Source organism: Mixophyes fleayi, chromosome 6, assembly GCF_038048845.1.
Source record: "Mixophyes fleayi isolate aMixFle1 chromosome 6, aMixFle1.hap1, whole genome shotgun sequence".
In the NCBI taxonomy this organism is placed as follows: Eukaryota; Metazoa; Chordata; class Amphibia; order Anura; family Limnodynastidae; genus Mixophyes; species Mixophyes fleayi.
The window spans coordinates 59451323-59523411 of record NC_134407.1 but is presented as its reverse complement, the minus strand read 5'-3'; positions in this window follow the sequence as shown (position 1 = coordinate 59523411).

Here is a 72089-nt window from a genome sequence, read left to right as displayed (position 1 = left end):
ACTGTCAGGTCTATGCATGAAGCTTTGATAAGCTTTGCATTGCACTGACAGGTAACGCCATCTCAGGATGGTGTTTATCTGTCATTTCCAATGGGATTCTGCTGAAGCCTCTCTGGCTTCGCAGAATCCGGTACAGTGGAAATGCTGTGCACATGCGCACAGCACTTCCTCCTGTCACTGGCAGCGCTAAGCGGAAAAAAAGGACCTCAGGAGAGGAATCACTTCGCAGGGGTTCCCATAGTGGCCCCTGCATCGTACATCTCAGCTGTACCTAAATTTGCATCACTGCCGTGTGCCGCAATGCATATTTAGCTGTACCACAAGTTATTGATGCATAGACCCCTGTGTGAGGTGAGTGGATCATCTAGGTGCACCTGTACAAAACCAAGGATTTTGAAATGTGTGTTGAGTGTGCTACATAATTGAGGCCTATTCATACAGAGCAGTCTACTGATGTACACATTGAACACAAAATAAAGAAATGTTTAATGCATATTTTTCACTTAAAAGCATCACCTTTTTCCTAATATTTCAATAAACTAATTTATATTAAAATCTAGGTTAATCAAACACTAGAATTTTCAAACCAATATTATAGTAATTTAATTAGGGAGGTTGGAAGGTGGGTTACAAATCAGCAATGCTTAAAAATAAATCTGCTGCAACCTCCTCACCAATATAATGGAGAGGTTGCAATTTAGTATAAATAAACTTGACGATCAGTAGCTAACGTTACTAATCAGGGTCCTCCATCAGCTCTTAGGGACCTTTTACTTTTCTTTCTAGGAATATTCAAATCCCTGCAGCTATCCCACATCCCACACGTACTTGATGTACTTCTGCATTATAGGAGCATCACATTTACTTTGAGTTTCAACACAAAAACTATTTCCACTGGTATCAGAGCTTAGTGGAACCTCAACCTTTTTGAGGAAGCCATCAGAATTTCCTTGGTGTTTCCTCTAAGGGTCCTGATATGACTACAAAACGGGAATCAGACGCTCTGCTACTATAATTGAGAAACCATTTGGTTTCTATGTAAGAGTGGGGCAGTGGTGGCAAAAGAGCGGCTAAACTGCTAGTAGAGAGTGTGGAAATTCCCTGGATGCTGCAGGAGGACCCCGATGGGCAATCAGATTTCAGGCTCAAAATTCTCAATTAAAAGCAAAGTGCACATCGAGGTTTTTTCCTTTAAACCCAAAAACTGAAATCCCTAATTGTAATAACACCACACTTTTGGTCACAAAAGTCCTACTTAAATTCTAATTCAAGAATATCCTACACATAATATCAGGGGCGCACACAGGATTGTCAGGGGGGAGTACCCCCCCCCCCCGACCCCCCCCAAAAAAAAAACACGAGAGAGAGCTGCTTGCATGCAGCTCCGTTTTGGCAGTGCTGTCCTATACAGCAGCCGCGGCGCTGTCAAAGAAGCGTCCACGGCAGTGCTGTATACAATACAGCACCGCCGCGGACGCTTCTTTGACAGCGCCGGGGCTGCTGTATAGGACAGTGCCGCTATGGTGGCAACTTAGTTAGTGCAAGGGGGGTTTCTGGAGACTCAGAAACCCCCCTGCGTGCGCCACTGAATATTATAACCACCTCCATAAGTATGTGACATTGTACATGGACAGAAGGCAAGCAATATGAAAGACGAAGATGTTTGTAGTTCTCTTCTGGGTGGTAAATAACATTTTGCCTTGCCCTACCTTTTTAAAATCATTTTTTCACTCCTACTCCCTTTTTAGAAAGTACAGTAGTTTATTGTTGTAGTTATTCCATTGTGGCCTTTATTTCCTATGGTATGTGCTTCCACAGCACTTCACCGGCCAGTGAATAATGAGAAAACTAGCATCATAAAATTTCTTTATTATTGATAGTCTCACTGTCCATAGAGCACATTCCACTCCCAAGAGAAGCTCAGCATGTAGCAGCTACTGGAAACAACTGGAAGTAATTGTGTGATAGAAGACACACATTAAACTAACTGAAAATATGCTTCCAGACTGCAGCTTAGATAACTGCTAGTTCAAAACTAGTTCAACACCATGAATGAAGAAACTTGCAGAGGTGCAACAAAGATACCGTTCCTACTTCTTTTGTCACCTTATGCAACTATTTCCGTGCATTGAGTTTGTGGCAGAAACTATAGAAGAGTACAATTGTATTTCTTCTGATGGGAGAAGTTGGCCTGACATAATTATATCTTAGACTCATTATTAACTACCAAGTTCTGCCACCACAAAGATTTGCTTCCAAAGCTGATAGTCTTGGGAAGTCTTCAGTTACGCCATGACATCATGAAATACAATTTAACCATAGTTATTTTAAACCCAAGAATTTTGTGCCTAAATGTAGCATTATAACAGCCAAACTTATCTGGCACATTAATTATTTTAAGAACACAAGGACAGAATGTTATTAAATGGAGTTTAAAATGACGAACAACTGTGTCTCCATGCTGCCCAAAAATAATGTATATCTGTGAATGCAATCAGTTGCTCTTTTGTAAAAGGCATTTTGATTCTTTGATTTAGTGGTCCTTTATTTGGCCCCTGAAAATCACTTGTTTATTAAAGCTGATTGCCTTATGTAATTATTCTGTCAGATAGCTCAACTTTGCCCTCATTACTTTTCTCTCCAGATACACAAAATGCACCCGTGAAACTTGTGTTGTTTCCATAACCTTGTATATTATCCCCAAAACACTTTATTTTTGTGTTCAGGCACAATCGGTTTGAGCACTTGACAATTTACACACTTTTACATTTATATGTAATTGATCCATTAAAACATGAATGTGTCTATTGTATTCCCCATAGATTGTGACCTAAAATAAACAGCATACTTAGTTCTACTTAGTTCTCACATTATGCTCTTGCATTGCTACCAATATTTGTTTTATCCCATTGCTCTTGCTTTGTATATAAAGCATTTTGACAAGTAAATCAACCACTTCATCAAATATATTGATGATTTTGACTAGCAGATGTCAAATGACAATTTTGATCAATATTCAGAATGGTCTCCTTCAAAAATAGTCCAAAAATGACTAGAGAATCACATGAAACTTCAAAAGAAATTCAAAATTGGAGAGCATAAGAGCATAGATCCACATATATGAAGCATATATATAAACAGCAACAATACAATAAGTAGACTGTGGCATTTAATCAATGCTCAATTCAGTATGTGCCAAGAAAACATTCCCTACACCACCATCATCAGTCTTGTTTTCTTGTCTTTATAAACTCTGGCTCCCACCAGAGTTCCCTATGCCCAATGCTGACGCTTTCGCCTGGCACGCCATTTGCCACACTCCCCACCAATGACGTGGCACCTAGTGCTCACTCCACTGCGTGTGGCATTCTCTTCTCACTGTTTGAATTTCCCTCTGATGACCTTGCCTGCCACTGCAAGTGTAACATAAATGTAAAAACGTAATTTTGAGTACCTTCTTTCATTTAACAACCTCTTGCATGAAATGTGCAATGATTTATAGTGAGGGAGGGGATTTACTAAGAAGATCTAACAGGGTGCGTGATATGAATTATCTCATCACTTTCCTATAGTTCATTTTTAAAGGTTTGAATCCTCTCAAGGAAAGTATAAACAGAAGAACTCATTTACTAATAAAGCATTTAGAGGAAAACATTTTCACTGAACCACAGTAATCAATTGGCAATTAGTTTTTATATGTCTAGTGAAAGTTAGAGGAAATAAAATCTAACTTGAATATTGCTGTTTAATGAATGCAGTGGACCAGTGCGCAAAAGCAATGCTTGTTCCAAACATTCAAAAATATTTTATATTTAAATAAACAGTCTATGCGTCTAATGCCCTAATCCTTACCAGTATGTGCCCCACATGCCTGTCTCCTCTATAGTCTCTGCCCCACATGCCATTTTTTTTAACCTGCTTGTCCTTTTCAATCTTCTCTGCAGCCCACATGATGTACCATATAACTGGAGTTATCACATGACATGGTTGACAGATTGACAGCAGGAGAGGATAGGGCCGCAGTAAATTGTAGTTATGTGGCTGAAATAAGTGGCAGGATGGTTTTCTATTGCATTCCCTATTGTGTCAAGAAAAAAGCACCTCAGTACTCTAAGTATTGTAGGACCCACATGTGAAGGATACGGCATAGGCCTCCTTGACTCAAGGGCTTCAGAGCACTGCACACCCTGCTCTTATGGTGAATGGTTGCTGTGGTACCTAAATGTAATCTTAGCAAATAATTAGAGGTTGTGTAAGAGGATGCTCTATAAAATAGACTTATTTTTCTAAATGTGTATCAAATTGTAATACTCCCTTCCCCAGTGTGTCTATGGGGGAACTGTTTATTTATTTTCCTTTAACAAATAGCAATTTTCACCATAACATCTTCTGCACAGTACCTCCACCTTAGTCAGAAATCAGTGGTATCTTTGTTGGGTAATGGTTTGTGCACCTGCAACACCAGAGGGAGACAAAGGGAACCCTCTGCCCACCTACTCATGACCTCAGAAATTTTTTAAAAAAACATCAATACTCCAGACTGGTATTTAGAAGCTATACCGACATGTTTGTTGCTGAGGCGTTGACCACTACAGATTTAATTTCTATTTAATACCAAAAATGCATTTCACCATAGAAAAGATTAATCTAGAGGTAGATACATAACCATGAAAACAATTTAAAGATCAGGTAAGCATTATCAGAGCAATATAGCACCAAAATGTGTACATATACCTAAACACAATTGGCATGTTTCCCACCACCCATTCTTTATCACACTAAGAGGTACCTCTGGGCCACTTATCAATAAGTTTGCTGAAAACATGCGCAGTACTCTAATTACATAAACAGCATTTGATAATAAAACAATTATCACACTCAGCCTTACATCGAGCAGAGTAACATAAATCATGCAATACAATTTAAAGGGTATATATATTAATGTTCAACTTGATTTCAGAGACCGACAAAGACGTTAATACTTGTTACTTGCTCCCAAATTTGATGGGCACAAGTACAACATATTTGAATAACAATGGCACAGTCTCTCTGAGCCACTGAGCTTCACAAAGCACAAAGGATCGTCAGCAATAACACTTCTTGCTATCTTTAACTGGTATAATAATATACCTCTCCTGTAGATTTTTACAAAGAACACTCCTTCACACTACCGCACAGGGCTGCCGAGAGAGGGAAGGCGGGTACTAATTACCTGGGCCCGGGCCCTCACTCTGGATTTTTTTTTCACTTTTTTTTATTTGTATACACACATGATTGTGGCGCCGGCGTCCCTATTCCCCTCTCTGTTTGCAATGCCTGACATTCAGTGAAGAGCCACGCACCGAAGAAGGCAGAAGGCAGAAGAAAAGACAGAATACAGAAAATAGAAGAAAAGAAAATAAGGATGAAAGAAAGCAAACAATACAGAGGTAAGTGAAAGAGGAGAAACACAAAGAGGCACAGGGGGTTGAGGAAAGGGGTGGCAAAGGTAGCATGGCACAGGGGGTTGAAGAAAGGGGGGGCAAAGGCAGCATGACACAGGGGGTTGAAGAAAGGGGGGCAAATGCAGCATGGCACAGGGGGATGAAGAAAGGGGGGGCAAATGCAGCATGGCACAGGGGGTAGAAGAAAGGGGGGGCAAAGGCAGCATGGCTCAGGGGTTTGAAGAAAGGGGGAGCAAGGGTAGCATGGCACAGGGGGATGAAGACAGGAGGGACAAAGGCAGCATGGCAGAGGGGGGTGAAAAAAGGGGGGGCAAAGGCAGCATGGCACATGGGGATGAAGAAATTGGGGGCAAAGGCAGCATGGCACAGGGGGATGAAGAAGGGGGGGCAAAGACATCATGACACGGGGAAATGAAGAAAGGGGGGGCAAAGGCAGCATGATACAGAGGGGTTAAGAAAGGAGGGGCAAAGGCAGCATGGCACAGGGGGATGAAGAAAGGGGGGTAAAGGCAGCATGGTACAGGTGGATGAAGAAAGGGGCAAAGGCAGCATGGAGGGCGCAATGTGGTCATAAGGGGGCATAGCGTGGTGATGATGAAGAGGCACAGTAATGTGTGTGTGTGATGGCACAGGGAGCTTTTGGCAATGTAGTGTGTGTGAATTAGATAGTGGCTAATTAATGGTTGCTATTTTGTTTGCGGGGTAATGGGAATACTATTATTTTAATGTTGGGGCTGGAGGAAAGCCTAATTATTAATCATGGGTGCTATTGATTTAATGGTGGGGCTGGTTGTAATTTTCTAAATGCAGCCTTTTTTTCGAAATAGTGTCCCCCAACATTCCAGGACCCAGACAAGCTGCAACTAAAGCAACCTTCAGCCACAAGGGGTGAAAGTGAGAAGAACAGGTAGGAGAGAGCAGTAAGGTGTGTGAAATGTTGTGATTCTAGTGGGATAATGTCAATTTTTGGTGAATGTTCTGCCCAATGTAAGGTACAGGCCAAGACTGTGAACTCTCTGTGTACACACTGCATTCTTTCTGTACTACACTGTGGTGCTATATGTCTTGAAAGTCAGGAGGGCTTGGACATATGTCACGCTCCGGTGAATTCAGGGCCTAGCGCTTTTCCCCACCAGCCATGCCCCAATGATCCATAGCCACGCCCCCAATCATATGACCACACCCACTCCCAATTTTGAACGGCGGCGCAAAAGTTTTCAACATGCACACCTGTAAGGGGGCCCCATGAAGTTGTTGTACCAGGGTCCTGAATTCCTCTTGGCTGCTCTGCTGCCGTGACCGACATCTTGGGATCCAGAGAAAGGGATAGGTAAGTAACGTCTCTTACACAGGCCTCTCTGGCTGTCCCACTCTCTTTACCACTTCTGTGTGACTCTGAGTAACAGATTGCATCTCCCAGCATGCTGGGAGATGTAGTTCCCGGACAGCACCAAAATGTTCCATTACGCACACTTGGCCTGTCATGGACACCAGCGCTACATATTATTCGTGCAGTAAAACCTGACAATCAAAACTTCTGTTAGGGCTTGTTTAAAGTATAAAAAAAGTAGGTCCTCTTCTTATTAATTAAGGAATATATATGTGCAAAACATGGGAATCTCCTTTAAGTGCCTACTCTAGGATGAAATAAACAAAGTCAAATGAATTTATTTTCCCTTAGTTAAAAACTAGTTTTAATTGTAAGACATAAACTGTCAAAAAGAGGTTTTATTTTGTAATTTACTGTACATAATTCTTATTATCTTTATTATTAACAGGCCGACTAAAGCAATCTTGATTAAAAATACATTGTGGCTAATGAACCAGGCTACTTAAGAGCTGATTTATCAATTAGTAGGTATACATAATAATAACAATAATGAATGAAGAATGAGCTTCATTGGCAGAATCCAAGGATTAATTAAAATAATTGACTTCCTTTCTTTGATAGGCACACAACCAGTTCCTATATTTATAAGCCTGTGCTTAGAGCTGTCACATTTGGAAAGATTTATGCACGTACTGTTGCAAGGAAACTTTAGAGTATATATAGATACAATAGTTGGCTGAATTAACTCATTGAACATTCTGCGCCATTTGAATTCACTTTCATAGAAATATGTTTATCTCCAAGTTCTAAGGTCAAGTTTGCTGCATTTTATGTACCTACTATTAAGAAGTAGTATAAGAAGCATTTTGTAAAGCTTTTAAAGTTGACCTGTCACTCCACTTAAAACCAAATGTTATATAAAAAGTTAATGATGTACTATTGGAAATGTTGGAAACAGTTTACATTAAAGCACAAAAAAGGTGAGTAGTGAGATTTTCTAGTTAAAGTAGTTGGACAACTGGTTCTTAACAAATCATTCACCATGTCATGATCCATCACTCATCTGAGCCTGCAAAGGGTTAATCAAAAACAACCACCTGGTCTTCATCTTTTTTGGGATATCTCTCTCTAAAACCGAACTTCCGAATTAATTCTAGAGGAGTTTGTATTACCATATCTGACCATTTGCAACCATTGGTTTGCGGACTATGTACTTTTTATGTTTTTATTGTTATTTCAAGCCCGGGCTTCTCATTATTTATTTTCTGTGACATGTATATATTTTTATGTATGCTGTCATTTAGGTATATATATGTGTTTAGTTTATTTTAGCATATTTCATTCATTATTTATTTATTTAATAGTGTAATTTGTCTTTTTGTCTAAGTTATATTGTATATCATCTTTTGGATTAAATGTTATTATGTATATCTTCTTGCATTGAGTCATCTGTCTTGAAGGAGATTGTGTTATTGGTGATATAAGCAGCTTCAAGGCGCTCTTTATTTTATCTTGTTTTGTCTGCTTCAACGGTTTGATGAACCGTTAAAGAGCTGCAGGGTTTCTGCTTTCATTTGGTATTTATATATTTATATGGGTCCAATTTAGTGGTCTACATTTATTTTTTTATTTTTCTGATTGGTTCACTGCTAGTACCGTAGGTCTTTTCCCTAGGGAAGTCAGTTCATAGTCCTGTATATACCTTCTTTAGCTTTGATAATATGTATCAAAGACTTGCCAGGGACTTGAATAGCACTGGACAATTTTTTCACATGGTTTCTGTTGATTAGGGGACTTGGATGTTTGAATATATATGGCTTATTGGAAACAGGGACATCTAATGATCCGGAACTACATCCATTTACTTCTTTATCAAGTTTTGTATATAATAACTTTGGTTGATAGGCCTTGGAGTTTCACATCATCGACTGGGTGTTTTATATCGTCACAGGTTACTCTATTTTTCTTTAAATACCTTGTCCTGTGTTAGGGTTAATTGTCACAAAATTATAATATTTACTGTGGGCAATTCTGTGGTCAGTTCGTGTACAGGATTATATTAGGTTATTCATATTTTATACCCAAGTCACACTTTTTAGCCTAGGTGACCTCCTATCTTTGTATTTATGTCTTAATTATGTATAACTACTCTGGTGGCAATATGGGTAAAACAAAAACATTTTAGCCAGGCTTTATTATTATTATCATTATTATTATCTCATCTCTCGTCCAGTTGTTTGGCCTTGAGGTGCTGGGCGCCCAGCCAATCCTTCTGTTACTTCTACTGACATTAAGTTTTTCACATAGCTGTAAACTGAACTTACAAATGTAAGGAAAACTTTATTTACCTTTGTATAGCAATATTTTACTTTTTAATAACCAATATCCTTGATTTTCCAACCTCACACCCTCTACTAGATCTCAACCTGTCCCGAATACCAGTCTTCATCTGAATTCCCTTCTCTTGCAGGAGCTAGTTCTGCTGCCCAGGCCACTAATCTACTCTGAAATAGCTTGCAAAATGCTCACTGTCATTATGCCTGTCATAGAGCAAATTCTTGACAGTGTACAATCAGCTATTGCAGCTGCGGTGATCCACCTTAAACATAATGTAAAAATGATTACGTTTTTGCTATCTCGGGTGAGTGATGTAGAGCATAACATGGCCTCCTTACAAAACACTATTACCTGCCATGCTAAAACTATCCTGTCGTTGATAGAGAAACTAGATGATCTTGAAAATTGAAATCTGTAAAAGGTCCATATTTCCTTACCTTTCTCCAAACAGATCTTGTTCATGCCCTTGGGATATAGACTGATGGAACCCAAGTAATTTTTGAACTGGCACATAGGTTGGGTCCTCACAAAGGTACTGGCAATAGTGATCAATCTTGAGCGGTTATGCTAAATTTCTGAAATTTAGAGATAAGAAGGCTATATTGTCTGCCTATAGGAGGAAGAGCTCGGTGGTGGTTAGAGGCTCTAAAATCTTGGTTTTTCAGGATTTTTAATCCACTCCCAGAGGAGGAGAGAGTTTACTCCTATGTGTAAAATGCTTTTTGACCATCACATTAGATTTGCCCTTATGTATTCGGCAAGATTAATTATCATCGATAATGGGCAAATTCATATTTTTAATGACCCAGAGAGTGCCAGACCATTTATTGAAGGTATGAAAATACTGGTTGATCTGCAGCAGAGGTTACCGCCCTAAGCTTTCCATGGTCACATTACACGTATGTTTGGTAGTTTAATACTGTCACTTAGTTTCCTCATCCCCCCGTTTTGACAAAGTGGGGGAGTGAGTTTACTTCAGGTAGAAAAAGTAAAATAGGACTTTTTGGGAGGCATTTATGCTGTCTCCCTGATTGGATTCCTTACACTACATGTTTTTCTTTCCTTTTCATTTGATAAGTTCACAATTTTTTGGGTTGTTATGAAGCAATTTTGAAAAATGTCAATATGTCTGTGCTGCTTTTTTGCACTTTATTTGGATGGATTTAATAGATGTTACTGTTTTGTGTCTGTCAGTATGAGAGCATAAATCTGATATGATGAAATAGGATATTGAATGTCATGGCCCAAATAAAATATTGCATTTATACAGAAATTAACCTGATTTTCAACTCAGATAAATGTTTGACCAATTGTTTTTAAAAAGGAAACAATTAGCCCAGTAGAAGTTAATTAGGTTGAGCAATCCCTTTGTGAGGAGACCTGCTTAAGATATGCAGATCACAGACATCCATTGTTTTTGATCATGTATTCCACTTCCTAATTGACTTCCTTTCAATAGGTAGTGTAAACACAAAGAACCACTAAATGTAAATGAGATAGCCATATGCCTAGGTGAGAATCTTGGAGACAAAGGCTACATTTGAAAGCCTATACAGGTTTATAGAAATATGTGCTTCAAAGGCAAATGTCTTCACAGTTCATATTTTGGGAAATCTGGGTGCTATTCCATACTGAGGAGCAGAAATCACACCAGGGTTTTGAATGACAAGTACTGGCGTTATCCTGGAACAGCTATAATCACATATCTTAGCAAAAGGTATGTCACATTATCATAATTCCATCATGTTTGGTATTTAAATGTGTGGGAGATTATTACCGGTTTTCTTGAAGGGGGAGTTATGTCTCTAGGATATATCTAAGATAAGCTACCAAAGGTCAAACCTTTAGGAATCATTTTGAACAAACCCTAGGTGACACCCAGGGGAAATTTCCGCCCCGACATTAACATCCACACTACCCCTGTGAATGTCGTCCCTTTTCATTTTGCTTAAAAACCTGTGTTGTTAAAGGACAAGTTATCAGACTTGTGGGAAATCAATTCACATTGATAAGCTGTCCATCTTCTAAGACAATTTCCCTTGGCCAGGAAACTCATGTAAGTGCTACTCTGAATGTAACCCCTTTTATTTTAAACTGCTTTGCTTGTGTATGTTATCTCAATCTATTAACTGTTTATTAATTATTTTTTTATATCTGAATGCCCTGTACTTTTGTATATTAAATCTATAATTTAATAGGTTGCGTCCTTGATACTCTAACGAATCAATTAGCCTGTTAAGAAGAATATAGCTTGACCAAGTTAACCCTTTGAATGACAGTGTGTGATTTGTTGATACATTTGATTAACAAGCTTAGCGTATGCTTGCATTTACATTTGTGTAACAGTCTGGAGGTGTAAAGAGTTAACCCTTTGTTCGCCGGTGTGAGTCTTGCTAGTCTGTGAGCAGCGGGTGCCAGTGTGGGAGAGTATATTGGGGTGCTATTGCCTGTATTCAATAGGTGTTGGAAAACCTGAAGCGTGTGGAGGGTGTGAGAGGGTTGTTTGGGGTCGATTCAGTAGGCCTATAACCTGTGTGATAGGTAGAGAGAGAGAGACTGTGGGCTGGAATCGTGTGTGACCTCATACAACAAACACCCAAAGTCACAGAAGCTGGGAGCGTGTTCGTGACAGTATTTTTATCCCTGAAATTCATTGTTTTATATGCTATTAGGTGGACAAGTATACCTGGGTGTGTCTGGCTTTTTTGCTTTTACAATATTCAGCTTTTTGACCATTGTGTAGGGGGGCAAGTAATTTTTTATTTTTATTTTTTTTCTATTCACACACTTTTAACGTGTTTTTCTTATGGCTACGGTTAATGTTCCTTGAATGATGGATGCTGATGTTCTTATCTTGTGAGGTTTCCGTGTGGTTACCAGGAACGTGGTGCACATCTGAAATTATTTTCTCCAGACATTGCCTTTCTCCAGGAAGGAACTGTATCATGATACAGTTCTTTCCTGGTTCACTTCCTACCTATCTAGCTGCTCATTTAGGACCTCATTTAGAGTTGGACACAAAGTCCGTTTTAGGCGCATCCAACAAAAAAACACTACCACGCATGTGCAGAAAACACAAACTCCGCCTGCATCTTGGACGCAATTATTACTTGCAAAAGCTTGTGACTCACTACGAGAGAATGGGAGGAACACGGAATTATGAAGGCGTGACCATGTAAATAAATCCTACTCGCAGTGAGGCACAGACGCGACACACGTCAAAACAGGGCTAAAGTTGTGCGGCAGGAATTGGGTGGCGCAAGCGTCAGCTAGCTGCAGGAATTGCTCGCAGCTTGATGGGGTATTAAGAGTGGGACGCAACTGGGGTTGTTCGCCACTCATAATACCCTACCAAGCTTCGGCACACTCCCACTCTTACACTTCTTAAACGGACTTTGCGTCCGACTCTAAATGAGGTCCTTAGTGTTTCTTTAGTGTTCCTACCCCAGGCAAAATCTCCCCTCCACTCCTACTATCTGTTGGCTCTGTTCTTGGCCCTTTACTTTTTTTATTGCACACCACTTCTCTTGGGGACTAATTTGCTTATTTGGCCTTCAGTACCATTTGTACACTGATGACACCCAAATAAATATATCTCCTCCCCCGTCCTATGCTGTTATGTCCAATCTTGTGTAATCAGCTGTCTTTCTACAATCTCCACATGGATGTCATCATCAGCATCATCAACATTTATTTATATAGCACCGGCAAATTCCGTAGCGCTTTAAAATTGGGAACAAACTTTAATAATACAATACTGGGTAATACATACATACAGAGAGGTAAGAGGGCCCTGCTCGCAAGCTTGCAATCTATGGAACAATGGGAGTTTGAAACACAAGGGCATGTGCTACATCATATTGCACATTGGACCAGCTAGAATGCAAAGGTAAAAAGTATTGAGTGAGCTGTGTGATCAGTCATATAGCAATGTTGGTCAGAGGGTTACACAAATGTAAATGCAAGCACATACAGTTTGTTAATCAAATGAATCAACAAATCACACACTGGTTTAACTTGGTCGAGCTATTTCTTCTAACAGGCTAATGGATTCGTTAGAGTATCAAGGACGCAAGATATTAAATTATAGATTTAATATACAAAAGTACAGGGCATTCAGATATAAAAAATAATGAATAACAATTAATAGATTGACATAACAATCAAAACAGTTTAAAATAAAAGGTGTTAAATTCAGAATAGCACTCACTTGAGTTGCATAATCTGTGTCATGGGGAACTGGCTAGAAAGATGGACAGCTTATCAATGTGAATTGATTTCCCCCCAACATTTTGACCCTTGCCCCATCCCAACACAGGTTTTTTAAGCAAAATTAAATAGGATGGTCTTCACAGGGGCACTGTTTAATGCTAATAGGGGGCAGGGATGTCCCCTGGGTGTCACTATAGTTTGCTCAAAAATATTCCCAATGTTTGACCTATGAGTAATTCTTCACACATATATCCCATAGACATAACTCCCCCTTCAATAAACCGGTCATAATCTCCCGCACATTTAAACACCAAACATGATGGAAGTATGACAATGTGACATATCTTTGGAAAAGATATGTGAGTATAGCTGTTTCCGGATACCGCCAGTACCTGTAATTCACAACCCTAGTGCGATTTCTGTTCCTTAGTATGGAGAAGCACCCAGATTTCCCAAAATATGAACTATGAAGACATTTTCCCTTGAAGCTCATATTTCTATATACCTGTATAGGCTTTCACATGCTGCCTACAAGGATCTCCAGCTGTGATCGCCCCACAAAGTCTATTCAAGTGTCCAAAACTCCATCCCAGGCCAGGCTATCTCACAGCAGGAGCCCCTTGAAGCTGCCACAGGTGACATTCTTATCTTTTCACACTGAAATGTGCAAATCCATCAAATACATTTAGATCAGACTCTCTGTCTTAACATTTTACAGTTTAACAGCTCAATTTATCCATGGATTCATTTGATATAACCTATTTACTCTTTATCCCTTAGAAATAACTGTAAACTCTCTATGTTCACGACAGTCTGTAAAATCACTCTGTGCATGTTCAGAACTGGACAATACGCAACAGAATGCAGCCACATTCAAGTCATCTTAGAGTGCAACCGGCACTTACTACAGCCTACGATTTTGGGGAGGTAATGAGGCGTGGAATGAGTGGATGCACATAGTCAGTGTACAGTAAGGGCGTTCCCATGCAGCCACATCCAGAAGTACATTGATTTTCTGCCGTATCTCTTGCTTCAGCCAAAGGTCTAGTCTAAGTCCCGAATACTAGTTATCAATATTTAAGACTAGACTGAAATATCCCTGTTTAAAGTTATTAAGGGATACTTTCAAATCTGGAAGAGTTTTATTCTCTGTATGGTTTCATCAAATCTCAGATTTGATCTTGTTTTCAGTCTACTTCCTGGTATGAAACTAGGCTTACTTTATGTTTTAACTTTATCCTTATGTCTGATTCTCCAAATAGCTCTGAGCCCGGATCATCATCTAATATTATTGATTACAAAGATTGATTTAGAAATGTACTAGCAAATTCCTGTTGACCCTCCCTTCCCTAAGATTGCATATTTATTACCGTATTTCCCCATGTATAAGACGCACCTTTTTCCCCCAAATTTTGGGTCTAAAAAAAAGGTACGTCTTATACACTGCAAGTGCTACTTACCTCAATGAAGAAGTCGGCACCTGGTGTGAGAGAGGAGTCCCCGCTAATCGGAACAGCGTGTCCCTGCTGGCTGTGTTGAACAGCGTGTCCCTGCTGGCTGTGTTGAACAGCGTGTCCCTGCTGGCTGTGTTGAACAGCGTGTCCCCGCTGGCTGTGTTGAACAGCTTGTCCCCGCTGGCTGTGTTGAACAGCGTGTCCCCGCTGGCTGTGTTGAACAGCTTGTCTCCGCTGGCTGAATGGAACAGCGTGTCCCCGCTGATTGTCAAAAGGACCTTAAGGTCCTTCTGGCGCCTCCCACAGTCTCGGAGCTGTCAGTCTTTATGTACCGTAATACATCTTTTTTTTAATTTTGGGCCCCAAAATTAAGGTGCGTCTTATACATGGGTGCGTCTTATACTTGGGGAAATACGGTAGTATGTAAAGTAAAATATTAAGAAAGTTTGTAGACTTTGCTTATCCTTCCATCATCAGGTTCAAGCACAGAATTTTGGATATGGAGATTGTATATGTAAAATGGGGCAAACACAGGTTTTTAAATTGTTACTCCCAAACGTTTTTCTAAATGCTGCATAATTTTTTGTTAAATGAATAGCAAACATATAACATACACATATACAGCATATATAAATCTTGTCCTAGTATAGTCTACAGCTTATATATACAGTTTAAACAGCAGGGTACATGCTTTGATGGTCATAATTTATTATGTAGTTTTTAAAAAAATGTTCTTGTCTGATGGACACTATTCCTTGATTTGGACTGGAGGGATTCCAAATACCTGCTCTGCCCCCCCCCCCCCCCCCCCTACCTCCAACATGCTAGAACCACAGCAATACACTTGATAGATCAGACATAATAACTTATAGAAATTAGGTTGCTTACCTCTTTTGCATACAACAGTCTCAACTTTTACAGTTTGGTTTGTACTCATTTATTTCTTTAATTAATCATGAGAGTAAAAGGACATCTGGGGGTAAATGTATCAAGCTGAGAGTTTTCCGGCGGGTTTGAAAAGTGGAGATGTTGCCTATAGCAACCAATCAGATTCTAGCTATCATTTTCTAGAATGTACTAAATAAATGATAGCTAAAAGCTGATTTGTTTTTCAAACCTGCTGAAAAACTCTCAGCTTGATACATTTACCCCCTGGACTATTAGGATAATCCCCACCACCAGTTCACCAAAACTGCCCCCCTATATATGGTCATATCACTATACCTCCTGGATAGTCCGTATCAATGCTGTCAAAAAGAGCCTAAAATATGCCCCAGTGAATGCCTACATTCTAACAAGGTCAAACCTGCTTTCCAACAGGCCCCACACCTTATGGGATCCAATAATCTGGACAGTCTCTCCAAAATCGTGTCTATTGAATGATATATTATCTTGAACTAAACAATGAACAGCCTTCATGTGCTCGACTCCTGTCATCTGAAGATACAAAATGTTGCCCCTCAGCATATATTACCTTTGTGTGCATGATGTTCCAAAACAGAATTTGTTTATGCACTTTTGTAAATGACCTTTTGTGAGTTCTACAGGATTACTACAGAAATATGCAGATTTGCTGCGCAAAATGTCTAATGTGTGTGTTGAGTGTGATATCTTTTCAATTGTTAATTGAAACTCTTTGAGAAAACAGCTTTTGTAGTTATCCACAACCCAATAGTTAAAAGACAGGATGAACCCATGACTTCTGTACATACAACATTCAAATAGTCAACACGATTATATATTGTGCAAGTTCCATTTTAGAACAAAACAAGCACAATTGTTTACCTTAATGTAAAATCAATACTAATGTTAAAACATTTGACAAAACCACTCAGCTTGTGCCCCACAGTATTAGCTGCAGTGGCAGAGATGTGTCAGTAAAATAGAAGCAGACGGATTATCTCAAAGCGTCTGTAAATGCAGAATAAAACACAGAATATGAAAAATTGCTGAAAGCATGTGCCGGAGCCAAAATTAGTCTTCTATTTTAAAAATAAATTAAGGTTGGAATGTAAGCAATGAGTAGTGAACAAGTGGAGACGCCATTCCCAGTGGGGGCCTCTTCTGAGCATGAGCGACTACTTTGCATATGCAGCAAAGCCCTGACTGTAGTTTTTAGTGCATATATGCAGGAACTGACAATGATTAGAAGAGGATCCCGCTCAGCCACATCCCTTGCAATGGAGGTAGTATCGCCACTGACTGCACCCTTACTTATCTTTTTCATTTTACTTGTCAGACCTCAGAAAGTGAAGCAATGCAGTATGAAAATGGGACTATGATAATTTGTGAATTTGATATTAGAGATTTGCGCTGACCCTTGTGTTTCGAAACCGGTGTAGGTTCTAACCCAACTTTGTGTTTCAGCTATGCTACCGATTTTGTCTAACAAATGTGAAAGGTTTTGATTTTTGGTTTTGGATCTAGATTTAATTACAAATAGTGAAAAATAGGTAAGATAATGTCATTTTGAGCTGTTTTTGCTTCTATATTACTATTTATAGCATTAACATTCATTTCCAGTCATTTCCAGTCTAATTTCTAATGATCCCTTCACAACAGTCCCAATTTTCACCAATTTTGACCAAAGTCTGCAACGATTTGGCTGGCTAAAATTAGTGACAAAGAAGTGGCACAAATATATTGCACAAATACATGGCAGTTTAATAAAAGATACAAGCCCTAGACTAGGGGACACAATAGATGATATTTCAGCCTTGCAAAAATGTTCTTTAGAGATCATAAGTACCTTCATTAAAAGGGGATTACTTTTATGATTCCTCTCTACTCTCTGATCTACTTCATAATGAAGAAAGAACGTAACAGAGCATCCCTCATAGACACTTATGCTACAGAAACAGGCAGCATTCATTGGATGGACAGTGGTAGAATTAAGTTAATACAGACATTGATAAAACTAAATAGACGAAGGTGGCCTGCGCTTCATCTATTTATGTACTATGCACTTATCATTGGGTAGAATATTCACTGAAAGTAGAGCTTTCAAACACCTTGTTTTTCTACTTTTATTAAAGTGCTTTTTATGGTATGAGTAAGGTAGATCTGGCTGAAAAGTTCTTCCAAGTTACCTTTCCCTGCATTCTCTCCAAAATTAAATTAAACCTTACTATATGGTCATATCACTATATCTCCTGGATAGTCTGTATCAATGCTGTCAAAATGAATATCCTCCCCATACTTTTATATGCACTTATCATTGGGTAGAGTATTCACCGGGTTCCAAGAGTTGAGATTTTAAACACCTTTTTTTACTATAAGTGCTTTTTATGCTTTGAGTAATGCTGCCCTTGTGAATCAAACAAGGGGACTTGTCACTCATATACATTTGCAAGCATATAAATAACATGTATAATATATATGTCATGTAAATCAATATGGAATGTATATAAAAATATTTTTAGATATTTGTATAGCTTTAAAAAGATGAAACCGCTAGGCTAGGTAATATGTAAACCAGACAGTTCAGATTGGGCAATAATTGGCCTTCTCATACAAGTAAGTATGTATAACACATTGATGCAGATTTGGTTGCCAAACATCTGTCTTGACAAATCAAAGCAATTGAATTTGAAAGCCCACATTCTGAGAAATTGAAAGATAGAATTTAGTATATTGGTCAACCAACCAATTGGCAGTTGGCAGCACTATTAACATGCTGAAAACAGGCATTGCAATGAGTTACAAAAAAAACTCCAAAAAGGGAATTTTGGTGCAAGAATGTAAAGATAGCTTCAGAAGATTCTTGGGGAAAAGAGGAGGAGCCAAAATTGTGCAAGATGGAATTCTCCTTGGGGCCACCCACCCACCCATATATTAAAAATGACATGCACAAAGGTTAACAAACTAAACACTTTAGTGACAGTCACTGCCCCTTTTGTGGCTTAATTTGTTTGCTTCCCCATAAAAGCCAACATTTTGGTTGTTGTTTTTTTTAACTGGATATTAGATAAGGATGTTAACAAATGAACCCTGGGCATTTGGATAACAAAGGTCATCTTCCTCAATGGTAACCAATCATCACCCCCACTGAAGATGTCTACATCAAATACATTTTATTTGAATATAGAAGATACACCAAGTAGGTACCCATTAGACAGCATGCATGACAATTTGGAGAGGGTCAGCAGCAATATATTGAAGAGGGTGAGCACTGCAGCAATACATTTGAGAGGGTCAGCAGCAAAACATTGGAGAGGGACTGCAGTGCAGATAATACATTGGAGTGGGTCAGCACTGCAGCAATACATTGGAGAGGGTAAGCAGCAATACATTATAGAGGGTCCGCAGCATTACATTGGAGAGGGCACAGCAGTAGACTTTATTTTACAAATGATGAGACAATAAGGGCACAATGTTAAATGGTGCAAGATGGCATTGTACTTGGGTCCACCCACCCCGGTGTGATACATACATGTGTTTGACAGCTACAGGATTGACATAATATGATTGGTGGGCGGCAGAATAGACAGGGTTATAAAGTTGACACTATAATGACATTGACAGTATTTTTTGTTCAACTGGATATGAGATAGGGATGATAACAAATGAGTCCTGTGCATTTGAAAAACCAAGGTCTTGCCAACAATTTATACATTGGCAAAATTACACTGTCTTCCTTTGCATCTATGCCCCTTTTATGCATGCCAATACTTCATTTGCCGTTGCAGCCGCTGCTTGACATTGAGTAATATTGCTAAGTCTACTGTCTACAAGCACTCCCAATTCCTTTTCCATTATAGATTTCCCTAAATTAATCCCAATTTAATTTATAGATTGCGTGCATGTTTTTGATTCCAAAATGCTTACATTAAATTTATCTATAATAAGCCTCATATTCCATTTAACGCCCAATCCTTCACTTTATCTAAATCCCTCTGTAGAGAAGCTACATCTTGCTCTGATTTTATTACCTTACAAAGTTTAGTGTCATCTGCAAAAATGTAAACTTAACTCTATAAACCAGTGGTTCCCATACTGTGCGCCTAGGCTGCCTGGGGTGCCTTGGAGATCTCACAGGGGTGGCTCGGCCAGGGCCAGTGGTAAGCAAGGCGGGGACTACTTGGTTATTATTTTGGCTTAGGGGTGCCTTGAAAAAATTATGGCGACCCTAAGGGTGCTTTGAACTGAAAAAGTTTGGAATCCACTGCTCTAAACCATCACCAAGGTCATTAATAAATATATTAAAAAGGAGTGGCCCCAGCACGGAACAATGAGGTGCTCCACTTAAAACTTTTGACCAATTAGAAAATGTTCCATTTATCACAACTCTGTTTCTTATTCTATAACCAGTTTTTGATCCAAGTACAAATGTTGTTTCCTAGACCCAGTTCCCTTATTTTGTAAACCAACCTTTTGTGTGTCACTGTATCAAAGACCTTTGCAAAAAAAAGTAGTACACATTTACTGTGCTTCCCTGGTCTAAGCTCTCACTAACTTCCTCGTAGAAACTAATTAGATTAGTTTGACATGACCTATGCCTCACAAATCCATGCTGATTCCCACTTATAATCTTTTTGTACACCAAGTAATCCTGAATACTATTTCTTAATATACCTTCCAGCAGTTTCCCCATTATAGCTGTCAAGCTTGCATGTCTATAATTCCCTGGTTGTGATCTTGTCCCCTTTTTAATAACGGCACCACATCTGCTATTCACCAATTACTTGGTACTGGGCCTGATGAGATTGAAAATTAAGAATAGCGGTCTAGCTATTTCTGAGTTTAGCGCCTTAAGAAACCTTGGGTGTATGCCATCTGGACCTGGAGCTTTATTTATCTTAATATTCTTCAGTTGCCTTTGGACTTCTTCCTTTGTCAGCCAAGTATTAATTAATGGTACTGTTTCATTTCCGTTTTATGTATTATTCCTACCATTTGATCCTTTCTAGTAAATACTAAAGAAAGAAAAGTGTTTAATACCTCTGCTATTTCCTTAATATCATTTATCAATTCACCCATCTCACTTCTTAGGTGGTCCTATATTAAAATGCGACCATATTATGATCACTGTTTCCCATGTGTTCCCTTACTTGAAAATTTGATATTACGTTTACTTTATCTGTTATTAATAGGTCCAGTATAGTCTGATTCCTAGATGGTTCCTCTACTAATTGGGACATGTAATGGTCTTTTTTAGCGTTCTCAGAAACCTATTTCCCCTAGCTGTACCACAGGTCTCAGTACTCCAATCAATGTCTGGATAATTAAAATCCCCCATAATTAAAACTTGACCCAGTTGTGTAGCCTTTTCAATTTCCTGTAGAAGTTGGGCTTCCTCAATCATACTAATATCTGGCGGTTTATAGCAAATCCCTATCAGCAACTACTCTGAATATTTCCACCCACAATGCCCTTATATTATCACCAATATTCTTGTAAATAACTTCCTGAATACTTGATTTTAACTCTGGCTTAATAGAAAGACATACTCCTCCTCCCCTTTTATTTACCCTATCCCTCCTGAAGAGAGTATAGCCTTCCTAGTTGTCTGCCCAGTCATGTGTATCATCCCACCAGGTCTCTGTAATACCTATAATATCATACTGCTCATTCATTGCTACAAGTTCTAACTCCCCCATTTTACCTTTTAGGCTTCTTGCATTTGCATGCATACACTTAAGTCTATTGTCTCCCTTAGGTGTTTCTTTTTGCTTTAAAATTGACCTCTCCTTTTTGGCTGTGCTTCCCTTTCCCCTTCTCCACCCCCTTGACTCTTGTTAAATTCCTCCTTACTGCTCTCAATGTCTATCCCATAAATACTTGCTTGCCCACCACGAAGCCTAGTTTAACATCTCTTCCAATCTTCTAACCATCCTCTCTCATACCACAGAAGCCCCCTCCTCATTCAGGTGCAATCCATCTCGAAAATAAAGATGGCAACTGACCAAGAAATTAGCCCAGTGCTCTAATAATCTAAAACCCTGCTTCCTACACCAATCTTTTAGCCAAGCATTAACCTCCCTAATCTTCCGCTGCCTCCCTGGACTAGTGCGTGACACAGGTAGTATTTCTGAAAATACTACCTTGGATGTCCTTGCCTTAAGTTTGCGACCTATGTCCCTGAAATCATTATTTAGGACAACCCATCTTCCTCTAACTTGGTCATTGGTGCCAATATGAACCAAAACTGCCAGGTCATTCCCAGCACCTCCCAACAATCTGTCCACCTGATCCGCAATGTGCCGAGCCCGAGTACCCGGGATACAACACACTGTTCAGCATGCACGGTTCCGGTAACAGATTGCTCTATCTATCTTCCTAATAATTGAATTTCCTACCATCACATTCTGCCTGGGTCCCTGAGTAACTTTGGTCACCTGAATGCTGGAGAGACCATTCCCCTGGTTGCTAGAGGAAGTAGTCTCACCCAACTGTACCAATTCTGAACTGCCTTCCACAGTATTTTCATCCAATCTGGCAAATCTGATGGGATTGCTTAGCTCAGAACTGGCCTGCCTTTTCCTCCCTCTGCTACCCCTTGAAACCTGTTACCCAGCTGCCTACCTGTGCATCCTCCTCTGTCTCTGCTCCATCCTGCTCAGCTAACACATCAAAGGTGAGCTGTAAAGTCTGCCTCAGGTTAGCAATCACTCTCAATGTTGCAATGGTCTGCTTTAGATCAGTTACCCGGGGCTCCAAAGACACAAATTGCTCACATTCCCCACAGAGGTATAAACCTTGGAACATTTGCTCCAAGTGTGCACACATATGACAAAGATATGCAGTGAGTGAGATCATTGGTTTTGGTTTTGGATCTGGATTAACTTTGTGTTTTGGTTTCTGTTTTGGCAAAACTGCCCACGCGTGTTTTGGTTTTTGTTATTGATTTTTTTCTAAAATCCCTATTTTTTTTTGCTAAAATGACATCATTTTCCTCTTTTTTTATCCCTACATTAGTATTAACCTCAATAACATTAATTTCCAATCATTTCCAGTCAATTTTTGTCAAGTGACAAGAACACTGCTATCCCTCCTATTTATATATGAGCAATGGCACTGATCAATGGCACTGGAGACTGGAGAGTGACAAGAACGCTGCTACCCCTGTTTCTGTGTGAGTAATGGCACTGAGCAATGTCACTGGAGACTAGAGAGTGACAAGAACACTGCTACCCCTGTTTCTGTGTAAGCAATGGCACTGGATCTCCTAGGGAGGGAGGTACTTATGAAATCCAAAACCTGTGAGAACCGACAACGAAATTATAATGTTTTGCCTTGATTCAGATCCGAGGACACGCAAAAGTAATGAACCGGCTCGCGGGCCTACTCGGATTCCCTACATTCGGGTGGGCTTGGTCATATATATATATATATATATATATATATATATATATATATATGATATTAGCAGCAGACCCTTTAAGTCCTGTAAGTTGTGAGGTGGGGCCTCCATGGCTTGGACTTGTTTATCCAGCTCATCACACAGATAGTCATTCTGATTGAGTTCTGGCGAATATGGAGGCCAAGCTGCCACCTTGAACTCTTTGTTCTTCAAGCCATTCCTGAATAATTTTTGCAGTATGACAAGGTGCATTATAGTGCTGAAAGAGACCACTGCCATCAGGAAATACCATTGCCATGAAGGGATGTGTGGTCTGCAACAATGTTTAGGTAGGTGGTATGTGTCAAAGTAACACCCACATTAATGCCAGGACCTAAGGTTTTCCAGCAGAATATTGCCCTGAATATCATACTTCTTCCCATAGTGCACCCTGGTGTCAACTCTTCCTGAGGTAAATAACACACACACCTGGCCATCCACATGGTGTTAAAGAGAACATGATTCCATTGCTCCATGGTTCAGTTGTGGTACTCATGTGCCCATTGTAGGCGCTTTCGGTGGTGGACAGGGGGTTAGCAGTTCCTGGGACCACTTTTGGTATTTACTAACCACTGCATACTGGGAACAGCCCACAAGATCTGCTGTTTTGGAAAAGCTCTAGCACAGTCATCTAGCCATCACACTTTTTCCCTTGTCAAAGTCGCTCAGATCCTTACACTTGCCTATTTTTCCCACTTCCAACACAATAACCTCAAGAACTGACTGTGCACTTGCTGCTTAATATGTCCCATCACTTGACAGGTGCCATTGTAGCGAGATTATCAATGTATTCACTTTACTTGTCAGTGGATATAATGTTGTGGCTGATCGGTATATATATATATATATATATATATATATATATATATATATACAGTTGTCAACCAATTGTTGGTTCAATTTTAGTAATGTCAGTTTTACCACATACAAGGTTGATTACTGACATTTTCAGTTACAATTTCACGGGAAATTCTGAATACATGCTCTGACAGCAAACCTCTTATGATCCAGGATTCTTCACTAATGACCTGAACTGTCTATATGTTCGACCGCTATGCACTTTGACATCTCAGCGCCAGTGTTAAAATATGTTCATGCCTACTATTTTATCAATGCCATGTTAGTTGTCCTCTTGAAGTACATTGCTTGTACATTAATTGTATTGGAATTATTATTTTAAAAGAATTAGTAGCCCCATATGGCCATTTTGCTTATTGCAATGTCATTATCGGCTACTGTCTATAATGTTATATCTGCCCTCTCTCTGCGTCACAAATGGAGATTTAGTTGTTGTGATTGGGATCAGTAATGTTAATCTTGGGGCTGGCAATTTTTTAAGATTGTCCAGCTTTTATGAGTCATGCATGCATATTATAGCCATCAGCAGAACTTGAAACTCACATTATTTGTGAATATTGGTTCTAAAATATGAAGTCATCATTTGAGGACAAGTCACCAACAAGGGAATTGCTAAAATGCCCACTTTACTGTTGTCACACTAGCAATAAAGTATAATTTCTCAATATTTTCAATATTTTGCAACTAGCGTACAGTGTTATGTTGTGGAAAAAGGTATTTACAACAGATACATTTTTCTGTCACAAGTAAAATACCTTATATTAAACATGCTTGAAGTCCCCTCTTTCTCATTGTGGTACTTGCTTCATGAAATGGATTTCTAAAGTGTCCATTCTTTAACTGTTACTGTGCCAGTAACCAAATGACCGTGTCGGGGAGGAAAGTAAACATTTACTATACAGACACTGGCAGATATTGTCTCTTTTACAGAAGCAGAAATAGTCTTGCTACATGATAATACTTTTGTAGGGTTTTGTTGATGTGACTGTTTCCATTGGCTACTTTCCATAACACTTTACTGTGATTAGTATGAAACTACAAGGGGCATTTGTCATACACTGGATTTTTTTTGAATCATGCTTAATTTGCAAATTGATTCAGTTTGTCTGCACTTACAAATTGGTACTAATTTCAACTTTGGTAAGATTGATTACCTCACCTCTACCAGTGTAATTCTTATGAAATAAGTTAAAATATCTAACATTCTATCAATTTATATATCATTCATAATTGCAATATTAATATTTTTTTTACAGAAGGCTACTTGTTAGCCCTTCATATGTTTGCCAGAACAGAGAACATTTTAGTGACCTCTGTTCAATACAGAGAACATCCTAGTGACTTCTGTTCAATACAGAGAACATTCTAGTGACCTCTATTTAATACAGAGGGCATTCTAGTGCTCTATTCAATACAGAGAACATTCTAGTGACCTCTATTCAATACAGAGGGCATTCTAGTGATTCCTGCACAATGCGGAGAGCATTGTAGTGGCCTCTATATAATGCAGTGGTAATTTTAGTGCTCCCTGTACAGGGACAAACACAGGATTTGTAGAGGGGGGGTTTCCATACCACGCCGCCAGTGGGTGTGACAGGCATGCATGGGGGCATGGCTGTAATTTTAGACAGTGTTTGGCTGCTCTCCAACTCTTCCTATCCCCATAATATACATGAGCAATGCTGCATGCACTCCTGTTAGGTGCACGCAGCTCTCCCATTTCAATCAGAGCCGTGCGAAGCGGGGGCAGGGTCCAACCACCTTAATTATACAGTGCCCCAGGCTTGGAGGGAGTTTCCAGGCACTAGGAAACCCCCCTTAACCCTCAGTTTGCCTATGCTGTACAATATCAAGAGCTAGTATTGTATATCAATGTAAAAAACTAAGATTTTGACACACTTGTGAGTTACTGAATCTGTAGTGTCAGGGCAGTGCATGCCGGGAGTAAAAGTATAGTTATAGTGGATAGAGTGATAGTGCAGTGAGAGTTATACTTAGAATAATAGTACACTGATGCTGGATACTGTGAGTAATATTTTAGTTACGGGGATGGTGGGAGTGGTAGTACTGTAATAGTACAGGCTGGGAGTCATAATGCCATAAAAGTGTATCCGAGAGTAGAGCTGTTTTCGGAGTTTGTGTGGATGTTCTCAGTTTTTTTTCTGTCCTGTGCCTCCTACTGGTGATGTCTGCCCAGACTCCTTCTGCCCACATGAAACTGAGGAGACCGAGAGGTGCATTTGTGCAAAACGAGCCGCACAGCAAGACCACACTGCACTGCACCTCATTTGTTTTGCAATTCGGAAATAACCTCCACTATCGGTAAATTTCTCAACAGACTATAAGAAATGATCTGTCCTCTGAGTAAAGGATGAAGGAAGACAAGTTCTATTTTTTTCTCCTCTAAATTATACGTTTCTATTGTTTTTGTTACCAGTGGTATCAGCAATATTGCTCCTAGTAGTACACTTTATTTCACCCCAGACGCATTACTTCTACTCTTCAATTTATCTGAAATCATGTCATCTAAAAAAAGCAATTGTGACACAATAGAAAAAAAGTTTTTTTTTAATCACCAGTATTTACGATATGTGTCATTTTAGAAAGACCAGAGTATGTCTTTCTAAAAATGTAGCAGGTTTCTTTTTCTGCTTTTTCTGTTAGCAAGTCAGAAGGTATCTTGTGCACCTTTTGATTGACCTATGGTCAGACAGTTATCTTTAGCTGAAAAGCAGAACAGCACAAATGCGTAAAACGCCTGGAAATTTTTATTTTAACACAACAGCTATACACATACAAAATGTATATTCTATTAGATGAAATTTGAATATCTCCTTGCCAAAATGTAGATGAGCACAGGGATTTTATTTTGTATATTCATCTATAGGGTAATTGCAAAATAATTAAGATAATTATAGACTTTCACGAACTGAAAAGGCTTTACTTCAAAACCAGATTAGTTATGAATAATGGACCTGATTTAAAGATTTATGCAATTTGCATCCTAAGTGTGCGTGTGTATTTAGAGTCGCACGTATCTCAAGTTTTATCCAACTCAAGACACAGCAATATGGAAGCATATGTTACTCTTACAAATGCATATAATTATGCCCTACAATAGAGTAAAGATTGGCTCAACAGTTCTAGTAATAAATGTGAGTCACATTATCCTATTCATACACAATATAATATAATGAAGTTTGATATACACAAGTTAGAATAGTGTCTTGACACTGTTATTAATAACTGCGAAAGTTGAATATTGCATATTAAGGTGCTCATTTAATGTTGCACATAAGTCTGCTTTTTTTTTGCATTATATACATTTCCATACTGCGCATTAGCACCAAAAATGGATATGCATACGTCTGTGGAGGAGGAACGGGGGCAGGCAAGAACGAACAAACGTACGCTGAGTACAGTACGGTCATGTTCACAAAACTGCAACAGTTAGACATAGCCACATCAGCAGATATTGGAAGCATATTTCTTGTGGGAGCTGGATGGCTAGCACAACAATACGCTATGTTGATGATGATGATTATCAGCAACACTAGCTAATTACTTCTGAAAGGTTGATTGTTAATTGACCCATCCAGCTGATAGTACTTAAATCATTAGCATTGTGGCTTTATTATACCAAGTCTCAGAAGTCTATTTACATTACCTAATTGACATTTCCATTTGGACTACAGCAGGAAAGAAGATTCCTATTTTATCTTTAAAGGGGAAAACAACAGATTGTTGTAGTTAAATAAATGTAATTTAATTTGTATTTGTGTTTTCATATGAACATACGACTTTAGCATTTATTTATAACTATCAAGCCACTATTCTCTCTTGTGTATATGGCACTTCAGTAAATTATTATATTGTGCAAAAATAGGGTAATGTGACTTTACCATTTACTGCTTGGACTGTTAAGCCTTATAAACGCTATTGTGGGGCGTAAGTAATGATACTTGTTACGCTTGAGGGTATGTCTGACATAAATGCTGCTGTTTTTGTACTGAGATGCAGCTGACAACATATGTATGTAAATTTGCTTTTTCTACAAGTGTCTTTTCCCTACCTACATGGTGTCATCATGATAAGAATGTATCTTCTAAACCAAGCCTCCAATACTGTTTTTGATAAGCACTGTTATCTGTGGGTTAGATGCCTGATTTGCCTTTGTTTCTATGGAATTTGCATAGATGAAATCTTTACTTTAATTCTTTGAATAAACTCAAAAAGTTAATTTAAAAAGTTAAATTACAGCCATTCATTTCACTCGGCAACCTCTTTTGAGTGACCATGCCTCTTTGGATTACCCAGCAGTGTCACTTCACCCTGGATGGCGTCTGTGTGCCCTGTGGATGGAGGGCCCTTCTGCCAGTCATGTCATGGAAGCTCCTGTTGGCCCAGTTAATGTCCTTTATAGTCTCTAACCATCCCGGCCTGGCATCTATCATATTCTGCCCTGGGCTAGTGCGGGTTCCATGGAATGTCAGAGATGTTTGGTGCTTCATAAGATGACTGGCCCTGCACTTTATGGATTTTCTGACTAACTGATCCTGCAGCGTCACCCTACATGCCATACTGGCCTCTTCATCTGTCTGTAGTCCCGGTTTGAATCTGAGGTGAGCTCAGAAACTACCACCCATGATCTGTCACATGTGGCCCTTCCAGCAGTCATATGGACGTATCACAACTACTGACACCCTTCTCCACTGCCTGCAGTCTAGTAGTTAGGCCTGGTCAAAGTTGTCCTGCTTTGGCTTACCATTTCTGCCACTTTTCACCTGGTCTGACATGTCTCTCCTACTTTACTCCAAGCTTCTTTTACCTCTATAACCCCTGCTCAACATCCTCCCTACCTTCCCCTCCTTCCCAATCTACCTGTCCCCCCTTCCTCTCCATCCTCTACTCCATCTCATCCATTATGCTGTTCCTTCCTACTTTCTCTCTGCCTGGATCTCCTCAGAACAGCCTGCTACCAAGCCAGTATGGACATTACACTTAGTGCCTTAAGAAACTTTTCCTCTACTATGTACCTCTACTTACCTCATTATTTTCCATGTCTCTCAAAACTGCCCAATCACTCAGTCGAAAACCCAAACTAAACCTAATGTAAGTTTTCTGTACCCTATGTCTTGTATATTCCATAACATATCTGATGCTGAATTTTTCTGTATGCCATGCTATTTGTTCTATTATTTGCATCCAAGCATTTATTATTCTGCTCAATTGCACCCACACACCTGTTGTTATTATGCTTTCAGTTTCCATGTATATCACATATGGCAACAAGGTGGCTTAGTGGTTAGCACTTCTTTCTGCATCACAGCACTGGGGTCATGAGTTCGATTCCCACCCATGTTTTATTTGTGTAGAGTTTTATGTTCTCCTTGTGTTTGCGTGGGTTTCTTCCGGGTGCTCCAAAAACATTCTAGTAGGTTAATTGGCTGCTATTAAATTGACCTTACTCACTCTCGGTCTGTAGCTCTGTATTTTCGGGAATTTAGACTGTAGGCTCCAATGGGGCAGGGACTGATGTGTGTGAGTTCTCTGTACAGCTGATGATGATGGCAGAAGCTATGAAATATGTGGCCCCATATAAATTAAAATTACAATAATGATGATGATTTTCACGAAGATCATCAGAAGACATGAGTTTTGGGCATGGGAGGAGTGTGTGCATTTTAATTTGTTACTAGTTTTTAAAGTGAATTTGTCACCAACACTAGAAGTCTAGAAGTCCGACATACTTAGCGTAATTGCTTTGTTTAAACTCCTCCTTCAGTTTCTCAAGCTGCTTTTCCAAAAGTCTAATTAATTGTTAAGAACCCCAACAGCCAGCACCACAAAACCCGGAGTCCGCTCTGAAGTCTGGTGTTCACTGGAGCCCCTAGTGGTGGGGACAGACTGGGCTGCAGACAACAAAGGGTCGTGAGTTGTGCACTGACTGGGGAGAACCCAGCGATAGAGTATAGGAGCACACAGCGGAGTGAAGTCCAGGCAAGGGTCAGGGGCTGGCAGCAGACAGAGTATCCAGTAGACAAGCCGAGGTCAGAGGTCACAGGCAAAACAGCAGCGTAAGAGTGCAGGCAATAGGTCAGGGGGCACAGGCGATCAATCGTAGTCAGTAAACAAGACAAGGATCGGCAACAATAGTCAGAATAATCAGAGAGCAAAGGAACACAGCAGGCTAGTATGAACAAGCAGAAACTATAACCGGCAGGAAGGGCTTGCCGAATGCCGGAAATGTGCAGATATTTTACGGGCCACAGACAGCATCTCCTGCACGTCTCTGTCATTTTTTTAAAAAGCTCTGCACCACCAAGTTTATTGTGTGAGGAAAAACAGGGAATTTACCCAGCTGTAATGCTCTCTCAATATTGGTAGCGTTATCAGAAATGGCATATCCTGAGGAGAGTCCAAATGGGATAAGCTATGTTGCAATGACATCCCTTCATTTTTGTAACAGATTGTCAGCTGTATGCCTCTTAGTGAAGCCAGTGATACACAGAGTAGCCTTCCTCTGACAAATGTGATGTATTTGGGTACATTCTGCCGCTGTTCCTGCTCGTGAAAGCGAATCACCAACCATATAATCTTTAGATTGTCCAGTTCCGCTTTTCCACATATCTTTGGTTAAGTGTACAGTAGGTAGCATGGCATTTTGTAGCCCAATAATTACATTTTTTCTGGTAGCGGTGAGGAATAGCTTCTCTAGTGAAATGGTGTCGTGATGGAATTTGGTAACGGGGACACAAGACCTCAAGTATCTGTCTAAAACCAGCTGCATTAATAATGGAAATTGGACGCAGAACTAATACTAGCATAGTCACCATGGCGTCTGTGATCCGCTTTGCTACTGGGTGACAGCTTTCATACTTGCTTCCTCTTGCAAAGGATTGTTTAACAGTCAATTTTTGTAAACTACTAGTAGTCTTCTTTTTGTTCTGCTCCTGGGATGAAGATTCACCCCCAGCAGCAGCAGCAGCAGTGGGACTAACGCTCAAGAATTCTTCTGAGGGATACAGGATAGTGGAGGAGTCATCTAGCCTTAGCAACTTGGATGCAGGACTAGCTCCAATTGCTACTGAGGATATTGATGAGGACAGTGTTGTGGGTGTAGATTGCAGGTGTCGGGATCTAGCTGACAGAAGGGACCTAGCTGATGATGGACTGTTTGTTATTTTTTTAGCATAAGTTTCCAATTTTCCCAACAGCTTGCCATGATCTTGCTTCAAATTGCGTAATATGGATGAGGTTCCTAGATGGTTATGGTCCCTACCTCGACTGACTGTGGCTTTATATACATTACAAATGGCTAGACAACTGTTGGCAGGATTTGGGTAAAAATAATATTCCACACATAAGAGGTGTATTTTTTGGTCTTATGTCCAGGCATGACAATGGCTTTCTTCTTATCATATGCAAGAACTGCTTCCACAGGTGCAGGACTTAGACAAACAACATCATCCTCATTAGCGCCCTCATCGGCTACACAAATTGCCCCCTCATCCTGTTGCAATTCCAAAGTAGCATCCTCAATTTGAGTATTACCAACTACACTTGGGCTGTTCATGCACACATCTGCAGAAATGCTGAAAGGGGCCTTCTTTATGAGTACGCTATCAGAATGGTCAGGATTACACATAGCACTTGTGTCATTTCTGAATCTAAACATACATTTTCCTCTAATGCCACTGTTTTCTTCCAGCTCGGCTTTTACACGTAAAAGTGTTTGGATACCACTTTTGTAGTCCGAATGACAAGGTCTTGCTTGGTCTCGACTGACCTTACAAGAAGATGCCTTAGTGACAGTTGCAGAACTAGCATTCATAGAGAAAGGCAAAAGCTTCTTTCTTTCCTTGCCACTGCGTGTGTAGAATGACATGTTGGCAATTTTATTTTTTTCTGCAGATAACTTTTCTTATTTTTCTTGACCAAGGTGAAAGGTGTTTTATTACATTTTTGTTTCCCTGACTTACAAACACTATGCACTTTAACATAGGCTTTACCAGATGACGTAGAGGGATTACTATCATCATGACAGGTGCCAGCAGCTGCCTGGTGCTCCTGGTCTTCTGTATACTGCTGTGAATCCATTTTGATAACACTGTACAATTTGACTGCAAATTCAGATGACCAAGCCTGCCAGCCCCAGTGTTTCTATTTCATCAATGACAATTAGCAATGGAGCAATGGAGCTCTCCTCTTTGTGTGTAACCTATATAACACCATACAATTTGATTGCAAATTCAGAACCCCAAGCCTGCCAGCCCTAATATTTCTATTTCAGCAATGACAATTGCGTGTTACCTATATAACCTATATAACACAGTATAATGTGACTGCAGATTTACACCAAGACTGCCAGTTCTATTATTTGTATTTGAACAATGGCAATTAACAATTGAGCTCTCCTCTTTGTGTATTACCTATATAACACAGTATAATGTGACTGCAGATTCACACCAAGACTGCCAGCCCTATTATCTGTATTTCAGCATTGACAATTAGCAATGGAGCAATTGAACTCTCCTCTTTGTGTATTACCTATATAACACAGTATAATGTGACTGCAGATTCACACCAAGACTGCCAGCCATATTATTTGTATTTCAGCATTGACAATTAGCAATGGAGCTCTCCTCTTTGTGTGTTACCTATATAACACAGTACAATGTGACTGCAGATTTACACCAAGACTGACTGCCCTATTATTTGTATTTCAGCAATGACAATTAGCAATGGAGCTCTCCTGAATGTCACTGGAGGAACACTGCTACCCCTCCTCTTTCTTTTCTACCTATTATGCTGCACAATGGCTCTAGAGACTGCCAAGAACTGTGCTACCCCTTTTGTTTCCCTCTGTGAAATGGCGCTGGATTGCCGTGGAGGGCGGTACTTATGGAATCCAAAACTTGCGAGATCCAACGACGTAACAGTGATGCTTTGCCTCTTTTTCAATTCCGAGGGCGCGTGAAAGTACCGAGGCGATCTGCTAAGTGGGTGTGTTCGGTTCTTTGGGAACCGAGCCTGAGAATCTCTAATTATAATAATGGCCAAAAGAGGGGATGGCGATTTGTAGTGTGTCGATTTTGGTTGCATCACTTTATTGGCAATTTACTATCAACTCTCATTTTCATACATTACTGAAACTCGCTTGAGAAAATTACTGAAAAAGGCAAATCGCAGCTTGATCATCATCTTCATCAGCAACATTTATTTATTTAGCACCAGCAAATTTTACAATAACAGTAATAAACCAATACTTGTCTTATGTGAACTGTGCAAAAGATGTTAATAGGATAACCTAGCGAGGTAAAGTGGGGAGTTGAGGAATATTATAAAATTGTCTGAAGAGGTGGGTTTTCAGAGAATGCTTGAAGGTTTGAAGACCAGAGGAAAGTCGTATTGTGCGAAGGAGGGAATTCCATAAAGTGGATACAGCCAGAAAAAGTCCTGTAAATGGGAGGTGGGTGAGAGGCGCAGATTTTGAGCAGAACGGATGTGTCAAGTTACATTTTGAGACAAATGAGGTGATGTATATTGGTGCAGTTATGTTGTTAGCAGAAGTATTTTATATTGGATTCGGTAAAAAACAGGCAACCACTGACAGAGTAAACAGGCAACCACTGACAGAGTGGCTCAGCAGATGAAGAATGATTTGCAAGGAAAATTAATCTAGCCACTGCAAGCAAAATAGATCATAGGGGTGCGAGTCTTATTTGGGAAGACCAGTAAAGAGTGAATTGTAATAGTCAATACGGGAGATGATAAATGCATGAATCAAAGTTTTTGTAGTGTTTTGTGTCAGATATGTGCGTATTCTGGAAATGATTTTAAATGCATGGAACAAGATTTAAATAGTCGTTGTGGGGAACAAAGGATAGATCACACCTAGGTAACAAGCTTGCTTGGTGGAATTCATGGTCATGTTAACAGAAATAGAAATGTCAGGAAGGTAACTTCTGTTGGCAGGTGGGTATACTATTAAAGAATGAGATGGCGTTGGCGAGAGGACATCCAAGAGGAAATGGCAGAAAGACAATCAGCAACACGGGACAACACCGATCGTGAGCGATCAGGAGACGATAGATAAATTTGGGTATCATCCGCAAAAAGGTGATACTGAAAGCCAAAGGAGCTTATTATTTTTCTAAGAGTAGTGGTAAAGATAGAGAACAGCAGAGGACATAGTACTGAGCCTTGTGGTACTCCATCTGACAAGAGAAGCGGAGCAGAGGTGGATCAAGAGAAATTAAGATTTGATACATTTTGTCCCTGGTGTCCTTACTCTATACTTATTCCGCCCAAGTCCTCCCATCAGCTTGTCAAAGCTTCTGTTACCTCGTACACGCCACCATCTTGCCCTAAAAATCTATGCCGGAGATCTACATGCACTTGTGAAAATTGAGATGCACAGCACTGCTAAAAGGTATTTTATGTTGTTCCTCGGCTGTTGTGCATTTCATAAATGAACTTGCATATATACACAGCCCACAAACTGCATCCGGTGTGTAGCTGACAAGTCCACTAATAAGGTTGGAAGACTCAGCCCTATAAATCCTAGCGCTATCTTAAATCGGAGGGATACCAGACAAAACATCATCACCATCAAAATATTAACTGGAGTCGATATTTAAATTTTGCCTCGTTAATGTTGTCATTTCTCAACTTCCTATCTATCCAAAAAGTGTGCTGTATAGAAATGGAATTTAATGTAATGTGAGCCATGTAGATTTTCAAATAATAATACTGCCGCAACTCTTTAATCATTAACTGTAAGTACTGGAAATAAAACCAAAACATCAATATGTATTGTTTACTGCTTTAAACAGTGTAGAGAAAACATTTACTATCTGACAGTAATTTCTGAGCATTTATTATCTGATAATATTTTATTTACTGTCATACATGCAATGCTTATGATTTTTTTATGGCATTGCAGTATTAGTAAATGACATTTTGAAAATAAAAAAAATTCTGCTCCATTAAATTTAAGTGCCACAGTTTCAGAGCAATAGTACAAGGTAGGAGGTTCATTTGAACTGATTCTTTCGGTTATTAATGACTTGCCATATAGTATCCGTACTGCAGCTACATTTTACACATATTCAGTTTACCTGTCAGTTACCAGGTTTCTTCTCTGGAAGCACTAGACTGTGAAGCTTTACCTGCTGCATTCACAGGTTCTACATTCTACAGCTCATTTAAGAATGTGCTGCTTGTCCAAACGCACATAAATTTCTAGACCAAGACCATCTGCAAGGGTATAAATAAAATATGTACCATCTAATGTGAGGATTTTGTTGGTTCAGGGGCAACCATGGCTCAGTGCAATTAAGGAGCATGAACAAGCAAAAAAATATTTTGTTTGGCAGGAGATTATTTAAATTAGATTATGGGTTCAGAAGGAGCATTTGGGAGTGGGGGTAACTTTGCTTTGCAGAAGTGCACACAGCTTTTTTTCTCCTTACAAAGCAACCTGTGCTATACTTTCAATTGGACATCTTTCACACTTCTCAGTTGTGGATTTGTGGTGAATTGCATTTTTAGAGGCACTTCTACCAATTAAAGCGATCAAAAGCGATACCTCACCAATGGTCAGACTGATTTTGGGGGCAAATCCAAGGACTGTGGAGTGGGTTGTGCCCCTTCAATTGCACTTGGCGGTCTATCACCTGCTCAAATAATGAAGCAGTGCAGGCCCCATATTTTGTCGTTTGTTATGTACCTTTTTGTCCAGATTACAGCCACAGAGATCAGCAATCAGTAAGAAACATATCTAATCTAGTTTGTCTTCAGTTTAGGCATTAGATAATTAAGTGCATTTAGATTAAGAGAATTAGTGGAGATAGCTTTCTGTAATCGTTTTACAGTATCAGAGCATACAGTTGCCTTTATGTACTAAGCAAGTATCAGTTCACTTGGGTGCACCGTTTTTTTGTTTAAAAATTATAGAATTCTAACAATGTCAACACATAACCATTCACATCACGTAAATACATTTTACACCACCTCATTAATATATAGACTCTGGGCCTGTTAAGGAAAGTAAAGCAAAAACAGGAGTAAATTTGCACTTGGGCAAAACCATGATGCATTTAAAGAGGGTGTGGGATTTAAAATGTGGGGACAGATTTATAGTTGGGGTAGGGTATGTCCTAGGTCAACTTTAAATTTCATGTAAAAATAAAGCTATCAAGCATTTGTGTGCTGCATGAAAAAACAGCCAGTATTTAACTTATGTGCAAAATAATAAACTTATTTGCACCCCTTGTACCGATTTGCCCAGGAGAAAATTTACTCCTTATTTTGCCTTACTTTTCTTAATTAAACAGGCCCTCTCTGTCTATGTATTACATGTCAATGATTCACAACACTCATATCCTTTCATTTGTCTCTGCATACCACCATATAGAAAGGCAAAGTCTAATTTAAGAAAGACTAAAGCTAGAAAATGAATATACATGTATGAAGAAGTACACTTAGGACTTCTACTAACTTCACCATTATTGAAGCATCCATTCAGTAAGTGAAATTTCTTATGGAAGAATGGTGCTGCCTCTCTCCAGCAAAACTCCAGACTTTGTGCCATAGTACATAGAGATCATACTATTTGCACATGGTGACCTAATACCATAGCAAAGGGGCACATTTATCAACGGCCGCATAAAATGAAAAATAGTTTTCAATCCTTATCGCATTGATAAGGATTGAACTATTTCTCATATTTATTAGAAAAATCTCCACAGGAGCAGCAGTCACGAAAAACTGCTGTTCCTGTGAAGTTAAAAACTTACCTTTTCACTGCCTCTTCGTTCCCGAAGCTGCTGTGTGATCCATAGAAGCCTTGTGCGCATACTCTGTCTGAAAACTTCTCTGCACTTCACTGTTGCAGAGAGCGTTGTGTGACAGGGAGGGATCATGTGTTCCCTCCACACATGCACCGTAAAGCTCTGTTATTCGGAGCAGAGCTGAACAGTGCTGAAAAATAGCAGAAACATTAATGTACATTAGCCTGAGCTGGCGTACATTACCGTATGTGTAAAACCATTTCCATTCATTGTTAAATTGCGGTACATAGCAGTCCCCATGGACATCTATGGGGACTGCTATGTATTACGAAAAAAAAGTGCAAAGCAGCAGATATCTGCTGTGATGCACTGTTGATAGATGAGGCAAATACTTCAATTGGCGTCTATTCCCCGAAAACTGCTGTTTTCAGGGAATAGGCGCCAATTGAAGGTTTAATAAATAGGCGCCCAATTGACTTTATAGCGATGTTTCCACTTTATGTCCCTTACCTATAAGGGTAAGGGACAAAGCAATTTTGTGCAAAGCAATTTTGTGTTAAAACTGCAAATCACAGCAAGCATTTGGCTTCATTTTTGATGACATCACTCAGTTTTTCTATAAATTTGGACTCTTCTATGTACTTATGTCTGTCCTAGACAGTCCTGACACTGTTAAGTTCTCTTATTTAGTTATCAACAAGCCCCAGGGGCTAGATTTACTAAGCTGCGGGTTTGAAAAAGTGGGGTTGTTGCCTATAGCAACCAATCAGATTCTAGCTGTCATTTTGTATAAGGTACTAAATAAATGAAAGCTAGAATCTGATTGGTTGCTATAGGCAACATCCCCACTTTTTTTCAAACCCGCAGCTTAGTAAATCTGGCCCCTGGAGCGCTACACCCATTGACTCATCCTCACATTGACTATTTCTTTAGCCTGTAGAGTTCCTGAAATGTTAGTTGAATGATGAATGAACATGAATGATCACAAAAATTCTGTCGAAGTCAGCTAATTGGATAAAGTCATTTCAATTAATATCTAACAACTTGATTGTCTTTGTCTAAAAATTATGCGTATAGCACGCTACGGCGTGGAGAAGAGTATCCAGCTGCAACACGTGGCAACAACAGGTTTTACACATTTACACACTCTCACACATTTGTAATTAGTACACATTAATGATAGTTGCAACACATAGTTATTTATGTCAAAATGTAGCAATGTTTACGGTTAATATTATAAGTTATATACATGTTAGTGAAATCAAAGGTTCAGGTTTCAGGAAACATATCATGTTTAGTGTCATTTTAATCCCCTATTAATCCGCAGTTGTCCCATTCATTCGCCGAAAGGATCGCACATTGCATACTCTAGTTATTGATGCTAGGGAATGAATGTTCAAAATTATATTGTCTGTGTAATGTAAATAGACTACTTTAAACTGGATTCTTGGCAGGAAATTCGGAGTGCATCCCCTGGAGAGCTAACCCCCACCTTTGGATATTTTTGTTTGAACTGGCCAATGACCTGCATTACACTGGACCCTCCTGAAGCCTGGACCTATAGAAGCAAGCCACATCATCTGCATTGTTTTACTGTATTCACTGACCTTATATAAGCAGGGGATCTGGACCTAGTGGACAGTCTACTTGACCACAGTCTTCAGACCTGAATGACTGTACACTGGATCCAGGGCGTCTGCGATAAGTAACGGCTGTACTTATTTTATTCAGATTGTTATTCTGCTACTTTTGACTATTAAATCACATTGTGCTTTGGAACCACATTTTGGCTATCGACAATCATTATTGGATAGCAACTAGACGTGCATAACAATTCTCAGAACTGATATTTCTGATTTAACTGTAAATGATCTACATTGTTGAAGTATGTGGGGAGACCTGTTCTATTGTTAAAATATACTGATCACTGCACAAATGGCATTGTATACTGTATATTTCAGAGCAATGTATTGGGCTTTTTACAAATATATTTAAGCTGATCCACCAAAAAAACCAAAATTTAATTTCATCATATTGGTTTAAAACATTTCTTAATCTCTAAATGTAAAATGCTCTCTGGTACAAATACTAGTACAAAAGCTGTTGAAATGGCAAGAAAAGAGGATGATTATTTAGTCTGCATTTATTTGCAGGACACATTAACAGTAATGTGTCATCAAGCTTGCCTTCACAGACTACAATTATCACACAATCTGGCCTTTGTTCCCTTTCTGATTCTATCACACACCCAGGAATAAATTACGCTAATATCACATGCTTTTCATCAAGAAAGCACACTAAACTGTAAAATGTAATACCAATGCTGCTGAAGATAAATACTAGACATGTCAATGACATAAATTCATAACACAAAATAAAATATGACCTACTGAAAAAAATATATATAACTTTAAATAAAGCAGACTGATTAAAAATATGAGTTTACTTTTTTTTGTCTAGGTGATCCAAATAAAATGAAAATATATGTCTTTAAAAATGTCCAAAACAATCAAACTAGATTCGTTTGAATACTCTAATAAAAACCTTCCATATACCTATTATTATGTAATCAAGTTTTCAACTTGTTTGTTGTTTAATATATTATGCTATTATGGTCTTTTGATAGGGTTTAACTATATTGAGTAAGTATTTATTACTATATTATGAATGCATGTCACACCATTTAGAATTTGCATGCTGTGCTCCTTTGCCTGAAATCCGCAGTATTCTCATTACCTGAGGAAGTATTTTTGGTTAGATTTCCACAGTCTTGCCTGAGATACTTTGCCAGTTAATAATACATCGGATAGCATGCAAAAGGTACCAGCAAATACAATCTATTTATTTATGTTTTCTATTTTAGGGATTAACCTCCCTCCATCTAAGTGGCAGAAATTAGTACCCCAACATGCATGAGTAGCTTATCACTGCCAGAGCTGATATCCATTTTTTTCCCCCCCGAGTTTGATATCCTGGAGAAGTTTAAGTGAATGTACTACTCCACAATGCAGTGTTTTGATAATATTGACTGTGGCTCTAGCTGAATAATAACAGTTGTCCAGTGTGGATTATCAATATATTGCACTAAGCACTGTATTCAGTCCCCTGTGAATGGTACCGTTACTTGGGGAAGGGACTGAGTGTCGACAGGGGTTACGTGGTTCTGTCACTTAGTGGGGAGGGGGATTAATCCCCAAAATAAAAAAATAAATAAATAAACTGTAGTCTTTCATTAAGAAGTACACTTAATATATCAAAGAATATCTAATGTTGAATATTCTTTTTCGAGTGGCAGTATTTTTAAAGATTTACAGCATTTATAGTATTTAAAATTGTTTAAATATAATACAGCATTATTAATAATTGACAGTAATGTGGATTAAATTCAGTATTGAATCATTGGGCATGAACAGCCACAGAAAAGCTTCTATTTATATACATATGCATAACAAAGACTAATATAAAGAAAATCCAATAAATGTTATTAACAGTGACATTATATTCGTAACGTCTAAACTAAACTAAAATGCATATTGATGTACGTACGGTTAATGTAACAGAAGTGGTTTGCTAAACAATGAAACCCGTTGAAGAAATCTTTACAGTGTATCAACACTGAATAAGTAAATGAAATAATTTATGTGAATATTGCCATTATTATTTGAATTTCATCCCTGAGAATTGAACTGTCTGTAGAGGCAGTTTACATGGAATTGTAAAGTAGAATATGTTGGTATCATTTGGTACATAATTACATCATCTCCCACAGATTGATTTGTGTTGATGAATAAGAGGACACCACAGGGAACTAAAGTACTGGTAAATTGCTATCAAAAACAGATTAAGTACTGCATTTTAACTTAAAAAGGAGAGCAGCAGAAGCAGTATGACGATACAGTCAAAAGAAAAACCTACTGAGTTAATAGTCTTGGGTAAAAAGACCTTTGATAAAATAATTCAGAAGGCTCAGTGAACAAAAGTAACAACTTAATAGGTAACTGATACAGTAGATATATGTACCAAAATGTTGTCACATTTAGCCTCTGATTCAGCTATAAAGTGCTGATGAGTGGCTTACCTGGTCCCAGTGAGGCTGCTTCTTATGGGCCAAGCCCCCCCCCCCCCCCCCCCGGTCTTTGGCTGCGCTTGTAGAAAATCAGGAAATCAGGTACTGCAAGCAACCCTTGGGGGATTTCACTGTGCAGATGCAGTCACTCTCCCCCACCCACAATGCAGTTATTATGGGGTTGAAGCTCGACCCACCCCCACCTACTCATCACTGCCCCACTGCAATCACAGCAAGTCCATGGCATTACTATAAAATTGGCACTACCCTAAAGCAGATGAGGTTGGAGCCATTACAGACAGACCGATGGGTGGAGGCTCCTGTGGTGCCCTGCAAAACAATTTGGATAAATTGGATGCCAGTGTATCCTGACAAAGTAGTGAATGCTGTATATAGATTAAAAGACTGATCCTGCTGGGCTGTCTGGGTGGATGTAGGCTAACTAAACCCGATACGGGAGTTAATAAGCATTAGGGTTCTAACTAGTGTACTACTGGATTACTAGGTTCTGAGGAAGCGTTCAAATGATTTATTCTTGCATAATAAACAATTGAAATATGTAGAAATTGATTCACAATAAGTAATAGACATGTATAATAAAACCATATGCATATGCAGCTAAAATCTATAACAGAGAGAGTCCAAAAACATGAGCCAACTGCACAACAAGGCCCTAGGTGGCACTGAGATGAGCTATCACAAACAAGTCTGTGAATCCTTCTGTCAAGGGTGGTTAGATGTAGACTCTTCCCTGCTGACTATACATGATGCACCTAAAATATGTGATATCAACAGGTCATCAAATAATGTCAGTGTACACACTACATAACGGGTGTGACCTACCTAACATTTTAATACATAGTCCCGAGCTTATTAAAGAAACATTAAAGACACAAGATCAGAATTCAGGAGACACAACTGAGATTTTTTTACATCACAATACAAAGAGATCCTGGTTTCAAACCCACTGGACTCAGTCCAAACACCCATAATTCAAGCATAGCGCAAATTGGAACTAGAAGAAGAGGTTGTCTTGGGGGCCAAAAGAAGCAAAAATCGGAACCATCTGACAATAGGATCGGGGACATCACCAATTTAAGGATTTTCAATCTGAGCACATATAATCTAACACCAGCGCACAGATCCCAGCAAATACCAGAACTCTTGAGTAGAATGCTCAAGAACGGTTTACAAAAGGGTATCCTCATCTGGTTATTACGGTTTTTAACACTTACCCAAGATTCACAAAAGTCTACAGAACCCCCAGGTCGCCCTATCGTCTCGGGCATCAACTCACTAACTGCAAATCTGTCACAATATTTAGACTTTTACCTTCAAACATACGTGAAACAGCAGGCATCCTATCTTCAGGACACAACACAAATACTACAAACTTTACAGAATATTACTTGGCATTCCATATACTGGCTAGTTACTAGTGACGTTGCGTCGCTGTACATGGTGATTGCCTATTCACAGGGACTAGCCAGTATCAAATACCATCTCACACATGACCAGGACATCAGTTCGGAACAAATTGATTTTATCTTACACGGTATTAATTTCATATCTAATCATAACTATTTTTGGTTTCAGGAACAATTTTATCTGCAGATTAGAAGAACCGCCATGGGGACCAGGTTCACATCCGAGCTATGTCAACCTTTTCATGAGCAAGTAGGAGGACAAAGCAATTTGGTGCAATCATGGCTTCGGAGTGAACCTGGTCCTATGGCGTAGATATATAGACAACATTCTTCTTGTCTGGAAAGGGGATGAACCATCACTCCTCAATTTCATTACCCACATAAACAGCAATCCCTACCAACTTAAATTCACCACAAAATACAGTAAAATAGAAATCGAATTTCTAGATTTATCTATATACATACAAGACAACAGTCTAGAAACAAAGACACACCACAAACTGGTAGATGTCAATAGTTATATTTTGGCCACAAGCAATCAGTACCCACAATGGCTCTCCAATATCCCTACAGGTCAATTTAAAAGAGTTAAATGAAATTGCTCAGACATCAATAACTACAAAGTACAAGCCACACGTCTAAAAGCCCAATTTAAAGAAAAACTCTACAACAAAGGCACACTAAAGACAGCATATACAGAAGTTATTATTTATTATTATTATTATTATTTATTTATAAGGCGCCACAAGGTTTCCGCAGCGCCGAACACAGTACAAACAATGGACAGAAGTTGAAAATGTGTACAGGCAAGATCTTTTGAAATAGAAAACTTAAAAATGTAGAGACAGGGAACACTATATATTTCATTGTCAATTACAACCAGTCAGTCAATAGAATAAAAAAAAATATTAAAAATAACTGGGACATCCTACTACAAGATGAGGATTTAAAGACTTTTCTACCCACACAGCCAAGTAATATTTATTCAATTACAAAAGTACTAAACCTATTACTGAGATCACCTCCCATCAGACAGGGCAGACCTATGTGATTAGAGGTCTTCTTACTTGTAACAACAGGGATGTTATTTATATGCTACAGTGCCAATACAAGCTTCAATATGTGGGTCTAACAACAAGACCCCACAAAACTTGATTTTTTTGGAACACATCTGTAACATCAGGAAAGGGCTGGGTACCCATAGTGTATCCTATCACTTCAAACATCTGCACAACAAAGACCAGTCATCATTACAATTTATGGTCATTCAAAAAGTACATAAGAACTGGAGGGGAGTAGGATTTCATGAGAACCATCAATACCGCTGAGACCAGGTGGATATATGAGTTGAAAACCCTGGCTCCTGGGGGTCGCAATATAGATTTTGAAATACAGAGTTGTATATAGGACTATTTCCTGAGATCCCAATCATCCTGTAGGTATGCCTACTTGTTATTACAGCCATATCACCTGGGAATATGCCCAAACCCATCCGAACCATAGAACACTGAGGACTTTGAATCTGCTGCTATCAAGAAGCAGGCCAGCGTACACGATTGGCACTATAATAAAGGACCACCTAACAGCAAGTATTAAGGATATACCTGTAATCTTGAACCCTTTCTCTTTTGTAGCAACTCTACATTTGAATCCGATTCTTAGCAGACTGGACTTCAGTCGGGACTTTGAATTTCAATTATCCATCCATCAACTAATTTCTCCCCTTTTCGGACTCTCTCTGTTTTAGCTTTTAGCTGCATATGTATATGGATTTATTAAACATGTCTACCCCTTATTGTGAATCAATGTCTACATATTTCAATTGCTTATTATTGTAAGAATAAATCATTTAAACCATTCCTCTGACCCTATTAATTAACTAATACACTAGTTGGAATCATAATGCTTGTAAACTCCCTTATCTGGTTTGGTTACCCTACATCCACCCAGACAGCCCAGACACTATTTTGTCCATATACACTGTCATCCAATGTATTATTAGTGTGCTAGTGCTGGATCAACCCAAATAAGATTTGCATTGTTAAATAATAGGTCTGGACAATCTGCATGATCTTCAGCAGTGTCTTCATTCTGGGTTACCTTTGCATTTCTGTTTGCACTGACATACAGTGTGTTTTAAAAAGTTGTAATACATGTGGAAAAAAGAGTACATTTATCTCCAGAAAATGTCTCTAAATAATAAGTGTCCCAACCATATAGATGTCAGGTTGGGGGCTCTCGATTGGAACACCTACTGTTACCCTATATAAGACAAATAATTTCAAAATAGCAAGGGGATTTATAATGACCTCCATTTACTTTCTGAATTCTCCATTTATACTTCATATTTAGCTCAGAATTATGCCCACGCTCACACTTTACCTTATTCTCACACACATATAGAGCATTGCATATTCCTGAAGAGAGTTGGCAAACATCACTGTAGTGCTGATGATTGCATTCACAGCAAAAACAAGGCAGATTAAGAATCTACTGATCTGTCATCTCTGTTCCGCTGTTGGACCTCGGAACTCAACTGTCATTGCTGTTTCAATATCTATTCAGCTGCCAGCTGAGCTTACTTGTCATTGCTGTTGCCATCTCTAGCTGCTGGACCCCTGAGCCCTACCATCAATATCCTGGACCTTGTCATGTCAGAGCTGCAGAAGCTACCTACACTATTAACCCCAGCCAGGATGTGGTAATGTGTCCTTCACCTCCTCTATATTGCTGCACAATTTGGATCAATCTTTCCTTCGCAGTCTCTTTGTCACATTCCTGGTATCACAGATGGAATCCAATGGCCAGGTAGTTTTAAAGTAAACAGGATTTATTTTAATATACAAATCTAAAATATCCAATAAGTGAAGTCAATAGTCCCACGGCAGATAAAGGTCTGGTAGCAGTAATAACAATTGCAATCCAAATCACACAATGGATTAAGGTTCTGTGGAAGCATCTGGTTCAAATTCAAGCACAATACTCAAGCAAGGGCTTCAAAACAGGAAGTGTCTTTTATAGACAAAATATATAAATCCAAAATAAAAAATAAAATCCAAGATAGAATCTTCACAAGACAATCCTGGCCATCTTGGATAAGGGCTATTCTAAGGTTAAGTTTATAACAGAGATCCAAGATGGAATCTTCATGAGACAATCCTGGTGATCTTGGATGAGGGTTTTTCTAAGGGAAAATGCACTCTTTTACCTATCCTAGCTAATCTACATTCACCCACATCTATCACATCTCTCCACCTACTCAATTTACAATCACTCTTTTTTTTATTAATTTTTACACTTCTCTGCAAATTCTTCTTCTCTCTCAAGCATCCTATTTCTCCCTCCCCTATTATTATTTCTCCTTCACTACTTTTCTTCTCAATAATCTGGACCCATGAACTGTTTTGTTTGCTGCACCCACCACACTCACCAGCCTACATAAACAGAAGTAAATCTCACACTCACAAATGATTGTTGCATGTCCTCTATCTCACCCTACTCTTTCTAATGGTTGCTGGCGACATCTCACCTAATCGTGCACCTCATACAATCACCACTATCTGCTCATGCTTCTCACTGCACCCCAAAACTTTCCATCCAACCTATACTTCCAATCCCGTCAACCTTTGATCTGTTTGTAACAAACTTGCATCCATTCATGATCTATTCATTTCTAAATCCCTCAACCTCCTTGCCATTACAGAAACCTGGCTCACCTTCTCTGACATTACATCCCCTGCAGCTCTCTCCTACAAGGGACTCTAGCTCAGTCACGCCCCCAAACCCAGTAACAGACAAGGTGGTGGAGTAGGCGTTCTACTTTCTCCAAGTGGCACCATCTGAGTAATAGTCTCTGAACCCTCCCTTTCTTTCTCTTACCATTGAAGTCCACATGTATTTTCTCCTCTATACCTTTGTGTTTTTGTCATTTATTGCCCCAGGTCTAATTTCCCAAGTCTTTGACAACTTTGCTGCTTGGCTCACTTATTTCCTACCCTTTATACTGCCTCACCTTTTCAACCTGTCTCTTTTCACTGGCACATTTCTATGCTCATTTAAACATGTGCTCATCTCATAATTTCTAAAGAAACAAACTATCAATCTAGCCTCTCTCCAACCAAGTGTTTCACTCCTTCTTTTTACCTACAAACTACTTGAGCGATTGGTGTAGAACTGGCTGCCTCACTTCTTTCCACTCATACTATTCTCTACTCTATGCAATCAGGATGCCATCTCCAACATTCCACTAAAAATGGTCTCACAAAAGTTATCATGCACAGCAAAGTCTAATGGTCATTTCTCCATATTCATCCCCTGAACTTCTCTGCTGCTTTTGACAATGTTGATCGTCTTCTTCTCCTCCCCATCATGTCAATATTTGTTGGGGTCTCACAAGCCTCTGTTCCTGGGTTTTTACTTTTCTGACTATACATCTCCTTTCTTGGGGAACTATTTCACTCATTCAGTCTCCAGTACCACCTCTACACTGCTGACGACACCCAAATATCTGTATTTCTTTCCCTGCCTTCTCCCCTTCTTTGCTATCTTGTATAATAAACTGTCTTTCTGCTTTTTCCACATGGTTGTTCCATTGCTACCTACAGTTTATCATGTCCAAAACAGAACTTATCTTCGCTCCTCCCAGTGTTAGCACCTCTCCTCAAAATCTCCCTCAACGCCAGTCACGCCACAATTTTCTCAGTCTCCCAAGCCTGCTGCCTCGGAATCTTACTTGACTCCTATATCTGCTTTCACTTCTCACATCTAGTCTCTCTCCCAGTCCTGTTGACACCACCTTTGTTACCCCACCTGCTACCAAAATTCATCCATTCTCTCATCATCTCCTGTCTTTACTACTGCAACCTTCTGCTATCTGGCATTCCTCTCACCCATGTATCCCCACTTCAATCCATCCTAAATGCTGCTGCAAGACTGATTGTTCTCTCTCACCACTCCACATCTGCTGAACCATTTTACATATCACTATACTGGCTCCCTGTGTCCTCAAGAATCCAATTCAAATTACTCGCTCTTACATACAAAGCACTCAACAACACTATCCCTGCATACATCTCAAATCTCATAACAAAATACTCCACCCCCCATCTTAGATCTACCTCAGATCTGCATCTTGTCTCGTCTTTGGTAACCATCTCTGACTCCCAATTACAAGACTTCTTCCATGCTCCTACCCACTTATGGAAATCCCTACCATGCTCAATTAGGCTTTCCTATAGCCTTCAAATCTTAAGACACTCCCTGAAATCCCATATTTTTATTAGAGTTTAGCTTACCCTCGGTAATACTACTCATGTACCCTCACAACTGTCTCAATCTCTACTCTGAACCACACTCGCTTCTCTTGTTTATCTTGTCTAAGATTTCATCTAGTGATATTATATATATATATATATATATATATATATATATATATATATATATATATATATATTAGAGATGCTCATGCTTGGTTCCCCGAGAACCGAACACACCAAAACTTAGCAGATCCAAGTACTTTTGCACGCCCTCAGAATTGAAAAAGAGGCAAAATGTCATTGTTACATCATTGGATCTCGAAGGTTTTGGATTCTATAAGTAGCGTTCTCCACCACGATCCAGCACCATTTCACAGAGGGACACAGAAGGGGTAGCACAGTTCTTGGCAGTCTCTAGTGCAGTTGGGCAGCATCATAGGTAGAAAAGAAAGAGGAGGGGTAACAGTGTTCTTCAAAGTATCCAGTGACATTCAGGAGAGCTCTATTGCTCCATTGCTAATTGTCATTGCTGAAATATAAATAATAGAGCTTCCAGGCTTGGTCTTTTAAATCTGCAGTCACATTGTACTGTGTTATATAGGTAACACACAAAGAGGAGAGCTCCATTGCTCCATTGCTAATTGTCATTGCTGAAATATAAATAATAGAGCTTCCAGGTTTGGTCTTTTAAATCTGCAGTCACATTGTACTGTGTTATATAGGTAACACACAAAGAGGAGAGCTCCATTGCTCCATTACTAATTTTCATTTCTGAAATAGAAATAATAGGGTTGGCAGTGTTCTTCAAAATCTGCAGTTACATTGTACTGTACCATAGCTCACCTAGAAATAGGAGAGGTGGCAGTGTTTAGTGCTGAAACAGAAATTCAAATAAAAGGGCTGGCCATGTTATTAAAAGTCTCCAGTCATGTTTTACTGTTCCACAGCTCATACAGAAACAGGAGGGATGACAGTGTCCTTGTCACTCTCCAGTCTTCAGTCACATTGTTCTTGTCACTCTCCAGTCTCAGTCATGATGATACTAATCCCTCTACCTCATGTGCTAAAGCCTATGTTCAAGTGCATTGTGGTTTTAAGTCATGGAAACAAAAATGTAAATAAATAGCTTGTACCTTTGTAAAGAAAAAAACACCTCTCTCATAAAGATGAAAGTTTACTGTAGAAAAACATTGAATTGCCAACATGCCATTCTACCCAAAATATTACCAAGCATGCCAGCATCAGCTAGCTCCCTTCTCTCAGATAGATCTCAGCACCTGCAATCTACATTGTCACCATATTCACCCTCTTCAGTGTGTACATCATCCTTAAACAATACTAATTCATCCCTTCCTCATGGAATTTGTAGTTCATTTTACAGAAGAGCTGTAATGATTTTTGGGCAGACCAAGGGCTAGATTTACTAAGAATCGTGTTTGGCGGCAGTTTTGAACCGCCATGCATCACCACTTTTTTCCGGCAGTTTTGCTGGTCAAACAGCCGGATTTACTATTGGGCAGTTTTAAGGCTCAATGTGAAACCGCCGTTGATGTAACAGCAGTATGTAAGCCTCCAACCTGCCGGCGGCTTTGATAGAATCATGGCGGGTTTGTTTCAAAAGCCCGGCGGTTTTGTTTACTGGCAAAAGTTTTAAATAGCCACCTTTTTCATGGCGTTTTACTACTGGCTATTTTCTCTGTCAGGATATTTTACATCACAAGCACTATATAAACCATTGTACTTAATCTTTCACTTTGATAAGGTTTGGAGGAGGAAAGAGAGTTAGTTATTTAGGAGGTTTGTTGTGCTGTGATTTCTGCTTGGAGTCTGAGTAGTCCTGTGATTTTTTTCTGTGCTGCTGTTTTATTTTATGATTTAATTTCTGTCTTGTGTTTTTTGTAATTGTCTAGTCCTTTGTCTGTATTTCTTGTGTTTGAGTGTGTTGTGCATGTTTGATTAGTTAGTATAGTTTGTTCTTTGTGTTTGTCTGTAGTTCAGTGTTATTTGTTTTTGTAAAGTATTTGTGAATATGGCCAGAGATAGGAGGGGAGCAGAGGGTGAGAAAAGGGAGATGGAGGTGGAGGGGGCAGAGGAATGTGAGGAAGGGTTAGAAGAGACAGGACATGGGAGGAAGACAAAGTCAGGGAGGAATATAAGATTTTCTTATGATGAGAATTGTGTGCTGGTGCACAATATTGTTCCCTGCTATGAAATCAGTTTAGGGAACCTTGCAGCCCTTTACTCCGCTAAGGCGACGACAACAATTGTGGGCTAACATATGCCAAGTAATGTCGTGGGACCATTAAAGCGGTCAGTGGATCACTGCCGCAAATGGTTTTTTGACATAAAGAGGCACCTAAAAGAAAAAATGGATGAGGAGAGGAGGGCAGCAAGAGGCACAGGTGGTGGCCCACCACTTTGTGTGCAGTATACCAGCTATGAAGAGGAGCTGCAGCTGATAATGCCCCGCAAACTTGTGGAAGGTGTCAATGTCAATGTCCAGGACACGGATGCACCCTCTTTTGGTCAAAGAAGTGGTGAGTTGTTTGCAAGTTTTGCTAAGTGTTTTGCAATGAAACATGCAATTATTATTTTTTTGTATTTTATTTGAAATGCACCTTATCAAAGTACACTGTATACTCGATTAAATGATTGTCCCTGCTAATTCAGTGTGTTATTTTTCTAACATATCCAGATTTGCCTGTAAGAGAGTCCACTCCGAGTCCCAAATCTACTCCTCCACCTTCTGTGAGGGATTCTGTCCCTGAAGATGAAGCTGATGAGTGTAGCTTGCTTGGAAAAAAGTTACAATTATGTGATTTTAGCAAAAAAAATAGGGATTTTAGAAAAAAAATAGGGATCTAAAACCAAAACACGCAAGGGCGGTTTTGCCAAGACCAAAGCCATACCCAAAACACAAAGTTATTTCAGATCCAAAACGAAAACCAGAACATGGGGGCAGTGGACATCTCTAGTTGTAACATTGTTTTGTAGGTACAAGATTGTATTTTATATATATAATAAATAGTGCAAGGGAAAGTGTGGATACGATTAAATAAGGAGGTTTTCCTGGAAGAATACAGAAGTAGCAAAGGTATGGTAACATAATTAAATCCAAAACCAAAACACGAAATGAATCCAGATCCAAAACATGGGGGTCAGTGAACATCTCTAATATATATATATATATATATATATATATATATATATATATATATATATATATATTGATCATCATCATAATGGCAAGGATAGGTGTTAAGATCTCATTCAGTTCCTTGTAACATCTATTATTTTAAGGGATTTACAATCACCAGAGTCTCTTTCACAATACGGTGTCCATCTATTCCTCTGGTAGATTACAGTCACCAAGGTAAGTGCAATCAGATAGAAGATGAGGTTATACAAGGACAAGGGGAATTCATAGTAGCCCCTAAATAGGCCTAAGATCTCTTCTTGCTGATGGACTAAATTCCAGTAGGGGTTCACCCAACCTGCAATAGTCTTTACTGTCTGCAAGTTTTGAAGCTTACAATCTAATAATTGACTTGCCATATTCATTTGTTAATAAAAAAAAAAAACAATAAAAACTTGGTGACAAATAAAGACTTGGCAAACCTAACAGTTAACAGAGAACTGATTTCACCTCTCATGTAGAAAATATGTTCCCATGTAGTTACAGACCTTGTAATAAAATCTATGACAGATGTAACTGCTGTGTGTAGCAGGGATTGACTCACCAGAATGCAATAAATTCTGGAATAAATGGATTTGGGGTGAGAATGAAAAGTATAATTTCATTCTGATGGATATTCTAATCTCTAACTATCAAGCATTTTATGCTGTCATGCTATGTCCCCCAAAGCTCACAAGGCCGGTCTGTGTTCTGTGAGGTGCAGGATTTATCAGTTTTGAGAGCATTATAATGCTATATTCTCCTGACAAAATTTAGTCAGCCTGTGAAATACATTAACGTCAGTTAGTAGAGTGTGGAGAAAGTCAGGAATAGTGGTGTTATTTACAAAATTTGTAATTAAATGTCCTGCTAACATACCCTTCAAGACTAAAAACTTACTGTCTGGCTCAGCGCATTTTAGTTGAAAACTTAATGAGCCTGATTTATTAAGGAAAGGAAAGCCAAAAAAAAGTAACTTTGCAATTTGGCAAAACCATGTTCCATTGGATAGGGATGTAAATTGAAAATGTGGGGACAGGTTTATAGTTAGGATAGGACATGTCCTAGATCAATTTTAAAATTCATTGTAAAAATAAAGCTATCAAGTATTTGTGTGCTATGAAAAAAACAGCCAGTATTTATCTTATGTGCAAAATAATAAACTAATATGCACCCCTTGCATTGTAACATGGTTTTTGTTCAGGAAAAAACTTAGCCATTTTTTTACTTACTTTCCTTAGTGAATCAGGCCCATTGTGTTTAGCCATCAGGATGCCCAGACCTCTCTATTTAACAGATGAGGATGTAAAGCCCTGTTTGGAAATGTTTTATCACTGAGGGACAGAGGGTTTGAAAATAACTAATGTATTTTTTGTAGACAGATTAGATCTGCGCAAAATATATAAGTGCATTTACATCGGATTTTAAGACCATTGACATTAAGTGAGATCATTGTCACTTGGACATATAAAGCCTGACATAGCGTTGAAAGTAAGCCTTGGCAAAAAAGCACAGGGTCCCGCTGATAATGCCAATGCTAGCACTAGGCTATGTCAGCCAGGGCTGGTGGCACTGTAGCAGGAAAACCAACAGTATGGAGTCCCTCTGCAGTAGTACAAATCAGTCCAAGCCATTTATCACAGGGCTGAATTCCCTATGAGGATCAGGCCTACAACAAAAAATGTGAGTTCCCCTTCTAGAAAAAAAACAGCACTGTGCTGAATACCCTATTCCCACACCCCTGGGCGGTAAGTGTGGGTTAAGATAATTTAAAGTTCTATGAAATCATTTATCCATGGTACACTACTGATCCCAGCATGCCTTGTCTGTCTTAAACTGTATGAGTTTGCTGGTGCTTGTAGTACTACAAGTATCAACATACGCATGTCTGCCAGGGTGAAGTCTCTGAAAGTGATATTATAAATACTTCAAACTATAGTCAGAATTGCTTATTTTTGTTTATAGTAAGAACATTTAAGGATGACAGCTCTTGAAGTGTTCCTCCCAGCTGTTCTGGGTTTAAGGCTGCTGTGTGCCTTGTCAATGAGGACCAGATGTACAGGCCTCTCTTGACAGATGCCAATAAATAATACCTGCATGCAGCTTATCTAGGCCCACTGATTCAGTTATTTCTTTTATTCTTGTTGTTGTGCCTGCTTCTATATTTGACATGTACTTGTCTGTCTTTCAGGTCAGCAAGTTCTTTTTCCAGATCTATGAGTCTTTCATTACATCAAAATAAATCACCACACAGCTCTGTCCTGTTCTCCAGCTCCACCACTCTGGTGCCGATCTGAGTTATGTCCGCTCCAATATCCCTTGTTAATCTTTAAAGGATGATCTGATTGCACTACAGAGAGCCTTAAATCCTGCAGAATATATTTGAGTTTCTCCTCAGTAGCCCAGGAAGGAGGATTGGTGCCCCCTAACTGGCCTGAGCATGTGGCCTGGTGGCATTGTATGTGTGCCACGAGGCTAAGGGTTCCAATGTTGCAGTAAATTTGTGAGATATCAGTAATTTTCTTACTTTTAGACATGCTGAATAATAATAAGGATAATAATCCTAAAAATAAGCTGTATTTCAATGTTGCCCTCTCTGATGAATAGTCAATTTGGTTTTGGTAGTTTTAATGCTCCCTGCATAGAGCTAACATTTCAAGCTGCCCAATATCAACAGCAAGCGAAACACAAGACCTCTGCAAATAGGCAATACTGTTTACAATCTGCATTTAGGACTGTAATTTAGCTAGTAAAAGTGATAGAGCACAAGGATAAATAGATGCATAGATAGATAGACAGACAGACAGATAGATAATATAGCAAAAAGTATATAACCTGTATAAAATCTAAAGATGACAGCAAATGGTTTGTTCAAAAGACAATCTACATGAAGCAGTACATTGCAATGTAATCTTATCTGAGTGTGTTTAATAGTAGCTTCACAGGAAATCCTATCTTGTGTACAACTGTTCACATACAGTATATTGCAGTTTTCAGATGAGATAGATGCTATTGATGTAAGCTGCTGTTTGCAACATTGTAAATGTACTTTATGCCTATAAAAGCAAAAATATGTCAAGACATACTTACCCCATAGAGTCTGTGCACCACACTTAATACACTTCACATATGTATTTCATTTCCACCTGTAAATTTCCTTTCAGACTTGATACACAGTATACATGAAAATGAAACATCATTCTTCTAATGCACAACATCATAGCTTTTTATTGCACCCAGACTGATAAATCCATCTTTTCTATTGTTTTACATTATTTTTAATAATCCAGCCATAGAGTCATATATTTATGGACCAATCTCTGAAAATATTGTGCAGCAATGAAACTGTAATTTTCTACAGAAGTGTGACAGGGTTTGTTGTCCTCATTTCTCATCACGTCTGGATGATAAATGTTTAAGTTTTCATATTGTCGTGATTGAAGTAGCTCAAGTATTTACAGTGAGCAATAGCTGAACAATACATTGAATTAATTCCTGAAAGCTTTATAATTTAATGGCATCTAAGCTAACATTTAATTGTCTCCACTGAACCGACTTTAAGTGTCACTGGCACAGCATTTGATTAGGGAACATTGGTGATGCCATCTAAATCTTGCAGACACAGCTCAAACAATGTGTCACTCATCCCTGGAGTGAATGTAAATTTCCATCTGTCTGCATGCATTCACAACTTTCTAAGCAGCGAATGTAAATAATGGCATGTAGCAATAAATACAGTTGACGCTGTAGGGCCATAAGTTATCAAACCATATAATTTTCTCAGTACAAAATAATCTAACTGTTTTAAGTGGTATAATTTTATGTTGCACAAAGACTTGTTTCCCTAAACAGCTAAATTCATGTTCTTCTGTGACAACTAAAGGAGCGGAAAGAGGCTAAACATACTTAGGATTAGTGGGAAATTATATATCAACTGACCACTGCAATAAAACTTGCAAGACTTAAATTTGTTTGCCCAGAGGTAAACAAAAAAAAAAAAAAAAAGACTTTCTCGCAAAGTAATTACTGGCATTATATAAATCACTTGTGTCTTGGTGGTGTATTAAACACAACATATTCCATATTTCAGTTTCAAAGATTGTGACCAAACCCTAATTTGCTTAAACCATGCTCCGAAAGTCCCATTTCCTTGTCAGTTTTGTCATATTTTACACCCTTTACGAATGGAAAGGAGTAGCAGGGAGCAAAGGAGCAGACAAGCGTCGGCTGGGTACAGCAAGGATGTGTTCACACAATTGGGACTGAAGTAGGTCTGGACATAGACGCACATACCACTGTATACAAGCCAACATTAACTATTGGTTTGGGCCATTTACTCACATCACTTAATTGATTTTTTCCTCTTGGACTACTACAGGAAAGAATATTCACATTTCATTTTTAAAGAGGAAAACAACAGATGTTTGTACTTAATTTACTTTTTGATGTGAACGCATTATTAAGCCCCACCCACACTATGCAATGCCGTGAATTTTGTCATTTCATAGCAGTGTTGGAGACATGGTGACGTGATGGAGTCCCCTCTTGCACTTCCAAGATTTCCCGGAGGTAAGATTTTACAAGTATGATCTTACAAATCAGAACAAAAAGTGCCTGGACAGTAGAATTATCGTAATGGGCAGTACCATCTATTATTATTTGTTTACATTATATAACTCACCTGTCCACACCTTGTATAACTGTCTGCAAATGTGGTAGTTTCTGACACGCTAACTCTCCACAGCTCAGAACCCTGTAAATCTTTGGATGAAGACAACTACCAATGAAAATGTATTCTCGACATTTGCCCCAAGCAATATACATGCTACACAGAGCAGTGTGTTTCTCCCCCAAAGGGCTGTTTCAGTAAATGGGTTAAAAGGCAATTAACCATAACCCACAAGGATGGAGCCCAATATAAAAATTTCCTATTAATAGAGACTAGCTAAATGAGACCATAACATTCTATCTTCTTCCTATTGTATTCTAGGAAGACAGGTGACACCTTGTTTTACAGATGGCTCCTCTTTAAATTTGTTTGACCAAGGTAATCCCAAAATTTCCTGGGTGGAGAAAATAATAAATTGAAATTAAAATAAGTCTTAAGTCTAACCCATATATAATATTGCCATATCATAAATCTGAATCAACCCCAAGGTTTGACATTACACGTAAAGTGCAAACCCTAGTGCAAGCATCAGTGCTAAACTAACCAAAAACTTAGTTCAAGATAATAAATGATCTCAAGTCCTCACAGATTTCTGAATTTCTCTGCCCAATTTTTTCAAATGTATGAAACCCTTACAGCATAAATTGTTTAAGTAGTTTTGTTTTGATACAGTTGTATGTGGCTATGGGGCACACATACTGTATATGATCTAATGTAATAAACTGCCCTGGTGTGTGGTTAATTTCTAAACACAAAATAGGTGGCATTTTTTACATTTTAACAAGAATAAAATATGTGTTTCTTTAAAAAAAAATGCAATGATGATTAATGCAGCCACATATATTTAACTAATTATTTAATTAGGCAAAGACCTGCAGTATCTAGAGAATAAAAGGAACATATTTTGTTTGTCCAAATAAGAACCAATCCTGGCAGGATTACTGTGATAAATCAGTTTTCACACTTCATGTAATCTCCATTAATATTTCTTCAGGTACTCTGATATAGTGGCTATGATGAAGTGTCAGTAGAAGCATAGCATTTAATGCATCATACTGAGTCATGACTGCCAGGGTTTAAATTTACCAAGCTGTGGGTTTGAAAAAGTGGAGATGTTGCCTATCCAATCAGATTCTAGCTGACATTTTGAAGAAAGTACTAAATAAATGATAACTAGAATCTGGTTGGTTGCTATAGGCAACACCTCCAATTTTTCAAACTTGCAGTTTCATACATTTACCCCCAGATCTTATCATAAGAGTGCTTTTATATGTCTGATTTGCACCATACAGTAACCACTGCGTGCTTTTTTTTTGGCTGCTTCCTGTGTCTCATAGTAAATTAATATACTATACACCGATGACATGCTTACATATTGTACCTAAAACGATATTCACTGTAGGTGGCATTTTGCTATGTTTAAAGTTGTCAGAACTAAATAGCCACCTTCTTTCTAATGTGACATGCTTTTTTATTAAAGGACAAACATATTTTAATATTTTAAATTTGTCAGACATCCACATAAATTACACTTAATCCAGAACACACTGATTTGTGCAGTCAATATGAGGTAAAGTTAAACATACCTCTCAACGGATTTTATATAATAATATGTAATTGTAATACTTGAAGACCAAAGGTACAAAAATGTAAAGCTATTAAGTATATAGATACAAAATTACTTTTAAGACAGAAGGCCAAATAAAGACTGAGAACAAGTGAAGTAGGGTTGCAATTTAAGCATTGCTTTCATAGTATAATAATATGCTAGAAGTGTCAATTGTAATTACATTCAAAATGCTACTTAAAGTGTACTGAAAAACAGCAGTCCCACATAGAAGGTATTTTATTCTTCAAATAGCAAGTTAAGTGTCTCTGGATGGCAGACAAGTATGGCTGACTACTGACTGAGTGAGACAGTTCCTGAAAATGTGGGCTGACCCACCAGAATCGGGATAGTTGACAGACAGTGATGCTCTCTCCTATCTATACATGCAGTTTTGACTACCTGGTGCTGCTGATCGTGTCTTAGTTGCTGCTTGGCCATATCCTGGAAAGTTGGAGTCCTCTTTGGAAAAGAGATAGTTCACATCATGGAAAGCAGAGTCACTAGTGAACAATTCAGGCCTCCCTGTTCTAACTAGCCCTGACATTAAATCAATAGCACCCATATCTCAGAATTAGGCCTCCTTTCCGAAATAAAATTAATAGCATTCACATTTAAGTATTAGGCCTATTTCACATCCACCAGCCCCAAAATTAAATAAACTGCGTTCACATTTCAACTTAGTCCCACATTCAAATAAAAGCACCCAAAGCACCCCAACATTAAAATAATAGTCCCATCAATTAATAGGCACCACCATGACCCCACCTTTAAATAGTCCACACCACCACAATTATTCCTCTATTAGTTGAAGAGCCCCCACCAATAAATTAATTGTTCCTACCCCCATTATATTAATAGCTACCACCCTCATAACATTGTTAAATGAATGTATGTACCATTCTCCTTCAGCAACAGCCAATTTACATCTCAGCTCTCCTGCACTTACCTTCTTTCAGCTGGGCTCTAACTCACAAGCTGGCAGGGGGAGACAGATGAAAAGTTTGTCATACGCAGCAGGTAGATGAGCTGCATTGTCACGCGCCGGTCTCCCTCTGCATCTCCCTGGGAGCCGGTGTACTGACCCGTTGCTCTCCCGCTCCGTCCCCACCAGCCTGTCTTACCTGCTCAACCACTGCGGCTGTCCTGACGCCTCTCCAGCGTTGTCTCTGCTGGCCGGTCCTTCCGCTGTCAGTGGTTCTGCGTATGCGCAGAACCACCAGTCTTTTTTTCTTTTGCTCTGCCTGACTATTGGCTGCCCTAGTAAACCAGCCCTATATCTAGCCTTGAGTCTGGGCTGGTTCTTTCAGTCAGTTCCTACCTTCTGTTCTGGAAGCAGCACCTGTTCTATGGCATTCCTGGTTCCTGTGTTTCTCTGGGTTCCTATATCCAGTATCCAAGTGTTCCTGCTCTTCCGGGGTTAAAACGCTGCAGACCTTCGCCACAAACCATTCCTAGTGGCAACGCTGCAGATCATTGCTACAAACCACTCTCTAAGTGGCAACGATGCAGATCATCACTACGAACCACTCCCTAGTGGCACGCTGAAGATCATCACTACAAACCACTCTCTAAGTGGCAATGCTGCAGATCATCGCTACAAACCACTTTTCCTAGTGGCAACGCTGCAGATCATTGCTACTATCCTCTTCTTACTTGTAACTCTGCAGATCATCGATGCAATCCACTCCTTAGTGGTAATTTTGCAGATCATCACTATACTCCATTTGTCAGTAGTAACGGCTACAAATCTCCAGTTGCCCTACCTCTTCTACATCTCCCGTGGGCTACTACCTTTCAAATCCTTCGCTCATTTTCTCGTGGTTCATTGGGAACTTATCTAGGGGGTCGCAACCTGCAAGTGGAAGCCGTGAAGTCCATATTCCCTTGCGGGAATCCCTGACGAAGACCTTTCATTTGTTAGACTCTGCGCCTCTAGCTGAAGTCACGCCAATCCCAGCTGAACTACCAGGATCTAGTTATCCCTCGTTGATACCGTGACAGGTATGTTGGACGAGGCTTGACACTTGGCTATATACATATTGCGGCTCCATGTATACACACTGTCATGGCTAGATACACAACCACACTGCTCTCCATATGCACACTGTGAACTCCATGGTTGTCATCAGAAATTGTGGTGCACAGTACAAATAAGGCAGGGCTCCTTCAGCCCAAAAATGATGTTGGCATGCCCACATCACTCATTCCTAAAACCCACACCCCCTTCACTTGCTCCAAAGTTCAACCATATGTCACTTAGACTTCCCACATGCTCCAGAATAACTATGCATGTCCTTAGATCCCACCTCTTCTCAAAAACACCTCCCTATATGCCCATCAGACCACTCCACATGCCCTTTACATGCCCATCAGCCCTCTCCACATGCCTTCAGACTTCCCCATAGACCTTCAGAACTCCCTATTGACCCCTTACATGGCCCATCAGACCCCCACACATTCTCATCAGATCTCCCCACAGACAATATGACCTCCCTACATTGCCCTGAAGAAACTTAAATAATTGAACATTACAACCTTAGCAAGGGGGTATGAAATGCTGTTACATAGTTCTTGAGAATAGCTTCACACAGTAATACTGTACTCTGCTTACAGAATATGTAAACAGGTACAGGGTTAGTTATAAGCAAGCTGAAATATGGGGTGGCTAAGTGCAGACACACAGCAAACATGGGATGGTTGTGTGAAGACAGGGTGATTATGGGGTAGCTGTGGGGAGACACTGTGAATATTGGGTTGCCGCGGAGAGATACAGGTTGGATATGTGGTGGCTGTGGGGAGACACAGGCTGGATGGGGATATTATGGTCAGGTGATTGGAGCAGGGGAAGTAAGTGAGCAGTTGGTGTGGAGATGATATTAACTGATGTTGGAGATAAAGGTGGTGTGAAACATGTCTTTCCGGAAATATATATCTCTATTCACCATTGTCTAACTCTGTCAGATATTTGCCTAAATTTAACCAATAGAGAAAGTTCCCCCTCTTTAATGATATCACTTCATGGCTGCTATCGGCCTAAGTGCAGGATATCCCGAGTCATATTTTGAAAGGTCAAAAAAACTTGGGAAGTGGTGTCAGTGAGAGTTTACTTTAAGGACATTTTCAGGTGAGCAATATTTTACAATTTACTTGCAACTTTTTGAAACTGAAACACTACAAGTTAGGAACCCAGTGTCATGCTGTAAAATACACATTATGAAAGTGAACAGTAAACAATTTTGCAGACATAGGGCCTGATTCATTAAGGATCTTAAATGAAGAGGATTCTCATTTCAGTCTCCTGGACAAAACCATGTTACAATGGAAGGGGTGCAAATAAGTGTTCTGTTTTACACATAAGTTAACTACTGACTGTTTTTTCATGTAACACACAAATATTTGATAGCTTATTTGTACACTGAAATTTAAAGTTGATATTTGTGTGTTACATGAAAAAACAGTCAGTAGTTAACTTATGTGTAAAACAGAACACTTATTTGCACCCCTTCCATTGTAACATGGTTTTGTCCAGGAGACTGAAATGAGAATCCTCTTCATTTAAGAACCTTAATGAATCAGGCCCATTATTTTCTTTTGTTCATGAAATTTATAATATGAGAGTGGTGCCATGCAAGTGCTTTGACTGCTGCCACTGTTGCAGCTAAATAGGAACTAATCTTCATAGTGTCCATTTGGCACTGTTAGAAATGCTTGAAGATTGAGAACTGATTTGAAATTTGTATAGAATTTTACTGGTTTTATTACCCTGATGACCCCAAACATGTTCACATGGACCCTGATTTGAAGTTGCAGTTTAACATTTGCGACTCATGATAGCCGTACACAGTTCGTGTTCACCATTCAAGTTTGAGAATCATGTTAGAGGTTCGCATTCGCTATTCCTGTAAAAATTAATGCTTTTTATTTTTATTTAAGACACAATCAAAATAATATTTTTAACTAATATAAAAGAATTTTAACATCTTATTTAAAACGAATGGCAAACACAGCCACTTCATTAATGTTCAGGGTTCCCTATTCACAATAAAAAAAAGCACAAAATTTCACAATATAAAACACAAAAAATATTTACATTTAAATAATGGTTTTCACGTGTGTGAACTGTCTTGAACATGTGGAAACTGGCCTGCACAAGTCTTGTCTGGCTCAAACACTATCAAGCAGGCTTGACCATGTTTGACCGTGTTCTACTTTCCCAATTTTTGACAACTTCTTAAATTCCAAAATACTGGCACATTTTCACATTAGAACCTATAAAGTTGAAGTGAAGGTTTTATATTCCTTTTTTGTATGTTATTGACACTTCTGTATTAGGATTGTGCCCCATGGATTAGATCCAACTGTTTTTATTAACCCAAAAACTTTCCAGCAGGAACATGAAATACGGTTTCACTCATAGAACCTTAAAGTAATATGAAAATAAATGTATACGTTATCTGTGTGGAGTTTGTATGTTCTCCCATTGTTTGCATCGGTTTCCCCTGGGTGCTCCTGTTTCCTCCTACACTCCTAAAACATACTGGTAGCTTTATTGGCTGCTGACAAAATTAACACTAGTCTATGTGTGTGTTAGGGAATGTAAACTGTAAACTCCAATGGGTCAGGGACTGATGTAACTGACAAATATTCTCTGTACAGCACTGCGGAATTGGTGGCGCTGTATAAATGAATGGTGATGATGTAGAGCAAATATTATTTATTAACACTAACATAACTTGATGAGGAGTGGAATATGGTGGTGGGAAGTACTAGACATGCCACATCTTGTCTTAGGTTTTAGTAGATCCATTTTTACATTGTACACAGAGTATACTCAACACCAACCAAGAACTGCGCGCCTCTTCGGAGTGCCCCAGGTGCGGTATCACTGAGGGCACTTTTTGGCATCTTGTTTGGTCATATCCAGTTGTCCAGTCCTTCTGGGGCCAAATATGGGACTACATCTTCTCCACACTACCTGTGACCCCTTTGTCATGTCCTAAGATCTGTCTATTTGGCACTACATTAGAAGAAAATTTAAGTAAACAACACTTCAAATATATATTTACCTTAAGCTCCCTGGCTAAGGTTATTATAACAAGGGGATGGATTGCGACTGAACCACCTATTGTACCTCACTGGATTAATCTAGTTACTGAAGTATGGAGGCATGAGCGGGTTATGTATGAAAGTAGAAATGCCTTACATAAATACCATAAGTTATGGCACCACTGGTATGAATCAAGTTATGTTATCCACCCTCATCAGGATGATATGGTGGGTTTGGGGAGTCACCAGGTGGATGGATAACTCTCAGCCCTGTGCAGCTTCAATTGATCTGACCTGGAGTGTAGTGAAATGCTATGATGATATCATCACCCTAAAAGTTCAATAGATATCACTGTATAATGTTTATAGCGACATAGGCAGAGATAGATGTTAGTTAGATTAGATGTTAAATATGTTATTTGTATGTTGTAACTAAAAAATCTCAGTAAAAATACTTTATTAAAAAAAAAACTAACACAAAACTACAGTAAAAAAAATACAAAGAAATGTAGATAGCTCTATAAACCAATTCATTTTCAAAATCAGGTGGAAAAACTACCTTAAGTGATTGGAGTGCCAAACCCACTTAATAATATGTTAGCGTCTTCTCATAACTGTAATCGAACAACAACCAGTCAAGTTAGAAAATTTAAGGGGGCAGAGCCAAGTATTTCTCACATATTATAAGTGAGAAAACCTAATTTTATTTGGGTTATTTCAGTGCTGGAGACAATTCTGTTTGCAAGATCTGTGTAAGTACAGAATATTTCTGTGTGGTTCTATAATTCCACAGATACATCAGTTAGAAGTTAAATCAATATTAATATAAATTCTAAGATAAAAAATGTTGTCACACTTGGTGCATTTGATCTCACTTTAATTGTAGAATTATGGATTAGCTAGATTAATAAATCATATTCTATAGTCATGTCCATGCCCTCTGTGACACATTATCAATAAAGACATACTGGAACAAATTCACTGACAAAACAATGTATAGCTTGGAGACACTACTATGAACATGTGAACTTTTCTTTATTTGCAAGATTATGGGAGAACATATAATTGTAACATTATACTGTACTGTTCAATTTGTAATATGGGAATTGAACTCTAGGGTAGGTGATATAGAATGGGGCACTGTATTTTTGGACCTATGATCTAACCTGGTACATTGTATATGGAGGTCTATACTGTAGAGTGACCATTTTACTTGGGTCTGTGATTTAGAATAGAGCATTGTATTCTGAAGCTTGGGACATATGGTCAGTGCGTTTTAATCTGTGGTCTATGATGCAGGGTGGAGCATTGTATTTTGACCCTATAAAAGAGGGTGAGGTATTGTATTCTGTGTGTGAGAATGGGTGGAATATTGTAGTCTGAGGTGAATGGGGGCTATAAGGTAGTATTGGTAACTGTACTCTGGGATTCAGGATATAGTGTGAAGTTTGGGATCTATGTTCTAAGATGGATCATTAAATGAGGCCAATTAGGTCTATGTTGCAGAATGTGGCAATGACTCTTCCTTTTATGCTATAGCGAGTCAATGAAATCATGGGCAATGACATCTTAAAAAAGTTTTATAGGGGCGAGGCATCAGGGATGCTAATAGATTTGTCTTCTTACAAGTACTGAGCACAATGAAAATCCTCTTAGAACTTATCACTATCATTTTGAAATTAAAGTGGTTACATGTGTATTTTTTTCTATAAGATCTTCATTGCATATTCAGCCAACCTCCCCCTCCGTATAGACTCTATTAAAATGACTCTAGCTCTCTGAACAAAATTCATCATCTCCTGGTTTGGATGCATTGCAACCATTAAAATGAATATTCTCCCTAGATTACTGTATGTCTGGCAGATGCTCCACATACACATTCCTGCTCATGTCCTAAATAACTTACAAAAGACCCTTACTAAATGTATCTGGGTTGGCCGTAAACCTAGAGTCCGCATGCGAATCCTTCATACATTAGATAGCTGGGAGCCTGTGTGTTCCTAATTTATAAAAATATTATCAGGCCACACATCATTCTCAATATGTTTTATGGCATTCCCCACCACACCAGAGAGTGTAGACACACATCGAATCAGACCTCTTACTTCAGCTTCATCCCCACTGTTAAATTCTGACAATCTATTTGGGGTCATGTCACACGAACATATCAATTGCGTTCTGACTACTTCCGACTGGCCCCTCTTTGGAACACCAACTCTTTCATAACTGGATATGCCATAATCTCTTATTTGTCTGGGACCTAGCTCCTATGCGCTTCTCCCCCACTATCTCAGCTCTCAGCACAACGTTGGCTTCCTCGTTGAGTATTTTATTAATACTTTCAGATTCTGCACTATTTTAGTTCACTTAAACTTCCGCTGTCTAACGAACAGTGTTCACCACTAGAAGCTCTCTGTCGCAGCTCCCCTTCATCGAAGGGTCTTATCTCCACTGTTTACCAGATGTTATTATTACATAATCAACCTTTCAAGGATCCACATGGGTTGGCTTGGGAGAGAGATACGGGGGAGACTCTGGATCCTAAAGAGTGCTCTAAAATTAAACTCAATCTAGTTAAATCCTCGATATCTGTTTGAGTGAAAGAAAATGCATAGAAGATCTTCTACAGATGTTACTGTGTCCCCACCCGCATTTGAACGATTTTTCCCTGACTCCTCTGACCTTTGTTGCGACACCCTGCTGCACATATGGTGGTCCTGCACAAAAATATGTCCTTATTGGCAGGGAATTCACTGTATAATACAATGTATATGTCACGGCTATGGATATTTTAAGGATCCCCAACGTCTACCAGGATGATAAAAGCAGAGGATGGTGGAGACAGAACCCGCTGGGGTTGATAGTTCAACTTGGGAACAGCACAAGGAAGAATACACAGACGATGATATAGTGTTGCAATTAGTATATTAATTTGATGATGCAGCAACAGTAGATAACAGATGTATATATTAAACTGAGCTGGGCTGAGTACACGGCAGTTTATAAAACAATACAATCACGGAAGTACTTCAGATGGTAACCATTAGCAACGGCATGAAGATAGGCAGTAACAGTTCAACGCTGAGATGGTAATATAGAAAACTTGAAACCTTCACACCACACACAGCAATAAAGGAGAATCACTGACACAGCTAAAAGTCCAATATGAATAGTAGATAGACTTGGCTGATCCAGAAGGAATATGATTCACTTTAGCAGATGGTTTACAGGTAACGTAATGGTTCAAACAGCGGAACAGGAGATGTTAATGCAGTCCAAGAACTTGGGTAATCTGGAAACATGCAATGGAATGTTGCTTAGAAGTACAGCGTGGAAATAACAGTCTACCGTGCGTAACACTAGGAGTCACAGATAATCCAACTTCACTAAGAGGCGTGAGTTCATTACTAACAAGATACAGCTGATAACGCACACAACTTGAATAACGGAAGTGGCTACTAGCTCGGCAATATATTCTTGAGAACAGTCCAGCAACTTAATAATCAGCAGAGTAGTAATATAGCCGTGCCAGACATAGAACCACAGATGACAAGATAACTTGATTGTAGTTCAATAAAGAATATAGGCAGCTTAAGCAGAGAGGTAGTTGAGCCAAATATGAGCGCAGATGTAATAGGCAACTCACGAGACAGTTCAGTGTGCAGATGGAAATCAACGGATAGTTTCAGCTTGTAGATGACCATGAACTGGTATACAGCGGATCCGATGACAAGCAATCTCGGCAACTGATAACATCCAGGAGAAGTCAAAGAGTCAGGGATGCAGCCAGAACCCACGGCAGTGTGAGTAACATGAAGATCAGGCAATGAGTCCCTGATCACAGGAGATTGAAATAGTCTTCAGGAACCAATAAGCTTCGGAAGGAGGTTCCAATTAGGATAACATAAAACAGCCATGAAAAGGTAGAGACTCTGAAGCAGAAGACAAGCACCAACATAGTTCTTTAAAGGGCAAGTCACACGCTAGCACCTAGCTATGGGACCGGCGTGTGACAGTATATTGTATTAATTTAAAAACATACATCAACATATTTTGAATCCATACATACATACATACATACATACATACATACATACATACATACATGAACAGTATGTAAATATAAATACATCATAAAGTACATATATATAAAAAATAGGCACTTCATTAACAAGCCTAGTTGTGCTGCTAAATTAGATGTATACTCTTTGAGAACATCCACAATATCACATTCAATTTAGTAGCTACTCTTAAACTATGTTATTGTTAGAATGGTTTTGAATCTCTTTTGCATTTTTTGTTTCCACGGTCTCCATATTACTTCATTGATTATCAACTAAGTAGCAGTTTGTTCTATTATATTACAATTTTTTTGTGAATTGTGCATTTTGTGTGAGAGTTATGTTCACTTAACCAGTCCTCAATTGAGTGGGTACAAGAAACATGCCACCATAGATATGACATTGCACAGCACATGCCTGCTGTCTGGTTATAGTGCCAGACTTGCATTGAGGGGCTTGATGTGCATTTAAACGACATTCTGTGCTTTCATAGACTTGTGCCATCTAATATACTTGAAGTGAGAAAAATAAATGCTGATAGGCTTATATTGAGGGGTGCATTTCTACTGCCCTTTTGCTTTCTGTGTATGAGTCAGTGGTGGAGCCAGGGGGAAGGCAATCAGGGCAAACACCCCCTCTAGCAGCACAGGCCTACCTTTAAACTGTGTCCCAGACGCCGATCAAACCAGGGAGGGGGTGGAGCCAATTATGATTTGGGGGAGGAGTCAACTGGGCCAGCCAATCAGAATGGAGAGGAGTGGCTATTATAAATTGCCCCCCCCCCCTTTAACAATAAAGTCTAGGTCTGCCCCTGGTATGATTGATGTTTGTAATCAACTTTCACTCAAATTTTATTGTGTGTTATTAGTGCAAAAGATATAACAACAAAAATAAGTATACACACATATGAATAGTGACAGAAACACTCTGACATCAACATCAGGGTTCTTGAAAATAGCTGTAACCATCCAATCACCTGTGTCCAGTACATAAACATCAGCATTGCTTATATCTGAGAAAGCTACAGGTTCTCTGCAGTGAACGGGATTTGAGGATGCTGTTGGTGTCTTTACGACAAGTTCCTGCGCACTTCAGCGGCCTTTTGAGGGACTTGCCTGGTTAGTCTGTGAATAATTCAAAACATAATACAGACATTCCAGGAGATTAGGCAACTATGACTTTAGAGAGCTAATAATATGTTGTGTAGCGATAGGCAAGGTACCTCAAATAAAGCCTAAATTTCTAAGTTACTTCCTTATTACACACAAGCTTTGCCTAGGTATCCTTAAAATTTTAGCTTCTATGAATATTGAGACATTCCTGTATATGTCAAGAGAGATTATGAGGTCTGCAAACATATCTATCAGTAAGAGAGGAAAGGAGCACACTTGTGTTTCACAGAACAAACAGTATTCTGAAATTAAAGCCATCATTTGTAGCTGGATTCCCAGAAAGGGAAAATTATTATATGCTTCTCCCTACCCTTTGCGTAAACACAATAATCTATTATATAGTAGTTCAGTTTGTCATAAGCAACAATGTGCTGTGATCGTCAATAACCTTAAATGAGTAGGACAGGTGCTCTCCACAATCTTCCCCATAGATTTCCTCGGAAGAGAATCTGAGCAAACCGGCTAAATCTCTCTATCATTCATAATCTTCAGGAGCATTTCCAACCTTAGTTGATTTGTAAGGAAAAGCTGTAATGCAAATACAGAAAATCTATATTCAATGCTCACCTCATGGTCAGCAGTGTGATGTAGTAATTCTGTTGATGCTGAAGCTGTTGACAGTCAGACTATCGACACCAAAATGGTGACAGTCTGCCTGTCATTAGGTTCAGTGTATCGACAGGGTTAAAATGGCAATTTCAGTGACAGCCGAAGGACTCACCGGCACAATTGCTGTCAAATTAAACACTTGTACATTAACACATACCGAAACAATAAGAGCACAGCCAGCCCCCCCCCCCCCCCCCTCAAACACACAGGGCCGGTGCTAGGGTCCGTGGCGCCCTAGGCACATTTTCAAAATCTGCGCCTTTTCTTACCTTAACTTGCCTCCTCTCTGCTCCCCTCCACTCACTGACACTGTCGGGCCGTGATGATGATGTCACGTCCGACAGTCAGTCAGTGAGTGGAGGGGAGGAGACGGAGCAGAGAGGCGGTGGTGGTGGTGAGCAATAGTCCTTCCCCCCCCCTCCCTGTGGATGTATCTGAAGCTGTGCAGCGGCCGTGAAAAGTATGATCAGCGGTCGCCGCACAGTTTTAAAGAAATTTTTAATCTGTGGCGCCCTCCAGGCGCCCTCCAGAGCCCTGCAAACACATTACCCCTAGTGTGCCACTACTGCTGCAACATACACTAATTAAAAACATAGATACATTTTTAAAAAAACAGACAGCGTGGCCTCCCTCCCACCTAGACTGATTAACCTTAGTGCTGCCAGCCTAAGCTGGTACAACCAAAAATTGTGGGGTTTTTCCGAGTTTACTAGTACCAGCACTAGGCTGTACCAGCCAGGGTTGGTGTTGGCACTATAGTGTAGTGGTCTCCCTGCCATAATGACAACCAACCCCAAGCTGGTCAGCACGGGGCTGCATTCCCTAGGGAGATGGGGTCCACAAAAAAAAGGCAGAGCCACCCTAGAGGTAAAACACTAGGGCTCTTCCTACACCCCTGGGTGGTGGATGTAGGGTAACTAAATATCTTTTATTGGAAGCACACTACAGGTCCCAGCAAGCCCAGGCTGCCATTAACTGTTTTACTTGGGAAACCAGGGCCCGCTGAAACCTGTAGTGCACCAAGACATAATGTAAAAAAAAAACCACACACCTCGTTTGAAAAATATATTTATTTTAAATTAAAAAAACATGGGTCTTTTCCACAACCCAGCTCTGACAGCGTGGGAAAGCCCCAGGTTATAAATAACCTAGCGGCTGTAATTTTTTCATTATGCAGTGAGAGCCATTGCTGTGACGAGCTAGTTTGCATCATTTGTAAAGGGGGTTTTTCATCTGTTCATGTTCCTGTGGATTTTTTTTTTATCAAGCTGCAGGACCGGGAATGTGTTTTTTTGTTTATCTTTTAAATAGAAATGGCTTTTCTTATAGGTTCAAATTGCTAGATTAAGGGATACCATTTTATTTTAGGGACTAGCATGGATTACAAATAAAGAGCCTGGATGTTGGTGAGTAATACAGGGTTTTGGTGTCTTGTTTTAAAATTAAAATAAAGATATTTTTCAAAGGTGGTGCGCAGTTTATTTACAATTTGTCTTGGTGCTCTGGGTAGGCTTGCAGTACGAAGGTTAATCTGAGGGGTAGGGGGGTGTATGTTGTTTTTGAATTTATCTTACAGTAATTGTGCCAGCGGATCTGCCGGCAGCAGTAGTTTTACATTATGGTTAACCAAGCTGTGTTTTTATTGTTTAAGTATGAGTAAATGGTAATTTGACACTAATAGTGCCAGCGAGACCGCCGACTGTATTGTGCTGGCGTCTCTCCCGGCTGTCACTGACATTGCCATTTAAATGTCAACATTGTGACTGTCAACTTTACTACCTGTTGACGGTCCCAATGTTGACACACTGAACCTGTCGACAGACAGACTGTCACCAGTTTCAGCGGGGGGTGCAAATCGACAAGCCTTAATAAAGATAATGAAATTGCAGTAATATGTTAATTTTGGCTGAATTTATCCAATAAATAAGATGCTGGTCCCGTTTTTCCAGGTCAAATTTGACCCGTGAAAGTAAGTTAGGGTAATTGGCTTGGAAGAGCTGACTAAATTGTTTGGTATTATGAACGCCTAAGTATTTACCTTTGATGCAATTTGAAGGAGAGGAGTTGGGCAAAGCTAGATCTAATTGCGTCTGAAAGGTAGAAGTTGAGCGTTTTTGTCTTTAGAGGGTTCATTTTGTACCCAGAAATGCTGCTGTAAGTATCAATGTCAGTAAGGAGTGGGGGTAAGGAAACAGGTGGTCAGAGAGAGTCAGGAGTACATCGTCTGCATATAGGGATATTTTATGTTCTGACTTCCGATTTCCCCGCCTCAATCTCCAATATGGATGTATTGGAGCTGATGTTTGTGCAAGGTGTTCTATAAAAAGTGCATAAATTAAGGGTGAGATGGGTCATCCTCATTGAGTATCATAAGAGATTGGAAAAGTTGGAGAGGCAACTCCGTTGGTCAGTACCTTTACCCTAGGGGATTTATACAGGGCCATTTAAGAATTTACAAGCAAAGCTCATAGTCCTCAAGACTCTAGACATTTTTTAAGTAGACTTTGTAACCTCAAATTGTGTTTTATCGGTTTTATGCACCAAGGTTTGATAGGTATAGGCTAAAGCCATCCACAGCTTCTCATCCAGCAACTACAGATATTCACTGTGAGCTTATACAGACTATATATGTAGGTTATACTATGGTGGATGTATCATATATACTGTTGATCTGTTTTATGTACTCTGTTCACTTATTGCTCAGCTTTCCAGATTTCATATACATATATTTATTTTCCTAACAGACCTCAACATACCAGGATCCAGACAAGGAACCATGTAGCAGGTTGTGAAAGCTGCAATAAAAGGTAGGGGAGAACAGTGCACCAGTAAAAAAAAGTTGCTGTATTGGGTTTCAAATTCCTCTGGGCAGCCCTGGCTGTAAAAAACTATTAAAATATAAAGCATTCTCCCCAGCAGATAATAAAAGCTCAGAACATGCTGATGAAAATGCTTCTAAAATGTTTCTAAATGTTTGTGACACCAGTCTTATAGAATTATGTGTTGTCTGTGTTGATTTGGTTGTAATATGTTTTATTTTTCTTCTGTATGTATAAATATTATCTTCTTTGACCATGTCCATTGGTCACAGCACATTAGGGGGTAAATGTATGAACATGCGGGTCCTTCAACACCCAGCGTGTTCGGTGATTAAATTTCAAGCGGCGCCGCTTGAAATTTAATCGCCGAACACGCGGGTGTTGAAGAACCCGCATGTTCATACATTTATCCCTAGGGCTGCTATATTTTATCTACACTTAAATCAATGCCATAGCACATTTCACTTTAAAACACGCTTTATTGTTTAATTAAACAATGTATTTAGTTATTTTCAAAATGCACTAGCACTAACCAAATCTATCCTAGCTCTTCATATTTTAGCACTAGCTCTTTAATCTAGATCAGAAATCATTATTAAGAAACATGCATGTAAATGGAACTGGAGTGCAGCTGTAAACAGATTTTTACTATTAAAATAAATGATCATTCACACATTATAACAGCACAGATGCTGTGAATTAATTGTGAAGTTAAATTAACGGCCTGGATACATGCGATTTGCTTTCTGGCTGTATCCAGAGAGGCCTCATTATCTATATGGATGGGATACTTGGGTTTTATTTCATATCGTACTGCCAAAACCTGTAATTTGATTGTCTTTTGGGGTTTACTTAGCTAAAGGGATGTTACACAATGAAATTGTGTATATGTGCTTCCAGTCAGGTGCCGGCTGCCTTTTCAACCAGTGAGCATCTAAGGAATGTGGCAGAGGTGATATAAATGAGATGTGACTTCGGAGGCAATTGCCTTATGCAAATAACGTCCACTGGGAGGAAACGGGAGAAAATTACTTAGCTCTGACAGAGGCGGCTTCATCAGAGATGAGAAACCCCTTTAACCACGACAGGGTGTCCAGCATGGCACTACCTAGAAAATGAAACAGTAGTTCATCCTAACTAGGGCAGGCCCCCCAAGTATTATACTTTAAATCAGAATGGCTATTAAAAGGTGAGCTTATTAATCTGTATATACAGTATTCTTCAAATTGAGCCAGGATGAGCCCTCTCCCAGCTGTAAATCTGTCCATACATGATTTTACCAAGAATTAAATTAATAAGCAATATTGACTTTAATGACAGACCTTCCAGGAAACTTACTCCCACAAGTTCAAAAGGTCATTCTTTTATTTCCTTTCCTTAAAACATATAATTATAAATCTAGATTTGG